Genomic DNA, 66,031 nt, shown 5'->3' with positions numbered 1-66,031 from the left:
CGGCGCTAGTCCTGGGCCTCTCTAAAACATTCATAGAAGAAAACTGTTCGTTTTTTTGTTATTATCCCTGTAATTGTACATTGTGTCTTTGTATGTACCTAGGGATTCACTTTGTTTTAGCATGTAGTCCCCTGCATGCAACATAGATTCGCCCTCAGCGTCCCTCCCAATCGTGCAGAAGTTCATAACTCTTTATCCACTCACCGCCCAGATTTTACAGGCCTAAAGCCAAAGTTTATTGTGTGTCTTCCAGTGGCGGTCTCTTTACATCCTTCCCATAGTATCCCACCTGCATCCCTGGTTTTATATCCTCATGCTGTGGGAAAGAAAACAAAGCCTCAGACATGTTAAATAAACTTATTTAAAGTCACATAAGTGGAGAAGATATAATTTGAAGACAGAATTTGATAGAATTGGAAGATATAAGTACGTCTGTTCTTAAACATTATCAACAATCAATTAGAAAATAATAACGAGAACAAGAACAAAAAGATCCCCGTTCATAATAGCAACAACGTTTCCAAAATTAAGCTTAAAATCTCTATGGGAAAATTAAAATCTGTTAAGCTTTAAGAAACAATTTTAAAAAACAAACAAACATGTTAGGGGATGGGGAGATCCAATATAGTAAAGATGTCAATTCTCTAAATTAAAAGTTCAAAGCAATTCCAAAGTAAATCCTAATAGGTTTTGTTTTGGAACTTGTCAAGTTGATTCACAAATTCATATGGAAAAAGAAAAGCATAAGAAGTGGCATCTGAATTTTGAAAAATAATAAGGTGAATTGCCATACCACATCTCACAAACATTATGAAATTACAACAACTTTGGAAGTATGGTTAATTGACACCCTGGGATGCAATCACCAAAATCCAGAGGGGAAAACTCCAGAACAAAAGATAGTTTCAGGAGCCAGTGTAACTCTGTGGTTTAAGTGCCTGCTTCAAAAACAAAACAAAACAAAACCTGCAAGGATTATTTTTGTAGAGTCCTTAAATTTTAAAGATACATATAAAAATGCTTGGAATTTTGCTTCAAAATAATCAGGATTATGGAGGGGAAGCAGATACATGGGGGTATAGATAAAACAGGTTTAGCCACCAGTTGACAGTTGTTGAACCTGAGTTTCAGCTATAGTCTCACTGGAGCAGGAGGATCCCCACATGGTTGTTGGCAGGAAGCTTCAGTTCCTCACCACATGGGGTCTCTCCATAGGGTTGCAGAGAGCAGTTGGTTTTCCCCAAGTAAGTGATCCTAGAGCTAGGAAAGGGAGTGGGTGCACAAAGAACAAAGGTAGATGTGCAAAGAATGAGCTGCAACCTTTTATAGCCTAGTCTTGGAGGTGACATACCATTGTCTCTCCCAATTGCTATTGGGTCTAAAGAACCATCTGCTACAATATGGGAGAGGACTATCTAAGGGTGTGATTACCAGGAGGCAGGGCTCTTTGCCTGCCATCTTTGGAAGCTAACACAAACCCAAAGCAGGGAAGCGGATTTGGCTCAATGGACAGAGCATCCACCTACCACATGGGAGGTCCAGGGTTCAAACCCAGGGCCTCCTGACCTGTGTGGTAAGCTGGCCCACGTGCAAGGAGAGCCTCCCCACATGAAAAAAAAAGTGCAGCCACACACACAGAGAGCTGATGCAGCAAGAGAATGCAACAAAAAGAGACAAAGATTCCCGGTGCCACTGACAAGAATAAAAGTGGACACAGAGAGCAGACAATGGGCGGGGGGGGGGGGGGGGGGGTAGGTGGAAGGGGAGAGAAATAGAAATAAATAGATAAATAAATAAAAGAACTGGGAGATTAAAAAAACAAAACAAAACCCAAAGCAGCATATTACTTAGCTTTGCCTCCTTTCAAATTGAATGTAAGAAGAATCATACTATATCATTCTTTTGCAAATTTTTTTTACTCAGTATATTTCTCAGATCCTTTCATGTTGTGCTAAATTCATTTATTTTCTCGCTGTGTAGTAGTATTCCAATGTATAAATATACTACTACTTTTTAAGCCATTCTACTATAACAGAGTCAGGTAGTTTCCAAATTTTTGCTGTTACAATTAGTGCTGTTATGAACAATCTTGTATCTGTGTCTTGCACATGTGCAAGAGCTATTTTAGAGTAAATGTGAAAAAATAGAATTGCAGAGTGCAGGCATCTTCAGTTCTATAGGTAACAATTTTTTTTTTCCCCAAAGTTATTCCACATTCTTGAAACATACTTGATTTTTATCAGATTTTCTCATTTTTACCAATCTGGTGAATGTGAAATCGTATCTCATGGAGGTTTTAATTTTCATTTTCTTGATTACTGATGAGGTTGGACATCTTTTCATATTTATTGGCCCCTCCATTTCCATTCCTGTCTAGTGTCTGTTCAAGGGTTTTCCCCATTTTTCTACTTTTTTATCATATTGATTTCCCAATCCCTTTCCTATGCATTGTATTTATTTTTTTAAAGATTTGTTTTTATTTATTCCACCCCCCCCCCCCATTGTCTGCTCTCCTGTCCATTCACTGTGTGTTCTTCTGTGTCCACTTGCATTCTCGCCAGGCAGCCCAGGAATCTGGGTCTCTTTTGTTGCGTCATCTTGCTGTGTCAGCTCTCCATGTTTGCGGCGCCATTCCTAGTCAGGCTGCACTTTTCAAGCAGGGTGGCTCTCCTTGCGGCGTGCACTCCTTGCACGTGGGGTTCCCCTACGCAGGGGACACCCCTGCAGGCATGGCACTCCTTTTGTGAGCGGCAGCACTGCGCATGGGCCAGCTCATCACATGGGCCAGGAGGCTCTGGGTTCGAAACCTAGACCTCCTATATGGTCGGTAGATGGACTCTCTATCAGTTGAGCCACATCTGCTTCCCTGCTTCCCCCTATGCATTGTATTTAGATTTGAGATTATGTCATGCCCCTAATTTTGTACACTTTATTTTCACTTACCATTACACCATAAGGATTTCCCCATCATCTAAAGCTTTGTAAACATGTTTTTTAATAATGTGTTTTCAATTTTAAAATAATACAGTTATGTTTAGATAATACAAAAAGTATAAAAAATAGGGAAGCGGACTTGGCCCAGTGGATAGGGCGTCCGTCTACCACATGGGAGGTCCGCGGTTCAAACCCCGGGCCTCCTTGACCGGTGTGGAGCTGGCCCACACGCAGTGCTGATGCGTGCAAGGAGTGCCCTGCCACGCAGGGGTGTCCCCCGCATAGGGGAGCCCCACACGCAAAGAGTGCGCACCGTAAGGAGAGCCGCCCAGCGCAAAAGAAAGTTCAGCCTGTCCAGGAATGGCACTGCCCACTCTGAGAGTTGACACAAACAGATGACGCAACAAAAAGAAACACAGATTCCTGTGCGGCTGACAACAACAGAAGCAGACAAAGGAGAACACGCAGCAAAATGGACACAGAGAGCAGACAACGGGGGGTTGGGAGGAAGGGGAGAAAAATAAATAAATAAATAGATAGATTTTTTTTTAAAAAGTATAAAAAATAAAATCATCCGTAGTTCCACCCCAGCAATAACCACCTTTTTGCATTCTGGAATAATTCCTTCCACTATATTTGCATGTAATGTCCTTTTCTTCAAGGCTCTTGATAAACACTGCAACGTTCCTTTCCCAAAAGACCCTAACTATCTTTCCAAAACATAAATCTCTTCATATCCTCTCCTGGTTAAAAAAATCTGGCTGGCTCCTACAGTGCCTATTTACTGTACTGCACATGTGGATCTTTACTTACACTCAATTTCCTCTACCTTCCCAATTTATTCCAGGACATACCGCAGGCTCTCATGTCAGCCCACCATGCCTTTCCACAGGCAGCACCATCTGTGTGAAAATGCCCTTACTTCCTTTCTCTCCCAGACAAAGCTTTCTCCTCTCAAGAGCCAGCTCAACAGAGCCCAAGTCTCTGGGCAGAGTTGATCTGCCCTCTTCGGGAATTCCAAAGCACACTCTGACTTCAATTTATGTTTTAAAAACATAAATCAGACCATGTCCTGCCCCAGTTAAAAATCTTCCTATGGAAGAGAATAGGAAGCTCAGAAATTGACCTAAATACACGGGTACATTGTTTATGATAATGAAGGTGTTTCAAATGAGTGGGGAAAAGATGATGGGATTATACCTGTTGGGAAACTAAGGGGGTACCTATTTGGAAATAAAAGTTTGGATCCATACCTCTCACCTTAGGCCAAAGTGAATTTATGATGGAACAAAGATTTCAATGTAAAATATGAAACCATCTAAAAACTAGGAGAAAACATGGAGATTTATTTTTATGCTATTCAACTGGAGAAGGTCTTTTAAAGTATGGTATAGGCTCCTCAAACTACAAAGTAAAAGAATGATAAACTAAAATACATAAAAGGTTTTCCATGGCAATAAGCAATAAAACTGGAAAAATATTTACAATTCAAATGTAGGGGGGGAAAGATAAAAATTTCTAGTCAACGAGAAAAAGTTCAACTGAAAGACCAACTGAAAAAGGAGCAAATGATATGAATAGAGAATTCACCAAAACAAGACACCCTCCCTAACAAAAGACTAAAACGTATGAAAAATTAGTCACGTGCACTCAAAATAAAACAAATGAGAAATAAAGGTGCCTCTCAGTTTTTCACTTATCTGATTGGCAATGATCAAAAAGTTGGTAACATACTGTGTACATCCTCCCTCCTCAGAAGCTTCCAGTCACAATGCTTCTCTTTCAGCTTCTGGAACATGCCAAGATCTTCCTTCCTCAGGACATTTGCACATGTATTCCTTTTGGCTAGGCTGATGTTCTACTGGCTATGAATTGGCACTTTTTTGCCCTTCAAGTCTTGGGTTCAATGTCATACCCCCAAAGAGGTCATCCCTTGCCACCTTCATAAGTAATTGTTGGATAAATGCTTTTCTCTCTCTCTGGACGGGATAGGGCAGGGCTTAAGTCCTTGACACCCAGTCAAAAGGAGCATCTCTTTCTTGGCCTTCTTTATCTCGATACCCTGCTTTATTTTCTTTATAGCACTAGTCACTATTCCAAATTACCTTGTTCATTTTCTTGATTGTGTACTGTCTTTCTACACCTTTAGGATATAAATCTCCCAGGAAACAGGGACCAGTCTGTCTTGTTCCTAACTCTATTTTCAGCAACCACAACAATAAATATTCGTTGAATGAATTTATGCAGCATATACATTGGACCATACACTATTTTACGGACTTTACAAATAATGATTTTAATCCTCACAATAACCCAACCAGGGAGCTTGGTACTATTACTTATTTTACAGTTGAGGAATCTGAGGCACAGAGCAGCTGAGTAACTTGTCTAAGTGGCAGAAATGGAATTCCAGGGACAAGATTCTCAGTCACAATGGAACGCTTTTCGATATATAAATTAACAGATGGATGAAACTGACTGGCTTAATGAATGCCTAGAAAGGTGAGTGAATGAAAAATTTGGTTCTTTGGGTCTCTGGATTCCCCAGCTCTGCCGCAGGGAGGCGCTCTCCCCCAGGTCTTGACGCCAGGCCCTGAAGGCGCGCACTCCCTTTGCGTCTCGGGCTCGCGCGCGCTGCCGCGGCACCGGAAGTGACTGAGGTTGCAAGTTCCCCCGGTCTCTTCAAGGGAAACTGAGGCCGGCTCGTTCGGAAAAGACGGCGCGTGCAGTCAGCCAGGTAGGCCGGCCGGGGTCCGCGGTGCGGAACTCGGCCAAGAAGAGCCCTCGTGTCTGGAAACTACGGGGCTGGCTGAGGTTGATGTGGCCCCCCACGGTTCGCGGGGCTCGCAGGTGAGAGCGCCGCCTCCACTGTGCGTGACAGGCGCTGCGTCCAATGGGAGCTCTCGCCGTCCCGCTTCCGTGCCCATTGGGCTCGCTGATTGGCTATGCCGGGGCGGGCCGCCGGGGGCGAGACCCCTCCTCCCAGAGAGGTCTAGGGGGCGCCTTGAGGGAGGGCGGTTGCCTAGCAACGGGGCGGTGGCCGGGTGGGTACCCGGCCTAGCGCACAAGGCCGCAGCCCACCTACCCTGGGCTTCAGAGAGGTGCAGCCCCCGGTACCCCGAACCCTCCCGGGGGCGCCAGGAAGCCGCCTTGGGCCTGTCCCCAGGAAAACGTATTCTCGGCCTTGGGGGCCCTCGAGCGGGCCGCGACCCCTCTCCTGATCCTAGGAGAGGCCCGGCGCCTCACCCACATCTCGTCTTTGTGCAGGGCGCCGGCGGCCATTGTGTCCGGGCGGGGAATGGAGGACCAGGCAATCCCCCACCAACACGGCCAGGTCAAGGGCCGTTGGGAAATTCAAAGAAAACCAGCGGCATTTGTGGGGGGTCCCCGGCCTGCAGCCTCCGAGAAAGGCCCGGGGATGGCCTTTCCGAAGCCAGATCGCAGATCCGAAACAGTTTCCCCCTCCCTACGTCCCTCAACGAAACCCTGAGCCCCATTGAGAAGTCCCCTCAGGGTTTCGGAAGCCTCACCCTGGGCTGGTCCTTAAAAAAAAAAAAAAAAAAAAAAAAAACCCACACCAGCCACCTCCAGGAGAGTTCTCCTGGCTCCCAGTAGGAGGCGGAGAGCCAAGGGGCGTGCAAGAGCGAGGGGGCTGGGCTCCCGGGTGGCAGGAGGCCGCGGCTGCCGAGCGGCCGCCCTCGATCCGGGCGATGGAGGAGGAAGCAAGCGAGGGGACCGGTTCCTGAGCTTCGCAATTCCGGTGTCGCCTTCAGGGCTCCCAGCCTGCTGGGTCGCATGATCCCTTCGGCCGGAGCTGCTTTTTTTGCCAACCGCCGCGAGGCCGGCTGAGTTACCGGCATCCCGGCTGCCACCTCCTCTCCTGACCTGTGATACAAAGACCTTCTGGGGGCTGCACCTGCCTGCCGCCTGAGACAGACTTGAATGTAGGTGGTGGTGGAGGGCGGGGGCTGCCCACCAGGGTGATTTTCCGAGGAAGGCGTTTCGGAGAAAAGGGGGTGGCTGGGGAAAGAGGCCAGTGTGATGATTCAGAACCCACTGGTGTTTCCAAATTGACTTCATTGAAGTCTCTTGGAAGCTAGACCCAGACCTTCGTAAGAGCCACAAAGAAATCATTCCAATACCTGGTAAGGGGTATGAGATGTTGCAGGTTAGGTGTTATATATATTAATTTTAATTCTGAAGCTCTTTCTCTCCATTCAGAACCTTATCTTGGCTGTGGATCACAGAGGAGAACCACTAAGCAGAGACCAGACTCAGTGAGTGAGCAGGTGTTTTGGACAATGGACTGGTGGAGCCCATCCCTGTTATAAAAATGTCTCAGAGCAACCGGGAGCTGGTGGTTGACTTTCTCTCCTACAAGCTTTCCCAGAAAGGATACAGCTGGAGTCAGTTTAGTGATGATGTGGAGGAGAACAGGACTGAGGCCTCTGAAGGGACTGAATCAGAGATGGAGACTCCCAGTGCCATCAATGGCAACCCATCCTGGCACCTGGCGGATAGCCCTGCAGTGAATGGAGCTACTGGCCACAGCAGCAGCTTGGATGCCCGGGAAGTAATCCCCATGGCAGCAGTGAAGCAAGCACTGAGGGAGGCAGGTGATGAGTTTGAACTGCGGTATCGGCGGGCATTCAGCGACCTGACATCCCAGCTCCACATCACCCCAGAGACAGCATATCAGAGCTTTGAGCAGGTAGTGAACGAACTCTTCCGTGATGGGGTGAACTGGGGTCGCATTGTGGCCTTTTTCTCCTTCGGTGGGGCACTGTGTGTGGAAAGCGTAGACAAGGAGATGCAGGTATTGGTGAGTCGGATCACAAGTTGGATGGCCACTTACCTGAATGACCACCTGGAGCCTTGGATCCAGGAGAACGGCGGCTGGGTAAGGACCACGCCCCTTGTATGTCCCTTTTCCTTCACCTCTGGTCAGAAAGACCCCTATATTTCTCTCTTGTGCTGGGGGATTGTTGGAGACGTTGACTGTAGAGATGTGACAGACCTCATTTCATCTCCAGAGGTTAAGTGTTTGGAAATATAGGTAATTCGATTCTTGAAAGACAAGGCATCCTTCATTCTGGTCATCCTCATGACTCTACTCTTTGCAGTTTCTCAGTGAAGGAAAACAGCCTTTGTGTTCGTTTGACTCAAAACCTGAGAGTGGGAAGTTAGTTTAATATTCCCCTCACCCTGACAGAATGGTTCACTAATGCAAAGGGACAATGTGTATAATGTCTCAAGAAGCATCAGTGACCCACAGTCCCTCCATCCTTTCTCCCCAGGCCAGGCAATCCTATCCCGGGCTCCCTCCCCCAAGTCAAGTTCTCTATATTTTGGAGTTTGCATGCATAGTACTTCCCTCTTAGGACAGAGCATGGCTGGGCAGGAGATCCTCAGTTTGGATGGCTGAAGCGTCTGGTTTTAGGGCAGTGTTGACTGTGCCAGTCTGTTTGCGCTGCACCCTTTGCATTCATTTTCCCTAAAGTGTGTTAACTTTCTGCATGGTTGCCTGTTGCGGAGCTCTTGCTGTGTCACGCATTAGGCCTCCGGACTTTGCACATCACTGCCTGAGGGCGGTTGGGGAGCTCCAGCTGCTCTGCTTGTTGCTTTCCGGCTGGAGCCCTGGGGCCTCTTCACGGAACAGTGTTTGCTGGCAAAGCAGAACCCAGTCTGTGGGGCTCTGGGGCAATGAGATTCTCGGTGACAGGCTTCAGAAACAAACAGGCTTGTGTGAGTCCCAGCCCTGTCACTTAACTAGCTGTATGACCTCGGACAGGTCAATTACTTTCTTGGGCCTTTATTACTCCCACTAAAAATAATTTGGCAAGCCCTCCTTGCCTTCCAGAGTTTGTGAATCTTGGAGATAATGTAAGCACAATACCTAAAACCGGGTACTACCAAGTTTACTGTGGTAGGTATTGCTGGTCCCAGACACATTTTCTGGACTGAGGTATCACACCTTATCCCTTTCCCAGGGAGGGAGAATTCTCTAGCCTGTTACCTAGTCAGGATGAGATTGTGGTGAGAGCTTCTCTACCAGTGGTCACTGTAGGCATTTTTGTCCTTTTACAGAGAACTGAGTCCTGTTTACTTGCTTATCTGCCTGCCTAAGAGAGGTGCAGGTCTCCCATAAGCTCTGCTGCCCCCTCAGAATCCGCAGGAAATTGAGCTGGCTGTGGAAAATAAGTTATCTATTGAAGGAGTTGAGGTGGAAGGGGCGGTGCAACGTGAATTCAGGAATGTCAAGAATGCAATTGTCCATAGGCTGGGCCTAGGGTGTGGCAGGCACTTCTTTCTCCCACTGAGCAAGGGACCTCCAGAGAGTTTGCCCTGGAACTCCACCCCCTCTCTCATTTCCCATTTCTTTGCAACTTCATCAACTCTTCCCCTCCAACAGCTCTTCTAAAAGGCAAAGAGGTCAAGTCAGTAGAGGTCAGATGACTTGGGTGGGTGTAGGGGAATAGAGGTGGAGGGCACTTTTGAGCTGAAGCTGACCAGACTTGAAAGCCATTCAGTAAATGAACTCCCTGGGGGGATAAATGATTAAATAGTTCCTGTTGGTTTGTTGATGACCTCTCCTATTCCTTCCTGCTTTGATTCTCTTTGGGGGCAAATATTTGTTCAGCTGATTACAGGAGGGACCAGATTCCAGTGCTTCAGGCACACCCCCTGAGATATCTCCGAGTAGGGACTATTGCCGTTGGCCAGTGGTCCTAATACCAGATAACGTTGCCAGCTATAAACAACAGGCAGTCTGGGAGAGGTTCCTGGTCTGCCAGCCAGCTCTGCAGGGGGCTACCCTGACCAGAGAATTGCCAGCCTCCCAGCGTTGCGCATTAGAAAGAGGTCTTAAACCCAGCAGCTCTGCAAAAGTTTGTTACATCTCCACCAGGTTGAAATTCTTTTATCCATGTTTTTGTTCAAGAACTTTCAGATCCCGCTAGACAACATACCATGTCATTTCCTCTTGGTGAACAGGGGTAGAGGGTGGGGGTTAAGGGTAAGGGGGCTGGGAAGGTGAGTTGTGTGCAGAAGAGCCAATTATGTCAGAACCATTTCTGGGCACGCATTCTCCCTCTGAGGCCAGCAAGTAAAGAACATTTGACTCAGGATTCTTTGAGCTTGGGTAGAAGGTACCTGTCCACTTCCCTTTCAGGTACCATCCTGTTTTGAGCCAGCACAGACTGGCTTCCACAGGGGCATCCTGTAACCTTCCTGGAGGCTGCAGCTGGGGAGTCCTTGTATGGAGGACTTATGGGCCATTCCTCCCTGGGTTATGCTCTATTTAACATCCCTTCAGGAGAGGGGAAGGAAATTAGCCATTATTGAGTGTCTGTTACGTGTTTGGCAGCAGCTACCATTTAGTAGGCACTGTGCTAGGTGCTGACCATAAACCAGACATGATACCTTCTCTCATGGAGATAATTTGTTCCACATATTCCATACAATAACCTTCCAAGGTAGGTGGTTTTATTCTTGTATTACACATGAAGCTTGTAGTGCCTCAGTGGCTGGCCACAGATATCCTCAAGCAGGTCATTGTGTAATTGCCTGACTCCAAAGCCTAAACTCTTTCCATCCACATCATGTTGCCCAGGAAGTAATAAAGTGGCCCAGAGACACTTGCCCAGAAAGCCAGAGATGCTTGTTGACCAAACAGAACATGGCTGTGAAGGAGCTCACTAGGCTGCATTTTTTAGGTAGCTGCGGGCTGAATGGTGCCTTTCCCTGCGGTAGCAGATTCCCCAAAGCATGCCTGTAGCTTCAGATTCTGGCATTGGTAAAATTCAGACATTGCGAGTGGCAAGTGGGTAACAGAGTTTTGCCCAGTCAGAAGGGGCTTCTTGTTAATTTTTTCATTGTCAAAACCCTCTCAGGCCCTACCAATGGATGACAATGGTATATAAATGGGGAAAAACGTGGCCTGCCCCAGGCATCGCAGCTTAATTGTTGGGTGATGCTCCAAGGTCTGGAATTCCAGACTCACAGCTACACCATCGTCTGCCTGGAGTCACCTGGCCTGATGCTGAACCTGTTTTTCTGTCTCCTACCTGTAAAATGGAATAATAATAGCCAGCTGCCAGAGCAGGACTCTAGTAAAGATCTAGAACAAAAGCCCTTCCCCTTCCTTAATTGTAGGGTGGGAGCACCTCTTTTAATGAAAGGGCTATCTCCCTCTGGGAACTGAACTTTGCCTCCTGACGTTATTCTTGAAGAAACAAAGTCAGCCCCTGAAATGTACACCTAGAGTGGTTTGCAGGGTGATGATGTGAACTTCCCCAAAGGACAGAAGTGTTTCTGGGGCTTTCCAATGGGAATGGGGACAGTTAGGGAGGAAGGACCCAGGTACTCCAGACTCTCTGGGATAGCTGCCCCTAGGGAAACCCCTTACCTGATAGAAACATCCTTGTCGATAGCAGGGAACAGTGTGCATAGGGTAAACCCTAACTCGGCCTTTGACCGGCTACAGGGCTCTGTTTCTGCTCATTTCTCTAGGTTTTTTCTTCATCTTGTGGCTTCTTCAGCATGGATATAAAGCTTACTAAAGCACCTCAGCTCCCCTTGCAGATCTTAGTAGCTGTTGGCATTTTTGTGGTTTTCTCGGGGAAACCCCATTAGAAACCCCAAATATGGAAATTTTTAGTAATCTCATTCAGGTCCCAAAATGAGGTAGAAGTGTCTCAGGGACTCCCCCTCGGAACACCCAGTTCTTCTGGGTATACGTTTTAGGTTGCTCTTAAAACTGTCACCATCACAGGGTTTTCCAGACTTCTTAGGACTATTTCCCCAGTAGCCCCATGTAGCCATTCAGCTCTAGTTGAAAATTACCCAGGTATTTTTTTCAGGGGCCCTCAATGGAACCTGGAGGGTTTTCTTGACTTTGACTTGGGCAATCACCTGATTTGCTTGGGCTGCCTGAAGCAGCAATGATTAGCTGTCCCATCCTTCAGCAAGTATCTGTCCTGAGGCCAGTGGACTTGAATGTCCTACTCTGAACTAGCCTCCCCGGTTTTTCCAGCCCCCTCAGCCTTCTATCATGGGGCTTTCTTTCAGCAACTGTGGTTCTGTCTGGGTTTATCATGGGGAGATTTAGGGGTAATTCCTAGTGAGCTGCTCTTCTACAGAACATAATCTCCCACTACTTTAATTATCAGTGTCCCTGCCCCCACCCCCACCCTCCATACTAATTCCACAGGGCCTTCCCTATGGACTCCCTCTCATTTCTTTGAAGCAGCTGCTGCTCCTAGATCCTCTTCTCTTCCATCCCTCCAACCGATAGTCTGTCTTCCCCATTCCCAGTTGGCAGACCTGAGTCAGACGATCCCACTGGGTCTTTTTATTTAGTCCAGGGAAGAGAAGACCCGGGAGAATATATCACCATCTTCAAATATCTGAAAGAAGACCTTTTTTTTTTTCATTTATCCAACAGAACTTGGATAAATGAGAGGAAATTAAGAGCGGTAGAGTTTAGTGTAAAGAAGACATTTCTACAGAATTTACTATCTACCAAGTTTATGAGATTTCTATGGGTGGAGTCCTCAATATGTCTATACTTGTTTCCTCAGCCCTTGAGTAGAGCTATTGGGCATAGCATACCTAATGATCTTTACTATTAGGTTCTATGTTTCTGAAGAGACAGACACTTATTAAACCAAAATGACATATAGGGGTTGCCCTTTGCCTAATAATTCATTGAGTCATAAAATATTTATTGGGTGCCTACTTTGTGCCAGGCACTGTCCTAGGTACTGGGAATACAGCAGTAAACAAACCAAGTTTTTATCGTGTGGTGCTCACATTCTAGTGGGGAGAGACAGATAAATAAATACATATAATATGTATCAAGTGATGCTAAGTGCTTTGAAGAAAATAAAGCAGGTTGGAGCATAGGGCATGCCTGGTAAGGGAGGTAGGGCTGCAATTTTAAAAGAGTGACCAGAGAATTCATCACCAGAGGTGATATTTGAGCCAAGATATGAAGGAGAATAAAGTGGTGAATCATGTGGGTGCCTGCAGAAAGAGTATTTCAAGCAGGGAGAATGAACTGAGGAGAGAGCGTGCTTCTTGGTATGTTCAAAGAAAGCAAAGGGGTAAGGTTACTGGGTGTCAGATCACACAGGACCCCATAATGAGGCCTTTTTTTTTTTTTTTTAGATTTTATTTATTTCTCCCTACCCCCTCATTGTTTGCACTTGCTGTATCTGTTCATTGACTACTCATCTTCCTTTTAGGAGGCACCGGAAACCAAACTTGGGGCCTCTCATGTGAGAAGGAGGCGCCTAATCGCTTGAGCCACCTCTACTCCCTGCTTTGCTGTGTCTCTCATTATGTTTTCCTCCTTTTGTCTCTTATTGCATCATCTTGTTGCATCAGCTCGCTGCACCAGCCCATTGTTTCCGCTCACTGTCTTGCTCATCTTCTTTAGGAGGCATAGGGAACTGAACCTGGAATCTTCCATGTTTTAGGTGGGGGCTTAATTGCTTGAGCCACTTCTCCTTCCCTCATGATGAGGTCTTGCCTTTGATTGAGTGAGAGGGATGCCAAGAGAAAGTTTTATGCAGGGGTGATGTGGTCTGAATTCTCTAAGGGAGCAGCAGAGAGCCCACTGAGGAGGCTGGTGCATCCACCAGGTGGGAAAGGATAACGACCTGAACCATGAGGCAGAGGTGGAGATGATAGATTGGAGAATAAGGCCCCACTTTGCACATGGATTATTGATGGGTCCAGCCACCTAGAAAGCCACATTTTTAAGACACTTGGAGGTCACAGAATCAAGGCCGAAGAAGCTAGATATTCTTCAGGAATAATTCTCTTCAAATATGGTATTCTGATGAATGTTCCTCCTCCACTCTAGGAATATGTCTGTCTACATAACTGCAACTTGTCTGGGTTCAAGTCCCAGGTCTTCATGTCTGGCTCTGTGACCTTGGGCAAGCTCTTTGACCTCTCTGTGCCTTGGGACAAATATCTTCCTCACAGGGTTGTGGCGAACACCCTATGAAGTATGTCTGAGATGCAGAGAACCTGGCACCTGTTACTATCATAATTCCTATCATCTTTGCCACAGAACTCACATTGGAGACCCAGGTACAGAATCTTTGCATCCATTCTCCTTTTTCTAGATGCCTCGTGGTAGACTCCAGCAGCGTGTCTGTCATAGTCAAAGCACCACAGTGTTTGTGTGCCATAGTGGTATAGCACTGGACTTGGAGTCAAGATCCCAAATCTACTGTTGGTCTGCTCCTGACTTGCTGTCTCCACTTGACCAAGTCACATCATCCCTGGGCCCCCGTTTCCCCATTTGTAAGACAGAGGATTTGGAGTAGACAGTCTAGAATCTTGGTCTTCACTTGACTTTGGCTTCATGGCAGATTCCACCATTATGGCATATTTCACATTAGTTATGGTTTGGATGGCTTTTTCCTGTCGAATGATGTAGTACCTTAATTGCAAAAATTAACTGATTAATTTTTATTAATGTGAGATAGTTTATCACTGACCCCACTGTAATAACACTCCACATTTATGTAGTACTTTACAATTTACAAAGTCCTTTCATATCTACCTAGCCTTTTGATCCTCATAGCAGCCCACAAAGGGGTATCATATTAATTTCACAGAAGGGAAATCATGTGAGAAAGGTGAAGTGACTTGCCCACGGCCGCATCAGGAGGGAGAGGCAAAGGTTGGACTTTTCAAGTCTGGACCTAACCACTTACTTGCATTGAGACCTTGGGCGAGTCTTTTAATTTCTCTGTACCTGAGTTCTCTCATCTGTAACTGGCTATAATGATTGTGTCAGCAGAGTTGTTCCAAAGAATCAGTGTTTTATTCATATTTTAGGGCTCTCAGAATAGTGTCTCTTCCTAACAGTAGAAGCAGGGCTCCTTTAGTCACATCATTTGGCTTCCCATTTATTACATATTGATTATTGCAAGCAGTATTTTTACAGAAAGAACTGCCTTTGGGACCTTCTGCTACATGGTTTCATCTCTGATGAGACTCTTAGGCCAAGTCTGGAGCTTACAGCAAACTCCAAGCTACAGGGCTTTTTGGCAGACTCCAGAGCTCCCCTCGGAACTAGAGGTTTTTCTCTCGCTCTTCAGGAAATGCCATTGCAATGACTTCCATGGGCTGCTTCCTGTCCCAGCCCTGCAGCCGAATTCCTGCCGGCAAAAGTGTGGAAACTGGAAAGTAATGTCCCTAGAGCACCCACCCCCCCCAAAAAAAAAACTTTTTTTGTAACCCCCCCTCCCTTTCCTCTTGTCAGTTACTTTCTTTGCCCCCTCCCCCTTTCCCCTTCTCCCTCCAACTTGTGATCATCTCTTTAAGAGTTAGAAAATGCCTTTCCTCTTAGTTCTGTCAGGACCTTCTGCCCACACCATGCTTGGCTAAGGGGGGGAGGGTCAGTTGGAACTCCTGGGTTTTCTCCTTAATGCTATCGCTCAGCAGCAGTTTCAGTCATGGGCTCCCCCTAGAGGGGTGGTAAACATGTTACGTGCAAAGCCCTGTGTCATCCACTAACCCTGCGTTTCCCCGGGGCTCCCCATGTACCCCCTACACAGGACAGAGACTCCTAAGAGAGATCTTAGAGGTTTGGCACATACAAATCCTGCCTCTTGGAGACTGATGACAAGAGGGCTGAGTGAAGCAGAGGTTGCCACCCCTGCCCCCCAGTCACCTTCCAGGAGGAAGCTGGAAGGTTGAAAACCTTGTTGGACAGTCATCTGAGGAATGGGAGCTGGCCTGGGAGGGGATTGGAACACACTCAACTATGCCTCAGATCCTTTGTTCCGTTCTTGAAAGGGAAACATTCCCCTCCCTCCTCCGTGGCCACACACACGTGCCTTTGTTCCCCTGAGTCAGGCAGGCAGGGAACACAGTGTCCCTTCCAAGGAGCTTGACTTGCCTCCCCAGAGGCTAGCCCCCTGGTCAGCAGCCTGGGATTTTCTCTCATGTGTCCTTGTGTCCTTTTCATAGACTAGTCCTTTCTCTCAGAGGCTGAGAACATGCCTATAAACAGCTACCTGGGGACTTTCCTGAAATAATTCCATGGGATGCCCATGTCCCCAGATTAGGTAGTCCCTCCCTCTTATTCTATTTGGTGATTAATATTATTGTTAGCAAAATTATTAATAGCAGCTAACATTTATTGAGTGCTTACTCTGTGCCAGACATTGTTCAGAGTGCTTTACATGTATTAATTTATTCCATTTCTGTACCAACACTGAAGGTACTGTTACTATCGCCATTGTACAAATGAAGAAACAGATTCAGAGGGGTTAAGCAGCTTACCCAAGGTAGCACAGCAAGTAAGTGGCAGAGTCCAGGTGGGTAGCTTCCAAGCTTCCACTTTTAAACACACCATACCATCCCCCTCCCCACAGTGCACCAGTATCAATGATGTTGATATTTATCCAATGCTTGTTGTGTAACAGCCTTTTATCTATATCATCTATGTGTCACTGTCCCAAGTACCTTCCCCTTTTAGAACACTGAGACTTGGAAAAGTTCATAGTGAGCAGGAGGCAGAGTCAGGATTTGAACCCAGGTCTGTCTTACTCCAAAGCCTGTGCTTTTAACTTCTCTCTCTATTCTTTCTGAAAAATGCTACAAGGTAGGTCTTTTTATATTCATTTTATGATTGAAAAACTGAAGCTCAGAAAAAAGTGAAATGCCTAGGGCCTCTCAGGCTAGTACCAGCAAGAGCTGGGATTCAAACTCAGTCTGTTTGCCTTCAAAACACTATACTTTACCTCATTAGTAGTCTGTAGCTTAACAGTAATTCCTTTTATGTGTATGATGACATTTCTGATTTACCAAACTCCTTTATATCCATCACCTCACAGTGAGGTGTATGAGATGAATATATGTTCAGTCCAATTTCCAGGGAGGAAACTAAGGCATGGTGGCTTGCTCCACACTGAATGGTTTCTGACATAGTGTTATTGGGTACAGCCTGCCTCCCTAAGGCTGGATTCATTGTTGGTAACTATACTCAGAATTTTGTTTCATTTGTTAAATGAGCAAATACAGTATGGATGTATGGTGCTGGGGATACTATGGACACTGTGATGAGTGAGGCAGGGTCCTACCCCTGAAGACTGAAGTCTTGTTTCATGCCCCACACCTTGCGCCTTACTGGTATCAAACCTCTGACATCTGCATCAGGTTGTGTGCATCATCCCTCCATCCCCTTAGCTCCTGGAAACACCAGTAGAGGTTCATTGTAGTTAGTGCATACAGATCACCTTGCAACACTCCTTAACAAAACTCTGGACTCCGATTTGAAACGTAGTTCGACTCTTTGCTGCCTGCATAACACTAGGTAAATCAGCTTCAATTATTCTCATCCATGAACTTTAGAGAATAATAGCAACCTATCTAAGTAAACAAGGTTTAAATGGGAAAACAAAATTCAAAAGTATTTTATTAGTAATAATAACAGATACTATGTGTTGAGTGCTTGCTCTGTGCCAGGCACTGTGTTTAGGCCCTTGACATAATCATCTCACTTGTTCCTCACAACTACTCTACTCTGAAGATGGAGGAGCCAAGGCTCAGAGAGGCTCTGTAATGTATCCACAGAAGCACAACTTGTAAGAGGCAGAGCTGGATCTTGCCCTCAGGTGTGTTTGGCACCAAGACCTACCTTTGAACCACTGTTACATCAATTTTGCAGGCTAGCCTGTTTTTTTTTACCCTAAGTGCCTAGCACAGGGCTCAGGGTTGGATAAGGGCTTAATCAGGGTCTGTTCAATAAACAAAGGGGTTATTATTTTTAGGTGCAGGTCAGGCTACAAAAAACACATCTCTGCTCCTAAGGGGGGGGGGACTTATTTGAAGCAATAGGAATAGACCCAAAACACTTGGTTAATGGCTTGAAGCAAACTCTGCCAAATCTGTGATGTAGACCCCAGAAGTGGAAGAGGTCAGACCATTTAGCTTTATCCCACAGGTGCCTTGGGCCTTTGCCAAACATGCCTACCTCCATCATCAGCTGCCCAATTGATTACTCAGCCCAGAGGCCTCCACCTGATATCAGCCTGCACCTTTTCCTTGGCCATCTTCATTTTCCACCTAGCCCTCTTCTGCACCAACTGCCAAAGGGGTCAGGAAGTGGCGAAGTCACTGGGGGCCAGAATAATCATAGCTTTTTCAGTAGTGTGCCTTTGCACAATTCATCTCATCTATAAAAATATATTAATGGTCTTTCCTCATACACTTGCTGTGTTTCCTTTGTCTGGATCACTTTTCCCCTAGATCTGATCAGGGCTGTCTCCTTATCATTCAAAACTCAATTCACATGTCACCTCCCCAGAGGCCACCTATGTTTACATATTTACTGTCTGTGTCCTCCAATAAAATGTAAGCCCCCAGAGTATAAGGGCTTTCTTCTTTCAAACCAGCCTCTAGCAGAATGCTTGGCACATATAGAGACACTCAGCAGAGATCTGTTCAACGAATGAATGACAGATTGTGAGACCACCCAGCACAGTGCCTGACATACAGTATGCTCAGTCAATGTTAGGCATTATTATTAGCTATAAGGAAGGCGTGGACCATGAAGGTTTTAGATAGGTGAAAAGAATGTGGCAAGAACAGGCTGAGAGTGTGGGAATCACCCAGGCAGATCTGGAAGGTGAAATGTGTATGAAGCATTTGGGAGACTGAGAGAGCAGAGTGGACAGGAGAAGAGGGTCTGGGTTGATGATAAAGCTGGTCAGGGAAAGGGATTGGGTAGCTGATAGTGAACGCTTTGGGGCAGAGGGGTGGGGTGGCTGATGGAGTGGGCCCAATGGGTAGATGCCCAGAGCACCTGTGAGATGTAGCCAGGTCTCCAGTAACCCATGGGAAAGAGAATCTCTTACTGACTGGGGCAGTCAGAGTTGCAAGGTGATAAAAGCACCTATAACCTGTGGATCAGGTCGGCTGTCCTGGCTGTTAGTTCTGAGCTTGGGGCCAGGTGCAGATTCAGTGGCTTGATTGAAGCCCTTTGGAAACTCAGGTCTCACTGGGGTAAATATTACCTCTCTCCTGGCATCTGAGGCCACAATGCCAGGAATGTACCCTGGGCAGGCCCAAAGGGGCCCAGTTTTCTTGCTGCTCTGGTGGAGCAAGAAACACCCCCTCAGGAGAGGCTACTCCTTCCCTATACCACAGCTCCCATTCTGAAGGGCTCAGGTGGCAATAAGGTATCTCCTGCCCAAGAGGCCCCATGGTTCTGGCCCATGGAAGGCAGGGGCAGGGCAGTGGGAGCCGTTGACAGCTGGGCTCCAGCTGGGGGGAGGGGTCAGTCTGGAAGCAGGTGCAGATTTCAGAGAGGGCGGGGCCTGAAGGGAAGTAGGGATCCTGGGAGGCTGTAAAATTTCCCTCCCCACCCCCCATCCCCAGCCACAGCTGGCTTCTTTAGGAACCCGAAGACCTAGTTACAGTGCTTAGAAATTGTTAGCTTAGCTTTGCAGTTCAGAGCTGTGCCAGTCTCTCCTGTGTGAGACTTCTCAGGCCCAGAGTGTACCCTGGCATTCCCCAGAGGGGATTCCATGTGAAGGCTGCGCACCATGTCACATGTACAGGCCTCTTGCCCAAGGGGGGAAAGAACCAGTCAGGCTTCTTCCCTTCCTCTCTTGTGTGTCCCCTCCTGTCCCAGGGAGAAAAGACTCCCCCCACCTCACTCTGCACTTTCTCACTCTCTCTCTAGGGATTGGGGGATGGCAAATGGAGGTCACAAACTTCTCCCCTTGAGGTTCCGATAGAAAGGAGAGACTCCTGTTACTCTGGGGATAACTTGAGCATACCTAACCATTCCCTCCCTACTGCCTCATCTCAATGTGATGTTAAGACCTGACTGAAGGGAGTGTGGGAGGATCTGTTGGGGGTCTCTGGGGGTCCCAGCCCTACCTGGCAGCAGCCACTCCTGAAATTCCTGGTGTCTGCTTACCTGCCTCTCCATTGCCTCCCTGGGAGAAATTCCATCACTTTGTTAAAAGTCAGGTACAAAATTTGACAAACCAATGCCGAATCCCACTTGCTAAATAGTTATCCCCAGTTTCCTCATCTATGAAAAGGGGATAATAATATATAGTGCCTTTTTTGAAGGTTCTCGTGAGCATGAAAATAACTGATAAGATACATGGAGCACTTAGCATGGAGCCTGGCATATAGTAATTACTCAGTATGATAGCTACTTTTATTACTACTGTTATCAGATTGCATTCACATGAGATCAAGTTGCTGTGATCTCCAGTGAAACTGCTCTCCAAGAGTAGATGTTGGGCTTACAGAATATGTAGATGTCCTTTGGACCAAGGGCTTAGAGATTTTAACGTTTGAAGCTGGAGACCTTGACTCAAAATCTTGTCCCCCACTTCCCCCCATAAAGCCCCAAGTCATGCCTTGCACACAGTAGGGTTTGTCCAGCGTTGCCAACTTAGGCATTTTCTTCAGTCTTTGCCAAGTGCCTCCAAGAAGACAGAAACCTCCTTGTCAGTCTTATTCACTGCTGTATCCTTAGATCCTGCTAGAACCTGGCACATAGAATGTGCTTAGTAATTATTTGTTGATTGAATCGAGTATGTAAGGTGCTCAGGAGTGTGCCTAGACCACTGCAGGTACTTGATATATGTTTGAAGGATCAACCAAGGCTTCATGGGGGCTCTGGGGTTTCTCTAAGATAGCCCCACTCCTTGTTTGCTTGCATGGACATAAGGCTCTTGCCCAAGCACTGCCTGTTGCCTCATCTGTTGGGTAGAGATAACACCCCCCTTGTCTCTCTCATGGGCTAATAGGGAGGCCCAAGGAGATGATAGATGAAAAAGCACTTTGAGAGCTATAAATGTGTGGTCTTGTTGCTGCTTCTTGACTGAGGTCACAGCCACAGCTATGTCATTCATTCATTCGTTTATTCACCGACTAACATTTTTTGTGGAACTGAGATCCTAGCTCTATTACTTCTGGCTTCATGAACTTTGACAAGTTTCTTTATGTCTGTAAAATGGAAATGTACTCATATCACAGGTTTGTTGGGAGAAAGACTAATAAGTGAGGGGCTCTGAGCTTACAAGGGTGGAAACAATGTCTGATTTATTATTATCACTGACTACTGACCCTAGCACCTGGTGACTGAGTTGTAGTGACTGAGTTAGTAAATGGATAAATGGCTTATGTAAAGTGCCCCTGCATAGTACCTGGTACAATAGTAAAAGCTCACCAAATGGTGGACCTTTCCCTTTCCTCTCACTGTGAGGTTTGGTCATTCATTGCTTCACTCATTGGATACCTCTGCAGTCAAATTACAGGCAATGCCAGTCCTCTGAGTGTGACTCAGATGGGAAATAGAAATGAGTATTAACCTCTAATCTCAGGATGACCTTACCTGCCTGGGCTGGACTGCTAAGTGGGAGCTCTGACCCAGCCAGGATCAGTGCACAAGGGGCCTCACCCCATGCTCACCTTGATTCAGAAAAAGAGCAACTGCCCTTTGTTCTATCCACTCCCTCTCTACTACCCAGCAAGAAGAATTTCCCTTTGCTCACAACACCCACATTCAAAAGGAACCTTAAGGCCTACCAAAAGCAGAGACATTTCCAAGGAGTCATTCAGAAATGGCTCTTTGGAGCAGGTCCAGGGAGGGAGCCCAAATCTAAGGCTTAGGGTCTCCTGGGACCCAGGCAAGCAACAGGTGCAGGCATGAGACCCTGGGCTGGCAGCTAAATGATGAAACTGAGAGATGTAGGGCCAGACAAGAAGTCAAACCAGAGGAAACTGCCTGCCTATTTATGCAGGTGTCTGGGCACCTGGGGGGAGTTTCTGGGTCTCATATAGTGGTGGGAGTTGGGGTTCCAAATTAGTACCCCCAAAGTCACAGTAAGGGAAACCTATAGAACTCTAGAATAAAGCCTGCAATTGGTACCTAGGCTCCAAACCCAGGCCAGCACTTACTGCTAGAAGAGCTCCAAGGACACTGGAATAATGACCTGTGTGGGGAAGCACTATGTTGGGGGATTTTTACCAGAATGAATGGGATCGTTTTTTAACTTTTATTTTTTTATTTTTATTTTAAGAAGGTACTGGGGATGGAACCTGGGACCTTGTACATGAGAAGTAGGCACTCAACCACTGAGCTATGCCTGCTCCCCCATAATGGGATCATTTTGATGTTTGAAGTGTGGATCTGGAGTGGGACAGATCCATGACATATCTGCTTTTTGTTTGATATTGGTCACATTCCTTCCCCTTTCTGAGCCCCAGTTCCTCTATTTGAAAAAAATGGGGATGATAATAAAATCCCTGCCTCATAGGGTTTCTGTAAAGATGAAATGAGGTCATATATGTCAAGCTTAGCACAAAGGTCATAGTAATTTTAATAATAGTTAAAACATATTGGACACTTATACTAAAGTATTTCATATATGTTAATCTAGTGAATTCTCAAAACACTACCATTGTGGTACATACTCTTATTATCCCTATTTGACAAAGGAGAAAAGTGAGGCATAGAGAAATTAAAGAATTTGTCCCAAGGTACCCTGGCAGTCTGGCTCCAAAGCCCACATATCCTACTTCTGGCTAAAAAGGGGCCCACTGATGTTGCTGCTGCTTTTGTATCAAGCATTGTAACTGTGTGTGGGTTTTGGTCTATCTGCTGAATTCTGAATTCAGTGAAGGCCAGAAACCCATCATAATCACCTTGCATCCCCAGAGACCAACATAGTACTTATAGTACTCATTAATATTTGCTTAATGGCTGAGAATATTCCCTCCCTTCATTAATCAATCAGTAGCTCTTTATCGACCATTTCCTGTAGGCTAGGCTTGATCCAAATCCTGGGAGGGATGCGAAGTATAGCCAAGCCTCTAAATTGGGCGTGGGGGTAGCGGGAGAGGAAAGGGTGCATTCCAGAGCATTGTGTCATTGGCAGAAACTTTTACACAGGAGGCAGAAACAGTGGCTTAAAAATGCTTTCCAAGCTGGGTTTCCCACCCGTTCCTGAGTGGGCCACTCCTTCCAGCACCTACAAAACAAGGTGACACAGATCCCTATTCCTGCCAAGGGCAAGAACCACGCCTGTCTCTTCATTTGTTCTCTGGTGAGGAGGATACATCTTTCTTATTCAGGCAGCCAGTTAATGGGAGCCTAGAATTACAGAAAAAAGTCAGAAGTTTCAACCTGGAAAGGGACATTAGAAAATCACCCCTCTCTCAGTACTACAGCCAAAGTGGTCCATTAAAAAAATAAATTCATATCTTAATCATATTCTTGTATACAACCCTCTAGTAACTTCCCACTATACTTGGAATAAAGCTCAGAGTCCTTACCAAGGCTTCTAAGCCCTGTGTGATATGGTCACTGGCCACCTCTCCACCCTCTGTCACTCATCCTCTCCCTTACTCCATCCATTGCTCCTTGAAAACTTAATTTGGCCATGTACATTTCCTAAGAACAAGGACAGTCACTTATGTAACCTGTTATTAAGTTTAAGAAATCTAATATTGATATAAAGCTTATAGTCTATATTCTGATTTTTTTCATATGTCCCAGTAATGTCCTTTTGAGCTATTGTTCCTCCCTTAATAGATTCCTGTTAGAATTATATGTTGTGTTTAATTATCATTGTCTCTTTTGTTGCTCATTCTTTTTTTTTTTCTCTTTTTAATTTTGGGAACATATATATAATGTGAACTTAACTGTCTCAACCACTCCCAAGCATTCCATTTACTGGAATTACTCATACTTACAATATTGTGGTATGCTCACCGCCTTCCATTACTGAAACTTTCCCATCTCCCCAAACAAATTCTACAAGCATTATACATTAATTCTCCATTCCCCTATTCCTCACCCCGGCATCCTTCTATAAAGTTGCATATTATTTGATATTTTCTTTAACCATGGGGCTTAAATTTAACATCCTAAATTTAAGCCCCATGGTAAATATTTTTAAAAATTGATACCAACTTGACTTCAATGGTATATACAAACTATGTTCCCATACCCTTCCATTCTCCCCACCTTTATGTGGCTCTTGTGATAAATTGCATGTGTAAACATTATGAGCCCCAAACCACTGATTTATCATTTCATTTTATGCATTTGCCTTTTAGATCCTGTAGGAAGTAAAAGTGGAATTACATACCAAAAGTATAATAGTATTGGCATTTATGTTTACCCATGTCATTACCTTTACCATAGGTCCTTATTTCTTCATGTGGCTTCAATCTATTGTCTGGTGTCCTTTCCTTTCAACCTGCAGAACTCTCTTTAGCAGATCTCTTGTAGGGCCTGTCTAGTGTGACAAACCCCCTCATCTTTTGTTTATCTGGGATGTCTTAATCTTTTCCTCATTTTTTTTTTAAAGATTTCATTTTATTTATCCCCCTGCCCCACCAATATTAGTGGTCGCTGTGTGCTCTCTGTCTGCTCATCTTCCCTTTAGGAGATACCGGGAACCAAATTCAGGACTTCCTATGTGGGAGAGAGACGCTCAGTCACCTGAGCCACCTCAGCTCCCTGATTTGTTGTGTTTCTCATTGTCTTTCCTCTTTGTGTCTCCTTTGTTGTGTCATCTTATTGCATCAGCTCACAGCGCCTGCCCAGTGCACCAGCTCGCCTTCTCCAAGAGGCACTGGGAACCAAACCCAGGGCCTCCCATGTTGTAGGCAGAAGCCCAATTGTTAGAACCACATCCACTTCTCCCTCATTTTTTTAAAAAGATTTATTTATTTATTTATTTCTCTCCCCTCCCCCTCCCCACCCCAGTTGTCTGTTCTCTGTGTCTATTTGCTGCTCTTCTTTGTCCGCTTCTGTTGTTGTCAGCAGCACGGGAATCTGTGTTTCTTTTTGTTACGTCATCTTGTTGTGTCAGCTCTCCGTGTGTGCGGCGCCATTCCTGGGCAGGCTGCACTTTCTTTCGCGCTGGACGGCTCTCCCTACGGGGCGCACTCCTTGCGCGTGGGGCTCCCCTACGCAGGGACACCCCTGCGTAGTAGGGCATTCCTTGCGCGCATCAGCACTGTGCATGGGCCAGCTCCACATGGTCAAGTAGGTCCGGGGTTTGAACCGCGGACCTCCCATGTGGTAGACAGATGCCCTAACCACTGGGCCAAGTCCACCGCCTCCCCCTCATTTTTGAAACAGTTTTGCCAAATTTAGAAAACTTGGTTGGTACTTTTTGCTTTCAGCACTTTAAATATGTCATCCCACTGTCATCTTACCTCCATGGTTTCTGGTGAAAAATTGGTCCTTAAATCTTATTGAGGCTCCCTTGTATGTGACATGTTGCTTCTCTCTTGGAACTTTCAGAATTCTTTTTATCATTGGCATTTGACAGTTTGATTAGAATATGGCACAGTGTGAGTGTACTTGGGTTTGTCCTATTTGGAGTTTATTGAATGTCTTAGATGTGTTTATTTGTGTCTTTCCTTAAATATGAGATGTTTTCAGTAATTTCTTGAATATTCTCTCATCCTGTCTCTCTTTTCCCTCTGGGGTTCCCACAGTGCATATATTGGCATATTTGTTGGTATGCTTGATGGTATCCTATAGGTCCCTCTGACTCCATTTACTTTTCTTCATTTTTTTCTTCTTTCTGCTCCTCAGACTTGGGAGTTCAGTGGTCTTATCTTCAAGTTCACTGATTCTTTCTCCTGTCAGTTCCAATCTGCTGTTGAATCCTACTAGGGATTTAGTCTTTTTTTTTTTTTTTAAGATTTATTTATTTTCCCCCACCTCCATTATCTGTTCTTTGTGTCGATTCACTATGCATTCTTCTGTGTCTGCTTGTCTTCTCTTTAAGCAGCATAAGGAACCAATCCTGGGACCTTCTAGAATGGGAGAGAGGTACTCAGTCTTGCACCACCTCAGCTCCTTTGTCTGCTGATTCTCTTATTGTCTCTCCTTTGTGTCTCTTTTTGTTGTGTCATCTTGCTGCGTCTGCTCTCCACTCAGGCCAGCTTGCCGCATGGGCCAGCACCTTTGCACGGGCCAGCACTCTGCTCGGAACAGCTCACTGCACAGGCCAGCTTTCCTTCACCAGGAGGCCCTGGGATTCAAACTCTGGACCTCCCATATAGTAGATGGGGGCCCAATTGCTTGAGCCACATCCATATCCCTGAGGATTCAGTTTTAAGCATTTTTTCGTTCCTTTTCCTAATTTCCACCTCTCTATGGATATTCTCTTTGTGTTCATCTACTGTTTTCTTGATTTCCTTTACTTTCTTGCCCATGTTTTCCTTTAACTCTTTGAGCATAGTCAGGACCATTTTTTAAGCTCTTTTTTCTGGTATGTTCCAGGTTCAGTGCTCCTCATTGATGGTTTCTAATGCTTTCTCTTCTTTGCCTAGGCTATCATTTCCTATTTCTTTCTTTGTTTTGTAATCTTTTATAGAAACCTAGACATTTTGATATTTTAATGTAACTTCACTGGAATTTTGACTCTGAGGTGTCTGTTCCTTAAGCTTATATCCAGCTAGTGTTATGACAGAGCTTTCCTTGACTGCTAGGAGCTGGGGGGTGGGGGGTGGGGGGTGGGGGAGAAAAAGGAATAAAAGAAATCACCTTTCCCAGTCTTTGTAGATTGACTGTGAGAGTGCTTAACCTTCAAAACTTATCCATATAATGAGTTTTAGAAATAGTTCATGACCAAAATGTAGGGGCCACCCCCATCCTTTCTGCCCAGAAGACCTGTCTTGGACATGTGCATGTAGCCTAGGATATGAATGTCCCCTCTTCCCTAGGAAACAGTTTCTTCACTGTCACATCCCAGGCATTGCACAGCAGTCCCTTGTCCCAGGCTGCCACTTAACTGTTTTCCATAGCATTCTGTAGGAAAGCCCTGTGAACTGCCATCTACATGCAGGGCAAGTTCTGGGACAGTGAGTATGTGGCCAGTGTCCTAATTCAGCCCCTCAGGTCACCATCAGAGAGATTGAGCCAGATATGCACGCTCCCTGTTTGCTCCTACAAGGGTTACTCTTACCCTTCTGGTACTTTTATCAGGGATCCATACTTGGACCATGGGCCAGTCCACACTGAGATGGTAATGAGTTGGGGAGGGTCCAGCCAGGGCACCACAAGATTCTACTGCTTTTAAGTGACTCCGAAGCTCACCCTTTTACTGCAGTCCTTTATTTTCTGTAGCTTTGAAAAAGATGTTTCTGCCGGTTCTTGCTAGTTTTTCAGTGCTTCTATGGGGGAACAGAACCCTGAAGCATCTCATTCCACCCTATGTGTATTATTTTGACAATTATCCTTAATTGTTATGATGAGTTATTTGGAACATCATTTTTTTCATACATCATTGTAGTATGTAAAAGAAAACTGAGGGAAGCGGACTTGGCCCAGTGGTTAGGGTGTCCGTCTACCACATGGGAGGTCAGCAGTTCAAACCCCAGGCCTCCTTGACCCGTGTGGAGCTGACCCAAGCACAGTGCTGATGTGCGCAAGGAGTGCCATGCCACGCAAGGGTATCCCCCGTGTAGGGGAGCCTCACGCACAAGGAGTGCACCCCATAAGGAGAGCCGCCCAGTGCAAAAGAAAGTTCAGCCTGCCCAAGAATGGCGCGCACACACAGAGAGCAGACAAGTCGGGGTGGGGGTGGGGGGCGGAGAGGGAAGGGGAGAGAAATAAATAAAAAATCTTAAAAAAAAAAAAAAAAAAGAAAAGAAAACTGAGGCAATTCTTATTTTTATTTGAAACCTCACTCTGTTTTACAAGGTTGGAGGCAACTCGGAAAAATCAAAGGTAAAGTAGCTGAGGGAGTCAGGTGAAAAGAAAATATGGATAAGAAAAGAAGAGCCAAGACCAATAATAGTTCCCACAAACGTATACTTCAAAAGTCCCCATGAACTGAGCAAAGTTTTCTTACCGTTCTTTATGGTTAATAACTAAATTATGCCCAGAATCTTGAAAATATGATTCTTTAAAAAAAAAATCAAATTACACACACATATACATGACCTTGGGATTGTCCTAGACTGAATATACTAGTCCAGGATTTGCTAGCTCCCTCCCTGCCTGGGCAGCTGGGCTCTTCACCTGAGGCAGCTTGATCTCCTCTTCCTCCTTATCAAAACGGCTAGTCCAGCCCTCTCCAGACCCAGCCAAATTTTATTTCAAGGAACATTTTTTCCCAGAAGGTAAGACATACTGTATGTGTAAAGAGATCTTGTGAATGCCCAGTAGTAAATGCTAAATGCTAAATAAGGGTAAAGAAGAAGCAAGGTTTGAACTGGGTCTTAGCACCCAGAGGCAGAGAAAAGATGGGCTGGTAAGCCCAGTGGGGGTGTCAGGGATGTCCATGTGAGCTAAGATGTGCAGGCTGGGACAGACTCTCCAGAAGAGACCCATGAGCAGTGGCATTTCACTTTGGAGTGTGTGTAGGGGTTCTCTATTACTAGGTGATGAAACCAGAAAGGTCAGCTAGAGCCAGAAGTAGCCTTGAATGCCAGAGAATGATTCTGAAACACTACTTGGCAGCCTTGATATCCCAATAGATTAGTTGTTGCCAGGCAGGGATGCCCATCCTAGCCACCCACCAGACCACTGATTCCCAGGTAGAAGTAGCAGTGTCTGAATTGGGAGCCAGAGCCTTGAACTGACAGTGAGCACGGAAGTGTGGAATCATTGCCACTTTAGCCTTTGACCCTCTCAGGTGCATTCATTCATTTGGTGATTCATCAGATGTTTATTGAGCACCAACTCCAGGCCAGACCCTGTGCAATAGGCCAGGGATGCTGTGGTGAACAAAATAGTCAAGGACACTGTTCTCATTGTGCTCTTTTTAAGTAGGGAGATAGCCAGCCCATGAAACAAGATGATTTTACTTAGTGGGCTAAGTACTGTAAAGAAAATGAAACTGAATAATGGAGTACCTAAGGTAGTAGCTCAAAGAGATTGGTCAGAGAAGGCATTTCTGAGGTAACATTTGAGCTGAAAGTAGGTTAAGGAGAAAAAGCCAGCCTGGGCAAATGTGAAGCAAGGGTTTTGCAGACATAAAACAGCGAAGCAAGATTGAATTCATTCAGGAGCTCAGCTCTGACACTGATGGGCCTGGTCTGTGTCTGTTTCCTTTGTATTGTAGATGAAGATGATCTTCCCTGTCTTCCTCACAGAAATCTGAGAGCAATGATGGTGCCTACTATGTATTGAGCACCTATTCCGTGCTGGTACTTTACCTGCATTTTCTTTCTTTTTTTAAAGATTTATTTATTTATTTAATCCACAACCCCCCCCCCCCCCCCCGTTGTCTGTTCTCTGTGTCTATTTGCTGCATCTTATTTCTTTGTCCGCTTCTGTTGTCGTTCAGCGGCACGGGAAGTGTGGGCAGCACCATTCCTGGGCAGGCGGCACTTTCTTTCGCGCTGGGCAGCTCTCCTTACGGGGTGCACTCCTTGCGCATGGGGCTCCTCTGCGGGGGACACCCCAGCATGGCACAGCACTCCTTGCGCGCATCAGCACTGCGCATGGGCCAGCTCCACACAGGTCAAGGAGGCCCGGGGTTTGAACCGCGGACCTCCCATGTGGTAGACGGACGCCCTAACCACTGGGCCAAGTCCGTTTCCCTGCATTTTCTTATTTAATTCCCCTAACCACCCTGTGTGGCAAGTGGTCTATGGGCTCAACTTCTTTTCCAATAAGGAAACAGGTTTAGAGAGATGAAGTCATATGCCCAGGGTCCTGCAGCTTGTCCATAGTGGAACCTGGATTCGGACCCAGATTGGTCTGGCTCCAATGTCAGGCTTCTTTCCAGTGCCCTACTCTTGGAATAAATGAAGCATTGTTGGTTCAGGACATGCAGAAGCTGTTTAGCAAAAGGAAAGTGAGAGGAAGCATCTTGGAATGAGGCTCTTAAAGAATCCCAACTGTCCTCCCAACTGCAAAGCCTTTCTTCTCATCTGCAGGAGGATGTCCCCAGAGCCCCTGGGGTTATTGTGGGCCTTTGCCAGAGGCTTGTGCAGACTTAGCCAGCTGAGTATCCCCCAGTTTCCTGCTTTTACCATCTCAGCTGCTGGTCAGGAGGTTTGGGAAGGTGACATCATCTAGCTGAATCAGCTGCTGCTTCTAGACATATTAACGGGAACTGAAAGTCATCACCCTTCCTTCCCACTCTGCAGATCTCTTCACACTCAGGCTGGGGTATGGTGTTACACCTGTCCACAGGCGTCATACCTGGAACAGAACCCCTTGCTTTCAAAGAGCTAGAAAGTATATTTTCTTAGGAAAGTTGTCCTCAAACCTTACTCACTGGAGGGAACAGAATGCCCTTTGGGGACAGGAGGATTCACAGGAAGGTCTCTGTCCCTCTCCTCTACCTTCATTTAGTCATATGACTGTGGCAGGAATTCCTGACCCTTTTCCCTTTGCCTTCGTCTGTCTCAGGCCCAGCACTGTAGAATGGGGACAGACAAATGTTATTTGTGGACTTTGACCTTAAGGCATTTAGAGTCTGATCAAATGGACAGAAAGACAGCTAACACTTCAGAGGAGAGCACTCACCTTATTGTGATCTATTGGAGGTTCCCTCCTTTGACCCAATGACCAAAAAAAGTGAAATATATAAGAAAGAAAATCAAGAGAGTAATGAAAAGATGGCCCAGTGCCAAGCTAGTAGGACACAGGCAATTTACTTGTTCTGTCACTTTGCCCCTCTCAGCTTCACTGTTTTCCTGTGTAAAATTATGTCATGAGGACTTGTAGATCCCTAGGTCATTACGTATTACATGAGATGACACATGTAAAGCATTCAGAAATGCACCCAGCACCCAGTATGTGCTCAGTGTTTGGTAGTCATGTAGACAGGTTCTCAAAGATGGATAGTCAATGGGTAAGGGTGGCTGGGGTAGGCTTCCTGGAAAAAGAAGGCTTAGAACTGGACCTTGGAGCCTGGCTAGGCCGTGAATGAATGCTGACTGGAAACAGCCTGATCCAGTGGGAAGAAGACAGGCTTTGGATGCCAACAATTTGCTGTGTAATCTTTTTTTTTTTTAAAGATTTATTTATTTATTTAATTTCCCCCCCTCCCCTGGTTGTCTGTTCTTGGTGTCTATTTGCTGCGTCTTGTTTCTTTGTCCGCTTCTGTTGTCGTCCGCGGCACGGGAAGTGTGGACGGCGCCATTCCTGGGCAGGCTGCTCTTTCTTTTCACGCTGGGCGGCTTTCCTCACGGGCGCACTCCTTGCGCGTGGGGCTCCCCCACGCAGGGGACACCCTTGCGTGGCACAGCACTCCTTGCGCGCATCAGCACTGCGCATGGCCAGCTCCACACGGGTCAAGGAGGCCCGGGGTTTGAACCGCGGACCTCCCATATGGTAGACGGACGCCCTAACCACTGGGCCAAAGTCCGTTTCCCTGCTGTGTAATCTTTTACAGGTGACTTTACCTCTCAGATCACAGCTTTCTTCTATGTAAAATAAAGATACTGCTAGAACCCACCTCACAGGACTGCTGGGTGCTATATTCAAAAATGGTAACCACTGAGTGGAGTGCCTAGCAAGTGCTATTACTTTTTTTATTTAGGCCAGGGAAATAGACTCAGCAAAGACTGGGAAGTAGTATATGGGAGGGCACAGCTATTGCTCTCTCCCTCTCACATCTGCTCTCATCTCTCATTTGGACTATTAATACCAGCTTCCCCCTGGTCTCCTAGCTTCTGCTCTTACCCCCTCTATTCTGTTATCCACATAGCAACCTGTGATCCTTCTAAAATGTTGGTCAGATCCTGTCATTCCTCTTTTCAGAACCCTCCAGTGACTCTTCATTCATGAGATAAAAACCAAATTGTGTATATAGTTTGGAGACAGATGATGGGGAGAGTGGTAAGGACTGTCACCTAGAAGTAGGTTTGCTAGAGCCCATTAAACTTGGGCTCCAACTGCCCAGAACCAGGTCTGCCCCAGCTCCCGTGTCCCTGAGTGTGTACATGTATTCACATACAAGTGATGACCCAGTGGTGATGCTGTTCACCCAACACATTGCATAATAGGAAAGGACATTGACCCAGCCTCAGGGCTACTGAATGTCATCAGGACTAAGAAAGCCAAGGACACTTGGGCCTTCCTCCCTTCTGAATGTGAGTCATTTCCTGAGGAATGTTGTTCATTCATTCATTAACAAATATTTATTGAGTGCCTGCCATATGCCAGGCACTGAGCTAGAGGTTGGGTGTACAGAGTGAGCAAACCAAAGGCCCTTTTCTCAGTAAATAAATACTCCAGTGGGGGAGACAGATCCAAATTAAATTAATATGGCAGGTGGTCTATTAGTGCTATAGGAAAAAATTAAGCAGGGTGAGGGGATAGGGATGGGAAAAGTTTGCTATTTTAGGTAAGGTAGTCAGGAAGGCCTCTTTGATAAGGTGACATTGGATCTGATTGGAGTGAGGACATGATCCATGCAGATATTTGGGGGAAGAATGTTATAGCAGAGGGTCAACAAATAAAAAAAGAATCCCCAACACGTTTAAGTACAGCAAGGAGGCTGACATAGAGTAAATAGGAGGAAAGTCATGGGACATTAGATCAGAGAGGTAGCCAGGGCCAGTTCATGTAGGGCTTCATAGGCTGCTGAAAGGAGCTTGCTTTTATTCTGATTACTGTGGGGAGAACAAACTATAGAGGGAAGGGTGGGAACAAGGGACCAGCTTGCAGGCAAAGCAAGCAAAGATGGTGGTTTATACGAGGGTGGAGGTGTAGTGGAAGTGATGAGCAGTGGTCAGAACGTTGGTATAATTTGAAGGTTGGACCAACTGAACTTGCTGATGACTGGATATAGGGTGTGTAAGAGTATCGGCCAGGTTTTTGACCTGAACAACTGGAAGGAGCTTGCTGCCATTTGACGGGGAAGACTGCCATGGCCAGTAGTGGTTTTCTTTGCGGGCCATTGAGTCAGACTGCTGGCATTCAAGTCCTAGTTCACTTGCTGCTTGACTTGGGGCAAGTGTTTAACTTTACCAAGCTCAGTCTCCTTAAATATAAACCTACCTGCCTAGGTGTTAGGCGGTGGGTGTTGTGAAAACTAAATGGGGGTAATTTGCGTGAAGACTTTAAGACTGTGCCTGGCACATAGTAAGCCTTCAGAATGTGTAACCTCTGATCATTTTTACTGTTGTTGCAAGGCAGGGAATCCTATAGCCAAACAGGCCTCCCCAAAGCAGGCAGCAGGTCACACCCCATCTCCATCATCCTATCAAAGGAGTCTGCACTGGGAAAGGCAGCTCAGACACCATCTGTCCTGCAGAGAAAAGCCACTAGGAGACAGCTTTTGGGGGTCATTAGATAGATGAGTCTTTCTCAAGAAACCTAATCTCATTCTCAGCAGGTGTTAATCCCACCAGCCTCCCTTGGTATCTGAGCCCAGCCCACCCACTGCCTTCCCCACCCCCGCCCTGAGTCCCAGATCCTCTTTCCCTACTCACCAACTCCAAGCTGCCACCCTCAACTTCCTTACCAGATGGAGGGTCTCAGATGAAGGAGACCCACCATCTGACTGGGCCCAGACCCTCACATGTATCAGGTCACCAAGGGCTGCAGGTGCCACCTGTCCAGAGCAATCCCCCCACCCCCGCCAGGTGCCAGTTCCTGGGCCTGTGCTTGATCCAGGCCGATCCAGGCTGGAGCCAGCTGGAGCCAGGGACTCCCACTGCGCCCAGCTGCCACCTGCCCTCCCACCCACAGGCAGAGAAATAGGCTTAACCCTTTGGGCCCTGCACATGTAGCCAGAGTCAGTGATTGCAGTTCTGGCTTGGAATATCATACTGTTCTGGTACATCCCTTTTTTAAAATTTTATTTTAATTTATCATAAATATGCATACAGTTTCAAGAATAGGAAAATGATCACTTGTGAACTTAATACCCAGTTTAAAAATGAAACATTTATGTGTACCTTAGAAGTCTGCTGTGTGTCCCTCCCAATCACAGCCACTCCTACCCATTCTCCTGAGTTTTGTGTCTTATCATTCCCTTGCTGTTTTTTTTAAAAATATTTCTTTATTTCTTATTTATTTCTCTTCCCTTCCTGCCCCCCCCCATTGTCTGCTCTCTTTGTCCATTCGCTGTGTGTTCTTCTGTGTCCACTTGTATTCTTGTCAGTGGGCACTCTTTTGTTGCGTTGTCATGCTGTATCAGCTTCCCATGTGTGCGGCCCCATTCCTGGGCAGGCTGCACTTTTTTCACACGGGGCAGCTTTCCTTACAGGGTGTACTCCTTGCACGTGGGGCTCCCCTACGTGGGGGACACCCTGTATGGCACAGCACTCCTTGTGCACATCAGCACTGCGCATGGGCCAGCTTCACCACACAGGTCAGGAGGCCCTGGGTTGCTCTATTGAGCCAAATCTGCTTCCATTCCCTTGCTTTTTAAAAAAATAGTTCCTGCATTTGTATGTCTCCCTAAGCAATATAGAATATTCTTACGCGTGCTATTAAACTTCTTTTAAATATCATGCCATGTGTATTCATATGCAGCTTGCTTTTTTCATTTAACATTGTGAGATCTGTTCACATTATGTATACCTGTAGTTCATTCATTTTCACATCTCTTTGTATGATTGTCTCGAGTTATGTATCCATTCTTCTGGTCAGTGGTTATTTGAGTTATTCCCTCATTTTTGCTGTTTCAAACAATGCTGTTATGAACATTCTGTGTGTTTCCCCTGCACATGTTCAAGGGTTTCTCAGGGTCAGTGGTTCCCAAATTAGCGACCCATCAGAATCACCTGGTGGGCTTGATAAAACTCAGATTGCACTACGCCATCTGAAAGTGTCTGATTCAGTAGGTCTGGTGTGGGACCTTGAGAATTTGCATTTCTAAAAAGTATTCAGGTGATGCTACTGCTACTGGTCCTAGGACCACATTTTGAGAATCATTTTTGTAGGGTATATCCAGGAGTGGAATTGCTTGATATTAATTAAGGTAATACCAGATTGTTTTTCTATGAGTTTACACTGCCACTAGCATTATATGAGTCTCCATTGCTATACATCTTTGCTAAAACATGAGATGGTCAGGCTTTTAAATTTTTATGGTGCTGGCAGGTATGAGATGGTATCTTGTGGTTTTAATTTGCATTTCTCAGATTACAAATGGAGTTGAGAAGCTTTTCTTACATCTATTGGCCATTCATGTTTCCTCTTTTGTGACATACTTGAAGTCTTTTTCTCCTTTTACTTTTGATTGGATTTTTCTTATGAATTTGTAGACATTCTTTATACATTCTGAGTGCTAATATTTTGTCCACACATGTTGCAAACATAGTTTCTCAGTTTGTATTTTGTCTTTTTGCTTTCTTTATGTGATGTCTTTTGATGACTAGAATTTCTTTTAAGATTTGTATCTTTATATCTTGTTGAAGAACTCCTTCCTTATCCTATGGTCCTAAAGACATTTTCTTCTAAAAGTTTTAAGTTTTGCCTTTCACATTTAAGTCTTTAGTAAGCCTAGAATTGACTCTCATATCATTTTAGTATTTTTGTTGGTTAAACACCTTTATTTCAGTAGGTTTTAAAAATCTACAAATCTGAATTATTTATTATTTGAGTTGTACCTAGAGCTTATTATGTCTGCTGCATTAATATTTCATATTTACAAAGGTGCCCTCTTTAGGAAAGAGTCTTGATCACATCTTTCTGCATTTAAAACCCTTCTACGATTTTTGTTGGATTTTTTTTGGGGGGGGCATGATAATGATATTATGGTTATGTTTGTTTTCCCCTTTAAGATTCTTTTTTTTTTTTTTTTTTAGGAATATATTCTTAGCTGTATCTGCAGTATGCTTCAGCATAATACAGGAGTGAGGGAAAGTGGTTGGAGAGCATACAAAATAAGATTGGTACCTAGCTGTTGAAACTGGGTGCTTCATTTTACATTTCTGTCCACTTTTGTATATGCTTAAACATTCTCATAATAGGGAAGTGGAGGTAGGTCAGTTGTTGAGTGCCTGCTTTCCATGGATGAGGTCCCTGGTTCAATACCTGATGCCTCCTTTAAAAAAAAAACTCATTAAAAAAAGTTTAAAATATTCAAGGAGTCTTTCCAAGGTTACTTGTAAGGTAGAACATCTTATGTTTTGTTAGCCATTTGTACAACTTCCAGAGCTAGTTTTGTCTCCATCTACTTCTAGAAGTTTCTTATAGAGTGGTCTTAGTTTGCCAAGAGGAGATAAATCAGACTAATTGTTAAGGAAAAGAGGATGAGAAGGAGTGGTAGGGGGTTTAGGAGAAGAAAGGGAGGGAAGGAGCTTTTCAGGCCTAGTTGTCTGTCCTTCCTCTGGAGTCCACTGCCCTATTCTCTCTAGGTTTCCTCCCCTCCCCCTTTTCTTCCAGGGTCATTATAGAATAACTTTTATTTTGACTAGAATCTTCTTGCCCTATTATTCTACCTGAACAGACTTAACACAGAGGATAGAGGAACCTCATTGTAGATCCTGGCCCTTTCCCAACCTAACAGCATCTAAGAACAAAGGGTCAGAGGTGGCAACCATAATGCTATTGGTCACACAGAAGTGACGTTATTTTGATATCAAAGGATGCAAATACTTAGATCCGGTGGCTGACTTGGCCCAGTGGTTAGGGCATCCGTCTACCACATGGCAGGTCCACGGTTCAAACCCCAGGCCTCCTTGACGCGTGTGGAGGTGGCCCATGCACAGTGCTGATGCACACAAGGAGTGCCCTGCCATGCCCCACGCGCAAGGAGTGTACCCTGTAAGGAGAGCCGCTCAGCGCGAAAGTGCAGCCTGCCCAGGAATGGTGCCGCATACACAGAGAGCTGACACAACAAGATGACGCAACAAAAGGAAACACAGATTCCCGTGCCGCTGACAACAGAAGCGGACAAAGATGGAGATGCAGCAAATAGACACAGAGAACAGACAGCCAGGATGGGGGGGTGGAATAAATAAATAAATCTTTTTTAAAAAATGCTTAGATCCCAGAGTTATCACTTTTCTCTAATATTGTAATCACTGGCCAAAGAGTCCATCTCAGAAGAATTCCAACTGCTCTCTTATGGGAGTATCTCTTTCCCTCCCTTTCTCACTCTTTCCCTTTAAATTTTTTTTAAAATTTATTTTCTGAAATATGTAATATACTCTGTGGTTCAAAATTCAGAAATAACAAGTATCTCTCTACCACTCATGCCTCCCAGCCACTCAGTTCCCTTCCTGGGAAAATAGATTTTATAGATGCAAGCAAATATATGTTTCTCCGTAATTTTACACAAATGATTGTGTGTTCTACACACTGTTTAGTACCTTGTTTTTTTTTTCATTTATCAGTATCTCTTGGTGATCATTCCATATCACCCATAAAGAGGTTTCTTATTTTTTTTTAGTGACTGTTGGTATTCCATACAGTGGACTGTCCTGTACTGCGTTTAACCAGTTCCCACTGGTAGACACTTGTTTTTTTCCTACTCTTTTGCAATTATAAGAGTGGTACTCAATGAATGACCTTGTATATTTGTAACTTGGCACATGTGTGATTACAGTGTATCTATGGGGAATAAATCCCTGGAAGTGAAATTGCTGGGTCAAAGGGTATGTACATTTGTGATTCTGATAAGTATTGCCAGCTGGGCCACAGCAGTGGCACCAGTTTACAAGAGCATCTTTTTCTTTGCATGCCCCTTCTGTTGGGGTTGGGGTTGGAGTGGGGTTTGGTTCAGGACATGTATTGAGTGCCTTCCAGTGCCAGGCCTTGGATACAAAGATAATGCTTTCATGTATCAAGTGACTTTATAACTGTGCCAAGCACAAGCAGATTATCTCATCTTCATCCTCAAACAACCACCCAACAAGGAAGGTTTGTTTTTTTGCTTTTTGTTTTCTGTTTTTTGAGGTACCAAGGGCTGGGGATTGAACCTGGGACCTCATATGTGGGAAGCTGGCACTCAGCCACTGAGCCACATCAGCTTCCCTGAGCTGGTTTTTTGTTTTTTTTTTTCATTTGTTTTGCTTGTTTGTTTATCTTTTTTTTTCAGGAGGCACCAGGATCCCAACCCGCACCTCCCATGTGGGAGGCAGGTACTCAACTGTTTGAGCCACATCCGCTCCCAAGGAAGGTTTTTAAAAGCTCAGAAAGGCTAAATAGTGTGCCATGATCACTGACCCAACTAGTAAGTGGCAGAGCTGGGATTTCAACCCAAGTTCAAATCCTCCAATACCTGTGCTCTTAAAGAACACCCTTGACTGCCTCTCAGAAGGAATAACAAATGTTCTTTAGTCTAATATCAACAAATAATCAACCTTGGGGAGGATTACTGGCCATATGAGCAGAGCCAAGAGCAAGAACCTATATATGTCTGATCTGAGGCCTGCAGTCTGTACTGAGGTGTTTTCTGTCCTCCCATGGAGTTTCCAAATCTAAGTAGGGTTCCATCAGAGAACTTTCTCCATTCGGAGCACCACTTACTATCAAGAGCCTTAAATTGCTGGTTCTTGATTTATATCTGTTGTTGGCCATCAGAGCTCTTTGGTTTGACCCATCTAGATTAGTATACTAATGACAGCTTAGTTGCTGCCATTTATTGGGTACCTACCACATGCAAGATGCTGCAAGGTACTCTGTTGTATTTTTAATCCTCATAAATAATCCTGTTTGGCAAACATATTATTGTTCCCATTGTCCAGATTAGAAAATTGAGGGTAGAATAAGTTAAGAAATATTCCCAAGGTCAGATGCTAATAAGGACAGAATCCAAATCCAATCTGTTGAACTCAAAAGCCCTCACTCTCCTTGGTGTCCAGTTTCTTCATGGATTTCCCTTGACTCCTCTGCCTCTTGCATTTTCTCATATTTGTTGGTGCCCCCTCTGGAAGGTGACTGTTTTAGAGAAGAGTGCCTGTACCTTCCATTTACCCCTTACCCTCACCCCTACCCTCAATGCTTAGCACAGTGTAGCCTGAAGAGTGGGCTGCCATATGATACATGAAAATTGATGGGTGATCATTGGTGATGCCCCCACTGTTACTACCTTAGAAAGTACCCAACTCTCAATTGTGTAACAGGTGCTTTTGGAACACCTGTCATGTAGTTACCACTCCAGTGGGGACAGAAGAGAAGCACAAAGTACAGACCTAGGTCCTGTCAATTTAGATCATGAGGCTGAAAGTGCCACAGTGCTTAATTGACATGTCTATAGGCAGATAGAGCTACCACAGAGCAGGATTAAACTCGCATGTCCTGCGCTAAGGTCCCATGTCCTTTTCTCAGTATCATGTAAAACTTTCAAATTGCCTTTTTTCTATTGGGGGGGGGAGGAATGACAAAAACAAACAAATGCCAGCTGATTTACAGTCAGAACAACTGTTTAAGAAGTTTTTTTCTCCAAATAGAACCTTCCTCCTTCCCTCCCTCCCACCCTTCCTTTCTCTTCTTTCTTTCCTTCTCTTTCTCTCTCTCTATCTCTCTCTCTGTCTCTCTCTCTGTTTCTCTCTCTCTCTCTTTGGGTTAATATTAGAGGAAGGAAAAGAAAAACCTTCAGAGGAAGACTGTGGTAGGAAAAGATAAATTTGATAGAATCTCTGAAATGTAGAGAGGTCCCCAAAGCCGGGAAATCATTTAGAGGTCAGCCCCCTTGCCTCTCCCTGCCAGTTCTCTACCCACCCTGCCCTGCTCACAAGACCCAACCTTCCCATGACTGCTGCATCTGGTGAACACCAACGGAAATCCCTGGTATTTTTCTTTGCATGCAACCAACCATGAAGATATAGGTCAGGCATTGCTGGCCTGGCAGTTATAACAGCTCTAGCTTCACCCCCTGCACCTGCAGCCACACTTGCTAAGCCTCATGGGGATGGGAAAAGGATTGTCCCTTCCAAATAGGGATTGAATCCCTGAGGGCCCATGTGGGTGGAGCTGGCTGAGACTGGGGAGGGTGCTGGAAGAGACCATCCGGAGCGTGTGGACTGGGAGGGTGGCTCTTTCTCTCCACTAATGCCTGGTACCTGGCGTGAGCAGTAGCAGGGTTGGCGTTGCCTCCACTCAGCTTAGTTTAGAGTCACCGTCATTGACAGGGCAGACTGGGAAGGTCCCATCTTCCACTGAGGCTCAATTCGGGCCCCAGCCAGCACCTGAACCCCCACGCCTGTCTGGTGTTTACGGGATTGAAGCTGCCACCCTTTGGGACCTAGCCTTGTTTTCATTTCTGCTCTCAGCTGTCTGGCCTCCACGGACCTCACCTACAGGTTTGTACATGCCCGTCCCCCATGATGCAGCCGCAAAAGTCTCCTCCAGCTTGGCACATTCCTCCCTTGGTCTTTGTTGTCTCAGCTGAACTGCCAGCTCTGGGCCTGGCCCCTCAGGCAGGCTCTGTTAGTCCAACCCAGCTGCACCTTTCCCAAGATTCAGAATCTTTGTCCGCACTCTGGGAGGTAGGGAGGCAGGCTATCGGCCCAAAGCACAACCTAGGGCACTGGGGCACTCTAGCTGGCGGGCTGCCCGCAGGCTGAGCGTTCTTCCACCCTGGGCCTCAGGTATCTCCTCTGTAAAGGTTAGTGATTGTTACCTGTACTGTTGATCTTCAAGATAACTTTTAGGTGATGTGCAAATGAACATTTTTTTACTTTTAATCAGTGTATTTATTTTTGAGTTCTATCTAAAGCAAGTAATATTGGTTTTCTGTTTATAGGAGTAAAATTAAATTGCCTTTTCATTTCATTTATTCATTTAGCAAGTACTTACCAAGTGTCTACTATGTGCCAAGCACCATTCTTGCTACTGGGGAAACCTACCTTTGTGGAGTTTACATTCTAAGAGATCAGAGAGTGATTGGGCTAGGGGTGTTTCTGTGGTGGTTTTGTTTTGTTAATAAAGGCTGAGGCATGTGAATACAGTCCTGCACGACCTGCATCAACCATGCAACAGTCTGTGGTAAGAACATCCAGGCTGTGGGAACAAGCGCAGAGGCTCCAAGATAAGGTAATTGTGCTTGGCATATTTGACGAAGAGCAGAGGAGATGAGCATGGCTGAAACAGAATGAGCAGGGGAGACAGCGGTAGAAGATGAAGGTGTGTGTGAGCCAGGTGAAATCTGGCTCTTCTTCTGAGGGAGACAGTAACACAGAGGATGGACAGGATCCTACTTGGCTTTTGGAAGGATATAGAGGGGTAGGGTAAGAAGTTGGGAGACCAGGGTTACATAATCCAGGCAAGAAATGATGTGGCTTGGACCAAGTGATAGTAGTGGAAGAGGCAGAATTATGGATATATTTTGAATATAGAGCCAATGGAATTTGCTAAACAAAGTATTTTTTAATACATTTATTTAAATTTTAAAAAAGTGAGTCAGTCAATATTAAGATATTAAGTAAATAAGAAGATTGTATGTAGATAAGGCCAAAACAGTATTGACTGAAAAAAGCTTTGTCTGTGCTTTTTTTCAGCTCTAAAATTCTGCTTTGGTGATTTCAGACCTCATAATCCTCCATTCACAAAGAATGGGAACTTGACACTCAGCCTAGAATATAATGGATGAAGAAGGAATGACAGGAGAGGAGCCCCTTGAACCAATTTTGCCTCTTGTTAATTTGGAAGGATTTGGGAAGTTCTTGCACACATCAGGGCCTCCAGGCATCACCTCATTTATTCACTCACTCATTCACTCCCTTGAACATTTTCTGCCTGCTAGGCCCTGGACACACAGCTCTGCTGTCCCTTCCCTCCTAATATAAAGTAATTCTCCTTTACACCCCCACACCCCTGACTCAGGTCTGTCTACTCTATGGCCCTGCAGGTGCCTGATTGTTGGTTGACATATCTGCTGTGAGTGGGGTGGCTGCAGCCTAGGCAGCAACCCTCCCATTGCCTCCTTCCCATTGCCTCTCCTCACATTGCCTCACAGTCTCTGTCCAGCCCCTCCCTTCCTCCTCTTATTGCTACCCACTCTTTGGGACCTGGTAAGCAATAGAGAGCAACAGGAGTGGTCTTGTCGCTTCTCATCTGGGGCTCTGTAGTTAACAAGTTTGAAAAAAATCCTCAAGGGTCTCTTGCCCTGCCTTTTGTAGATGTGAGAGGGCCAGAGAGTCAAGTACCTCCCACACTCCACATTCAATCCATCAGCACATCCTTTCAGCACTGCTTAAACAGTAAATCCTGAAATCTGACTGCTTCTCACCACCTTCCCTGCCACCATCCTAAGCCATCATTGTACTGGCTGACTGCATCAGTTCCTCACCAGACCTGCTTCAACCCTTGTCCCCTGGAGGTCTCCACCAAGCAGCCAGAGGGACCCTGTTAAAACAGTCAGTTTGTGCCCTTCCCCTGCTCAGAACCCTGCAATGCTCCCATGGCAGTCACAGGAAAAGCCCAAGTCCTTAATGGCTGGCCTGCAAGGCCCTGTATTGTCTGGCTCTTGGCCACCTCCACCTCTCATCATTTACCATCACTCAGTTTTAGGCACACTGGTGTCATTCCTTTTCCTGAAGCACTCCAAACTTGTTCCTGCTTCAGGGCCTTTGAACTTGATGTTCCCTCTTTCTTCAGATCATTTCAATGTATTGAAGAGGTCTCAATCAAATGTGACCTCCTCAAGAAACTTGCCCTGACCACAGATTCTAATCCTACCCTCTTCCATGTTTCTCTCTATCCCATTTCTCACATTTTTCTTTTTAGCACTTACCACCATCTGACATATTTGTTTATTGCCTGTCTCTTCCCATTTGATTATAAACTCATGTAGGCAAGAATTTTCATCTGATTTATTTACTGCTTTTTTTTAAAATATTTATTTATTATTATTATTTTTAATTACATTAAAAAAAATATATGAGGTCCCATTCAACCCCACCGCCCCCACCCCCCACTCCCCCCACAGCAACACTCTCTCCCATCATCATGATACATCCATTGCACCTGGTAAGTTCATCTCTGAGCATCACTGCACCCCATAGTCAATTGTCCACATCATAGCCCAGACTCTCTCACGTTCCATCCAGTGGGCCCTGGGGGGATCTACAGTGTCCCGTAATTGTCCGTGAAGCACTATCCAGGACAACTCCACGTCCCGAAAACGCCTCCACATCTCATCTCTTCCTCCCGTTCCCCACACCCAGCAGCCCCCATGGCTACCGTTCCCACACCCATTCCACATTTTCTCTGTGGACATTGGATTGGTTGTGTCCATTGCACACCTATGTCAAGTGAGGGCTTAGATTGCACATGGGTACTGGATGCACTCTTCCCGCTTCTAGTTGTAGACACTCTAGGCTCCATGTTGTGGTGGTTGACCTTCTTCAACTCCATGTTAGCTGAGTGGAGTAAGTCCAATAAGTCAAAGTGTAGGAGCTGAAGTCTGTTGAGGCTCTGGGCCTGGGTGTCATATTATCAGTCCAGAGATTCATATCCCCTACATATATCTTAAACCCAGCACCAACTACAATTCCAATAAAGTAGCATGCAAGTCTTGTGAAAAGAGATCCCCTCTGAGTCCATTTCCATCACGCAGAAACACCAGCTCCAAAGAAGGGCCATCTGTCATGGCAGTGAACCCCTTCTGCCATGACCATAGAACCCGTGGGTCTCTTTATCCCTCAAAAGAACCAATACCTGGGGTTGTATCTACCTTATCTGTCTTTTAGACTCTGTTCAGTTGTACATAGGGGTATTCCTTCTGACAACCTCCAGACTCTTTTTTAGAGACTCACAGCCTTATAATCTCATTTCTCCTTTCCATTTCCCCCTTACATTAGGTCAAACCGCTTCCCGAAGTCATGTTATTATATGTAGACAGGTATATTCTGCTGTTATTTACTGCTTTTATCCCCAGAACTTAGCACAGTGCCTGTCACTTAGTGGACACTTAATAAAGAGTTGTTGAATGAGTGATTGTCCATGGCTAAGCAGGGCAACTTGTCTCGCTCTTCCTACAACCTCACAGAACAGCCTGGCTCACACAGGGGTCATCTTCTATCTTAGAGAACTCAACTAGCAGCTCCACCAAAGCTAGTTGGCATGGCTTTTGGTTCTAAGGTAAATGACCAGATAGAGAAGGAAGGACTCATCTTCACAGACCAGCCTTGCAAGGGCCAACTGGGGGTTGAGGGTGAGACAGAGCAGCCATCAGCTTCCCTTTCCTTTCCTATGCATTGATGCACTCAGGGAACCAGAGTCCCTGCCCTCAGAATCCTTTCTTACTTCCTTGAGAACCTTGGGACTCCAGGGTCCAGACTGAGGTGTCCAGAAATGTGCAAAGGTTTGTCCACTGCCCTTTGCAAGCAGTTGTTTTTTGTTTTGTTTTTTTTAAGATTTATTTTTTTATTTATTTCTCTCCCCTCCCCCCCCCAGTTGTCTGCTCTTTGTGTCCATTCGCTGTGTGTTCCCCTGTGACTGCTTTTATCCTTATCAGTGGCACTGAGAATCTGTGTTTCTTTTTGTTGCATCATCTTGCTGTGTCAGCTCTCCGTGTGTGCGGCGCCATTCTCAGGCAGGCGCATGTTCTTTCATCCTGGGCAGCTTTCCTTACGGGGCGCACTCCTTGCATGTGGGGCTCCCCTACGTTGGGGGCACCCCTACGTGGCAGGGCACTCCTTGCGCGCATCAGCACTGCACATGGGCCAGCTCTACACGGGTCAAGGAGGCCTGGGGTTTGAACTACGGACCTCCCATGTGGTAGACGGATGCCCTATCCACTGGGCCAGGTCCACTTCCCTGCAAGCAGTTTTTACACTCCAAGTTGGCGCTCTGTGAAGTCTGTATATTCCCAGTTAGGCAGAGAAAGCAGGTGAAGCCAACCACATTCCAGGGATCCTTCCAGTCTCACTTCAAATTCACCTTCACCCCAACTAGACTCCCTCCTGTCCTACCTGGCCATAGCTCTCTGTTCTCTTACAGCACTTCTGGTGTTCATGTGTTATCAGTTAAACAATGTCTGTCTTTCCTGCTAGTTTGCAGGCTCTATGCAGACAGGAATCCCTGCCTAGCTTTAGCAGTAGCAGATTCTCAGAAAATATTAGACGGGAGAGCGCAGGACGTCCGTCTTTGGAGTAGACTCTAGAGTAGTGCGCAATGAGAGAGCAAATTCAAAATGGGTGATGTTGAGAAGGGCAAGAAGATTTTTGTTCAGAAATGTGCCCAGTGCCACGCCGTGGAAAAGGGAGGCAAGCACAAGACTGGGCCAAATCTGCATGGTCTCTTTGGGTGGAAGACAAGTCAGGCCCCTGGATTCTCTTACACAGATGCCAACAAGAACAAAGGCATCACCTGGGGAGAGGAGACACTGATGGAGTATTTAGAAAATCCCAAGAAGTATATCCCTGGAACAAAAATGATCTTTGCTGGCATTAAGAAGAAGGCAGAAAGGGCAGACTTGATAGCTTATCTCAAAAAAGCTACTAATGAGTAATAGTTGGGCACTGCGTTATTTATTACAAAACAAAAATGTCTTATGACTTTTGTACATGTAACATAGTTAAATTGATCTCATACACCAGAATTCAGATCATGAATGGCCGATAGGATATTTTTGTTGGACAGTCTGAGTTAAATAATATTGGCTTATAGTTAAATGTGTATGATCAAGCTTTTTGAATTTTGATAGTAATTCTGGTCCAGCAAGTGTTATCACTGTTTCCCCCTTCTAAAGATATAATTGGACTCAAAGCTAGGTTGCATTTGTAGTGTTCAACTTTTCACAAAGATAAGTGAATGCCAACTCACAACTTAAAATAGAAGATTGGTTTTATATTTAGATTTATATAATGGTTTTATGAATATATTTAAATACTAAGGGAAATCCCTTCACTGTCTCATATAGCAAGACTCACCTGTGTTTCACTTGGTGTTCATCAGCCTGTTTAAAGGCAGGTGCTGAAAATAAGGTAGCTATGTCCACTTTATCTTTTTGGTCTTTACTGTGTCAATCTAATTAAAATTCCCTGTATCTGAAAAAAAAAAAAAGAAAAGAAAATATTAGACGGATGGGTGGGTAAAGAGGTAGAGAGTGGGGAAGGAAGGTAAGAAAAATGGAAGGAAGAGAAGGAGGGAAGAAGGAAAGTCCCTCTTCATCCAATTTCACTGGGAAATTCAAAGTGCAATGGAGTCAGACACCTTCACTCCCCTCATTGGTGACCTCAGGCAAAGTCACATCAATTTCCTGAGTCTTAATTTCCTCATTGGTAAATGGGGATGACACCTAATTGCAAGATTTTGTGAGAATTCAAGAAGAGGCCCCATATATATTTGCTGTTATCTTAAAAAAAAAAAAATTAGCTTGCTGTCTGCTTTCTATGTCCATTTGCTGTGTGTTCTTCTGTGTCTGCTGGTCTTTTCTTTACATGGCACTAGGAATCGATCCTGGGACCTTCTGGAGTGGGAGAGAGGCACTCAGTCTCTTGCGCCACTTCAGCTCCCTGATATGCTGCATCTCTTATTATCTCTTCTATGTGTCTCTTTTTGTTGCGTCATCTTGCTGCACCAGCATCCCACACAGATCAGCACTCTTGCGTGGCACTCCGTGTTGGCTAGCACTCCACACGGGCCAGTTTGCCTTCACTAGGAGGCCCTGGGAATTGAACCCTAGATGTCCTATATGGTAGATGGGAGCCCAGTCACTTAAGCCACTAATGTTTCCCTGTTATCTTTTGTTTATAGCTGCAGATAGAGACACATGAGAAGCACAAATGGGGTTACTCGTTTTTAGTCATTAAAAAACTAACAGCTAACATTTATTGAACCCTTATCACGGGCCATTTAATTCTTGCTGCAAGCCTGTGAGATGTAGGTACATCCATTCTAATTTTACAAGCAAAAACTGGGGCTCTAGGAGTTGTGAGAGGTCTTGTCCCAGCTCCCACAGCCAGGCAGCTGCAGAGCTGGGATTGGAACCCACATTGTTTGACTCCAGGGGTTCAGAGGCCTGCCACCAGTCCCTGTGTGTGGCCTTGGGGGAGTCCCTTCACCTCCTGGATCTCAGTTTCCCCATTTGTTCAGGGAGGGAGTTGGATTGGAGAGCTCTGTAACCTGCAAGCTGTGACACTAAGATTTCTGTACGCCCCATATGCTGCATCAGGTTGGACAATGAGTTTCTCGGTCTCCTGGTGGGATGAGTTGTCTTCTGTAGTTTGTTGGTGTTCTGGGTATGGACTACAAACAGCCATCCTCTGGGCAGCTCCTCCCTGGGCCTCAGCTGCACACTCTCCAGCTCTCCTGGCACCATTTCAGGTGTCTTGCTAGTCTGCACCTTGATAGGGGTAAGGGTTAGTCGGGGGGAGATGAAAAGAGAAGATGAGAAGCATCTGGAATGTAGGAAATGTAACCCCACAGGAGCCTTCAGCTCTGAATTTTTGCTTATATGTGGCCTGTATGTGAGCATTCATATGGAGGGGGGATGGGGAGGAGGGTGTTGCAGGGATTTGCTCCCATCCCCAAATCCTTCAGAGCTCTTGCCTTTGCTGTGGAATTCCAAACATTTCCGATCAGATAAAGGTGGCTGAAAATACCCGGGACTTGTCTGGACTAGTCAGTCAGAGGCAGTGCTGGGGTGAAGAGGTTGAGGCCACAGGGGCAGAGCCTGGCAAGGTCTGGCCGCTCTGAAGAGCTTGCCCTGGGTCATAGATGTGCCCATTGCCCTCTTCCCCTAGAGTCCTTCAGACTTAAGGGCAAGTCTTAGCAGACTTCAAGGTGGGAGAGGATCAGACTCCAGAATGTCACCTCTCACCTTACATACTAATGACTGGATTCTTTGGACCCCCGGAGAGAGTGAACCCAGGTAGTCACTGCTTTGTACTTTCATCCTTTTCACACTGCAGTGCTAGTGAGAGCCCTTTGAGATGGACCCTCTTTTTTAAAAACAGTTTTTAAAAGATTTATTTTATTATTTCTACCCATCCCAGGTTGTTTGTGCTCGCTGTTTGTTCTCAGTGTCTGTTCATTATGTGCTCTCTGTGTCTGTTCATCTTCTTTTTAGGAGGCACTGAGAACCAAACCCAGGACCTTCCATGTGGAAGGGAGGTGCTCAGTCGCTTCAACCATATCCACTCCCTGCTTGTTGTGTCTCTCATTGTGTTTCCTTGACATTGTGTCAGCTCACTGTCTTGCTTGTCTTCTTTAGGAGGCACTGGAAACTGAACCCAGGGTCTCCCATATGGTAGGCGAGTGCCCAACTGCTTGAGCCACATTCACTCCTCCCCCTTCATTTTATGATGGAGAATCTGAGTCCCAGATAGAAGAATGGACTCACCTCAAGCAAGCCAGTGATAAGTCTTGGGAACCAAACCCATATTTGCTGACTCTCAGCCAGTGCTCTTTTCCCCACAGCATTCAGCATGCATGGATCAGCACCAGATGAGGGAATAGAGAAAGCCTTGGGTGAAAAGGAGAAGGAAAGTCTGCTTTGGACCAGGAGCACTTGGGGACAAAGACTCCAGAAGGAAGCAGTTAGCACCAGAGACTAAGTCCCTGTTCCTTGTAGGTTGCCAACACAGTCCCTACTGCCTACTGCCTCAGCACAATGCAGAAAGTGCCATTTCCAGAACACTCCTACAAACTTCCTGTGCCCCTTCCAGAGACTGGGAGAACCTGGTGTCTAGCGAGTGCCAGGCACCCTGCCAAATCCCTAGTGTTTTGGGAACTCCTCCTAAGTTTGCCAGGCAGTGAGGATAGGGATGAAGAGAGGGGAAACTGGCCTTTCTTCTCTAGCACCTTCTCTGGACCCAGCACTGGACTAGGTCAAGAAGATAACCCACCGTCAAAAAAGGGAGGAAGTGAGCAGCTCAACAAACTGTGGCCAGAAAGCTGAAGGCGATTTGGGGGAGATGGGAGGCCTCCTTGAAGGAATGGCCTGCAGGTTAACACCTAAGAGGTAAGGAGGAGAGAGCTCAGCAGAGGGAGTCAAAGGGAGAGACTTCAGTTCCCCAACAGGGAAAGTTTTCCAGTGGCGGCTTCCCAAAGATAGAACGCTCTGCCCCAGAGAAGAGTGACACCTCCCCTCGCCCCCCCTCCCGCCCTAATCACAAGTATGTGAGCAGAGAACCTTAGATGGTTGGAGATGCCCTAGAGATGGCAATGAACTTCTATGGGGCTGAACCATCTAGAGAGAAATAGATCCTTTCTGTGATCTTGGCACTCCACCTTTCTGAACCCCATCTGTGATGTGATGTTAAGGGTGAGCTTGAGTACCACACACATGGTTGGATGGCTATGTCATTAGGTCACTTTTGAGTCCCTGACTGTTCCAGGGTGAGCCTTGGTCCTTCTCATCCTGGACACTGGAAGAAGAATGGAGGACTGTACCTGTCTTCTTGTGAAAGAATAGGGAAGTAACAGGGATGGGATGAGAAAGAGTTGAGATGATGGAAGGCCTCGGAATCCCAGGGAATTCACATGATGTGAACATGTAGCAGCTGCCCAGGAGTGGTTGAGAGCTTGGGCTGTGGAGTGAAACTGCCTCAATTCAAACCCCAGTTCTATCACTTATGAACTCCATGACTGTGGGAGAGTGACTTGAACTCTGTGCCATTTTCCTCAACTGTAAAGTAACAGCACTTACTTCGTGGGTTGTTGTGAGGATTAAATGAGTTAATAGACACAAAGCACTTAGCACCATTACTGGTACATGGCAACTGCTCGGTAAATATCAGCTGTTTCATCACTGTCATTCTGAGGGAAGGAGGTTGTTAGTCCCCAAATGAGCATCTGTGCCCCCAGCAAATGCTCTTCTGAATTATCTCCCTCTGCCCCCAAGCCCAGCATCTTGGCCCTGAGCTGGGGAGGTAGAAAGCTCACGCTCACATTGCTGGGCTCACATTGCTGGGCCCGATAGCTTTCTTGATTCCTCAGGGGAGGCGTTATCTCCTCCCGACACAACCACTTCCTTTTCTGAGAAATGAACACATCTGTCAGGCTCAGCTTCTTAGAACTAATGGTGGGGAGGGGTGGGGGAGGAGAGGCTGGCAGCTGCCAGGGGCAGGGTTGGAGGAAGATTACCACGAAGTTTGCTGTGAGGTGCCTCCAAATATTCCCTAAAGCCCAGATGGCTTGGGCCCCACATGTTACCCTCTTCAGCAAAAGCAAGGTTACCTTGCTTCACCAAATGTGTTCACTCCCTGATCTTACGACCACTGCCTTGTGAGGTCAAAACAGGAGAAACTGAGTCTCAGAAATGGAGAGGTTTACTATGGCTCCTACAGCTGGCTGGCTGAACTGAGGTGTTGACCCCAGCACAGTCTGCCCTCCTATTCCTTTGTTCCTCCTACCCAGCTAAGCTGCTTCTCCAAGTTGTCCACTTCCAGGCCAACAGCTCCGCCAGGAAAGACAAGGGAAGTGGATTTCAACCACAAACCTCACTTCTTCCGAGTTGCTGCCTGCAGCTCCCTGCCAGGAGAGTGATAAAGCCTCTCCATTTTCCCCATCCCCCTTCTTGCCATCTCCCAGGAATCTACTAACAAAGCCTTGTTTGTCTACTCGGTAGGCATTTATCAGCCCCTCTGTCAGGGAAACTGAGGCCAAGAGCAGAAAGTGACTCTGCAAGTGACTCATGGCCTGCCCATGCAGGGCCATGATGAGGCCAGGGCAAGGTACAGTCCTGATGTCCCTGGCACTTTCTCTGGGCTGTTAGGAGCCCTTCCTCTTCCCTACCTACCTCTTTCCAGAAATAACCCAGCAGGAAGGAAGCAGTGGGCCTGGCCCCTCCACAATCACCCAAGAGGAAGGAAAGGCCCGTCTGGCACTGGTGCTTGTTCCCCACTGAAGACAGGACGGAAGGGTTTCACTTTCCCTCCTGGTCTTCGTCACATCCTTTTCCTGTGACATCTAGTTCCCCTCAGCTGGCTGGGGGCCAGAGCTCCTTCATTCAGCTGGTGACCTCAGGCCATCTTCCCCCTCCTAGAGGAACAGAGGGATATAGCTCTGGCCCAGAATGTCGGATTTGCTGTCCATATTGCTGGGGCTTGAAACTCGCATCCCCACCTACCCATTTTGGGTATGTCTGTCATGTATCTCTTGGGCCTTAGTTTACCTGAGGTTAGTGTGAGGCCTTCAGGCACAGAAGTGCATGCACCTGACCTGTGCTGGGACTCAAGAAGTGTCCCTTTGAAACCGAGCAGAGTGTTGCATCAGGGTTAGGAGTGAGGGAACAGGAGCCACACTGGTCATCTTGGCATCCCTGCCGGGCAGGATGCCAGTTCACTCTGTAACCTTGGGCAAGCCACGTATCCTGTGTTGGACTGACAAAAGTACCCACCCCACAGAGCATGGGAACTAATCCACAAAAAGGGCCAAAAGCAGTTGCCTTGCAGATAAGGGCTCAATAAATGGCAACTGCTGCAGCTACTGCTGCCACTGAAGAGATCAAGCTTTCTATGAGGAGAGATGGCAGGAGTGACATCAGAGTGGGTAAGAAGCCAGTACCCAGCCCAATCCCAGTCCTGCCACTTCCTCAATGGAGATTCCAAGTTCATTCTGAAGCCTCCATTTTCACATCTGTAAAATGGCACAGTGTTCCAGGTACAGCACCAGATCCTGGAGATACAGAGTGACAAATTGCATACAACCTAGTTAGGGAGATAGGACAAAAAATAATCACTCCAATGAGAATGATTGTGCATGTTGTAGGGGAGTATGACCTGATCAGGGTAAAGTGCTTTAGCTCAGTGCCTGGCACAGGTAAAATACTTAAATGTTCAAGAAAGGACACCTGGGAGGTAGATGTGGCTCAAGTGATTGTGCTCCCATCTACTGTGTGGAGGGTCCTGGGTTCAATTCTCGGCCTCCTGTGAAAAAGCAGGCTGGCCCGCAGGGCACAGAGAGCTGGCTGGCCCATGTGGCACGGAGAACTGGCACAACAAGATGATGCAACAAAAAGAGACACAGGGAAGAGACAGTGAGAGACACAACAAACCAGGGAGCTGAGGTGACTTGGGCAATTGAGTGCCTCTCTCCCACATTGGAAGGTCCTGGGATCGGTTTCTGGGGCCTCCTAAAGAGAAGACGAGAAGAGAAGACAAGCAGACACAGAAGAACGCACAGTGGATGGACACAGAGCAGACAGCGAGCTGGGGAGGGGGCATAAAAAAAGAAAGAAAGGACACCTGCCATAATAACAATATTAATCTTTGCTATTGTTTAACAAAGACGGGCACTATGGGCTAGAGAGGTGATATAACCTGCTCAAAGTCACACTGCTAGGAAGAGGTGAGGAAGTAGGGGACATGAGGGAGGAGTGGGATGAAAATTGGAAGACCAATCAGATTCAAGCAGGGACTTCAGCTCCTGAAGTGTGGGTGGTCAGCAGGCCCTTCTCCAGAACATTGTTGTGCCACCTTTCCCCTGACTTTTCCAAGATCACAGGCTGCTGCAGGGCAACTTATATATGTTTGGGTCCCCCTCTGGGCAGAGATGGAGCTGAACTCAGTCTCAACATGTCTGGGTGAGCCCTGGCCTTCAGGCTTGTTCAGCCCAGAACTCAGACCGAGGATGTCAACGTAGGGATGCCCTGCCCCTCCTTCCTGACTCTGGGCCTTTCTTTGCACTTGTTCCCTATGCTGGGTCATGTTCTCACCTAACATCTTTGATCATCTCATGGCCACTGCTTTCTTGTCATGGAGCTCTCAGGTCAAATCTCACTTCCTCTGAGAGGCCTTCCCTGACTACTCCACCTACACCCATCACCCAGTATTCTCTATTATCTCCCCATGTCTTACTTTCTTAAAAAAAAAAACCCATCACAAAACAAAACAAAACAAAAACCATCACCTGTGGAATTGCCTTGTTTTTTTGTTTTCCTGTCTCTGCTTACAACTAGAACAGTGTTTCTCAAACCTTTCTTTTTTCTTATCACCCTTCCTAAGGCACCTTTTTAGATATTTTGGTCCTAATCGTTGTCCCCCTCTCTTTGCCCCCATGAACTTGACTACCATAGCTATCCTGTGTGTCTGTCTATGTACTGTGGCCCTGGGGAGAGCCACAAACCACTGCAATATCCATAAACATTTTGCTTCCCCCAAAAAAGCAGTTCTTGCTCCTTTGGAAAATGCATGGACTAGAACATAAGTTCCATGAAAGCAAGGACCTTGTTGTCTTGTTCACCAATGTATCTCTAGTGCCCAGGCTTGGATCATAGGAGAAACTCAGTAAATAATCATGGTATAAATGAAAGTCCTGGGAGCCCAAAGCATTCATCCCAGAGTTGGAAGAGGGGTGAGCAGGGAATGCATCTTAAAAGATGAGACTCCATGAAGAACTCTGGCGTAAGGAGGGTAGGGCCATTCCACCTCTGAACTGTTGGAGGCTCTGAAGCATTGAAGGAAGGACTTAAATGTGTCCCCATGCCAAGTGAGGAGACCTAAGTTTCTAGTCCAAGCTCTACCACAAACCATTGTGTGAGTAGAATGGGCAGGGAGTTGGCCTTGCTGATTTGGGGTCTTTGCCTGCCTAGGAGTCCATGACTCTCCCTTGGTGGTCATTAGCCATTGTCTGCCCCCAACGGCCCTGGTCACAGCTACAAAGAGAAACTTCCTCCACTTTGTTCTAACCTAAGCTGAGGATGCAGACAGGATCTTATGCCTGTGTCTCCTGGGAACCTCTGTGGCATCAGAGACCTCCCTGAAACCCACCCTTATACTCAACCTCCTGCCCACCATGCCAGACCTGGCTAAAACTAGCAGGAGCCACCCGAGGAGCAGAGGAGGCTTATCTCTGCTTTTCCAGACCAGGGCTGCTCTGCAATCCTGTTTATTTATCCAGAGCAGCTGCCCACTGAGAAAATGGCTGTTTGTTTCCAAGTGTGTCGTGTGAACCATGGGCTAAATATACCCACACCACCGCCTCTCAGGCACCCGCCCTGGAACAGCACGCCCCATTTTGCTCATGCTCTCTCTGTAAAAGCAATCCCCAGAATCCATGTTCCTTGGAAATCCTACTCCTCCCTCTTCTCCCCACCCCTCAAAAGAAGGAGCTCCTGGGGATGGAGGTTGTCCTGGCCAGGAATGCAGGAGTGGGGGCTGGGGGTGAGGTAGAGTTGCGTTCTCTGTAGCAAGGAAGTGAGAATGTTCCCTCCACCCTGGAATGACTGCTCCTGGACAGTGAGTGCTTTGTGCCTTTGCAGGGACAGGGCCTGTTTACTCCAGCCCAGCCCCAGAGCCGAAAATTCCCTGTGGCTGCTGGACGTCTCCTTCAGGAACGTTCCCATCGAAGGAGCCAGGCCTCTCCCACGGAGCCAGGCCTCTCCCACTTTGGCTGCAACCCCAATGTCCCTAGTTTGTTGTGGGACATTTGGCCCCTTGCAGTAATTAAACAGGATCTTCTGGATGTGGCCTTACTTCTCCCATGTTCCTCCAGCCAGGAATCCTCCCTATCACAGATAAGTCTTTTTTGTGTGTGACTCTACTTTACTCGGTATCAGAAAAATTAACCTCCCCAAAGAATTTTCTTGTCTGGCAAGACCCCTTCTGGCTGACCAGGATGGAGGGGGAGAGTCAAGAAGACATATCCACTCCAGCCGAAGCCTAGTACCTAGTAGATATTCAATACATTCGTTCTACTTGTGTGTTTATTGAGTACCAGTTATGTACCAGACACTGTTCTGGGCCCTAGATATAAAAGAACAAGACAAGACAAGAGTCACTGTCCTCATTGAGACACATCTAGTGCCAGTGAGAAATTAAAAAACAAACACAAAGCATAGACTCTAGTTATGAAAACGTGGTAAGAAGAAAAGTAAAGCTAAGTAAGAGGATAGGAAGAGAGAAATGGAGAGTGGATACTGTTTTAGATAAGATGATCAAGGAAGGCCTCTCCAGGGAAAGTCACAAATGAAGTGAGGGAGTGAGGTAAGGTGCTTCAGGCAGTACGAACAGCAAGTTCCTGAAGATGTTTGAGGAACAGCAGGGATGCCAGTGAGACTGAAGTGTGTGGATGTGGGAGGTGGGGACCAAGTCACACCAGACCTCGCTACCTGGGCATGCTAAAGAGTGGGATTTTATTCCAAGTGTGACAGGAAGCCTTAGGAAGGTTGAGAGCAGGGAGCAACGTGCTCTGAATGGACAGGCTTTCCCCATCTGCCTGTTTTCCCTAGCATCCTTTCCCCCAACTAGATTGTAAGCTTTGTGGTAAGGGCCCTGGCTTATGTATCACTGCTACCTCCTTAATGGCTTAATAAGTGTTGAGGATTCTTTCAGTCAAGTCAGCTCAGTGCATATGGCACTCTGCTAGGTATTAGGGATACAAAAATCCTTGCAAGTGCAGAGGAAAGCTGTTGGAGGACCTTAAGCACAGGAGTGCCATGATCTGACCTATATTTTTAAAAATCTTTGAATGGAGTATGGACTAGGATGGGGAGGGGCGGGCAAGACTAGAAGTGGGGCCAAGAGAAAACTGGCCGGTTGGGGACAGGTAGTAGTGCAAGCCCAGCATGTGGGAACTCTTGGGTAGAGGCAGGCTTGTGGGCTCTGGAACCAGCTAGTGATCCCTTCTCTCCACAGACACACATTGAGCCCGTATGCTAGGTGCCTGACACCAAGTTTGGTCTTGTGTCCCACCACTGACAAAGCTGGGTGACCTTAATCAAGTCCCTCAGCCTTCAGATGCCCAGCTTCCTGGTCTCTAAATGGGGAGAAATGGGCCTGCCTTGCTGGGAGGATTAAAGGACAAAATGGGTCTGAAGTTCATACATTAAAGGGCCTCCTAGCTCCCTTCTCTCTGCCCCATGGGCTGGCTACCTTGGGCTAGGTCATTTAGCCCACACCCCTCCTTCCCCAATCACATGCCTCCCTCAGGATAGAGGGCTGGTGCTCACCTCCTCCTGGACCCAAAGTCAGGGCCCCTGGGGTGGGGGCAGGGACAGGGCCTCCTCCTAGACCCATGGGGAGGCCTCCCAGTCCTGCATGCATTGTTGTGACCCTTTGTGTTCTGCCCTGCGCTTTCCACCCATCCACCTACCTTGGCCATAGATTTCTTCCAGAGACTTGCTCTGCCCCTGGGAATTTAGCCCTGTCCCTTCCCCCTCCCTCTTGTATAGCAAGGGCAAGACTGAGGCCCGGTGGCTCCCCATGGCCCTCAGCCTCAACTCAAAGCTCCTCATGTGGCTGTGGCTTCTAGGCCTAATCTTCCACCCACCCACCCACTCCCATCTGACTCTGCTTCAGGCACCTGGCCTTCTGTCAGTTCCCTGATCCTGCTACACTCTTTCCCACCTCAGCTTTCTGTAGTGAGGAGGCCACTTCCTAGCTCTCTGACCTTGGACAAGACTGTCTCCCTCTCTACACCTGTTTCTCAGCAATAAAATGGGTGGTTATCCCCAACTAGGGGTCAAGAAAGAGGGCAGCCCTTAACCCTTTATCTGACCCAGAGTGGACACTGATGGGACAGTTTTTCCAGTTGCCAAGGCCATTGCATACAGATGAACCCCTTTCTCCTACCCACGCACGTTCCTGTCTGAGAACTCAAACAGCGCCTCCCTTTTTTCTCCCTGCAGGACACGTTCGTGGAACTCTACGGGAATAATGCAGCAGCTGAGAGCCGGAAGGGCCAGGAACGCTTCAACCGCTGGTTCCTGACGGGCATGACTGTGGCTGGTGTGGTTCTGCTGGGCTCACTCTTTAGTCGGAAATGACCAGACACTGACCACCCACTCACCCTCCCACCCCCGACCCCGCACCTAACGTACAGCCACCATTGCCACCAGGAGAACCACTACATGCAGCCCACTCCCAACCACCCTCCACAGGGTTGGGCTATACCTGGTCCCCTGCAACTAGTTTTCTAGAACTTACCACGCTTCAGTGAGAGCCACCTATCCCTACATCTCTGTTCTCCTGGCCTCGAAACCCACAAAGTTTTTCTAACATCTGCCCCCTGGAAGCTGGCAGGTGTGGGGAGTTTGTGTCTGAGGGTAGGAGGGCCCTGCCCTTAGCCTCCCTGAAAGTACTTTCCTGCCTGGGAGCTAGAAATTTTTTGTACCTCTTCCCCAGAAAGAGACTAGATTGCCTTTGTTTTGATGTTTGTGGCCTCAGAATTGATCATTTCCCATCCCCTTCTGGACCTGGGTTCTCCTTCCTCCCATCCCCCTCCCCAAGAGCCACTTAGGGGCCACTTTTGACTAATGAGGGATCCAGGCAGCTTGGAATAAAGAGGCAAGGACCCGGGTCCCTCCCCACTTCTGGCCTGGTCAAAGCTTCCATCCATCCCAAGGGCCTCCAGAGTCCTCTGGCTGGATTCCAGCCCCACCTGGTAGCAGGAGGCCCTGGAGTTACAAGAGCAGACCTGGCAGTTTAGTCCCACCCCCAGTCCCTTCCCGGGTCTTGCCTCCCATGACCATGACTGAGGGACCAACCAGGCCCAGGACAGGTGCCCTAGAGCTCTTTATGGCTTCAGGTGCCTCACTTCCTGCAAGGAGATCAGCCCTATGGCATCTTTCCCTTGGACCAGTGCCCACGGGGCCCAGGGGTTCAGGGGCCTTGGCCCATAGGAGCTGCTGTGGGAGCCCCAGGGTCTTCCCTACCTCAGGCAGGAAGGGCAAGAAGGGGTGTAAGGGGTGAGGGTGGGGCTAGCTGGAGCTGGCCAGGCCTGCCCGGCTGGCCGGATTTGCACTTCCACCTGCATTCAGCCTCTGCCACGCTGCCCTGGGCAGCAGAGGGCCCCAGCCCAGCACCTTCAGGCCTTCCTTTCTCCTCAGCTCCACCTATGGCCTGTCTCATCCCTGGGGGTCCTGGCCCAGCTCTGGCCTCCCCCAGCTCTCTGCTGTACATATTTGAGACTAGTTTTTATTCCTTGTGAAGATGATATACTATTTTTGTTAAGCGTGTCTGTATTTATGTGTGCGGAGCTGCTGGCTTGCTGTGCGCGTGCACGTGGAGAGCTGGTGCCCAGAGATCAGACGGCCTGATGCTCCCTCCCCTGCCCTGGCCCGGGAAGCTGGCCAGGGGTCCTGGCTCCTGAGGGCCACCTGTCCCTCCCCCCAACCCATGCCCTATACTTGTTCCAGCTCTTTGAAATAGTCTGTGTGAAGGTGAAAGTGCAGTTCAGTAATAAACGGTGTTGACTCGGTGAACAAAGAGCGTGCCTCTCACATGCTCTGGGATGGGGAAAGGAGGGGCGGCTTGGCTGGCAGAGGCTGCGGGGAGCTGGATACTGGTGTTGGCTCTGCTGCCTCAGGTCCCTTTCCCCTTCTGGGCCTGGACATTGGGGCTGTACATTGGAATTTCTCCACCTGTCCAATGGGATTTTATTGAGCAACTGCAGTGTGAACAGGACAAACAGTTCCTGCCCTCCAGAGCTGACTTTCCGGTGAGAAACACTATTCAAAAAGCCACTCGCCAGTGTTTACTGAGCCTGCTCTGCACTGAAATAGCCCTGGGCACTGGGAAGTCCACAGCAAACCATGGCCTTGCCTTCATGTAGCATCCATTCTAGTGTGGGGAGACAAACCCCCAAACATAAGGGCAATTCTGGCTGTTGGGGGCAAAGGTGGAAACAGGAGGACCTTGAAGCAGCCTTCAGGCAAGGCATGAAGCACTGAGTGGGGAAGGAGGTAAGATGGGGAGGGGTCAGGTTTGAGTTAACATTTTAAGGCAGATGCAGCAGGATTTGCTAACGGATTAGAGATAGCTCTAAAGAAAAAGAGGAATCAAGACTGATTCAGGGTTTTGGAATAATGATGCCAGTATAATTACAAAAATGAAGCACATGTCTGAGGCCAGTGCAACCCCAAGAGGCTCGTGGTGCTCCAAAGCATTTAATATGGGACCTGAGCTTGTCTGGGAGTTGGGAGTCCAAGAGGGCTTACTGGAGGAAGTGGCGCGAGAGCCAGGATCTCAAGAGTGTGTGTGTTATCTAAAAGAAGGGAGACAGTGGTCCTGGCAAAAAAGCAGTGAATGCAGTCTCTTGAGCCAGGAGTAAATGAGTTTTCTTCAGACTGAAGGAAAGTTGGTGCCTGGAGCTGAGGGCTTCTGGGTCAAGATGCTGCCAGAGAGGTGGGTGGGGATAGGGGGGCTCATCTTGGTCCTGAGGACAATAGATAGCCAGAAAAAAGATTTTAAGTCCCAGAGTGTTATGACCCTTTAAAGCCCCCAGAGCTCCCTCTGGCTGCTGTGTGGGAAAAGACCCTGGAGGGGGAGCAGTGGAAACAGGAAGACCAGAAGACCAAAAAGACGCCATGACTTGGTAAGCAGGCTAGTAGAACAGTCGAAGTGTATATCCTGGGTCACATTTCAGATTTCTGGTCTTGACACTTGAGGCAAATTACCTAACCTCTCTATGCCCCCACCCCTCCACCCCTGTTTTCCCCTCTATAAAATGGGTATGCTAATAGTACCCATTTCACACGACTGCTCAATATTGAATAATAGAACCTAACGGGCTTAGGGGGGACTAGACGCTGAAGGGCGCAGGGCAGGGATGACACCCCCCTCCCCGCCCCCACGTCGGGCGGTCTCCCCAGAAGGAGGGAGAAGATGCCGCTCGTAGAGTTCCACGTAGCCACGGCCGCAGGTCCGCGAGGGGTCGGGAAAAGCGGTCAAGGACCCCAGGGGCGGACACGCTCGGTGGGAGAGGGGCCTGGAGGCGGGGCCTGCCTCGGGCGCTCCGCCTCGTCCGCTTTCAGGAGCGGGCTTGACTGCCTCCTGGTGGCCATGCCGGGGATGCAACCTGGAAGCCACCCTTCCACCAAGCGCCCAGGACCTCTGCTTTCTCAGGTGTGTTCAGCCCTCCGCCCTGCTCCCCAGAAGGACCTCTACACTTCCAGCTGGACTCAGCGCTTAACCACACGGCTCTCCCAAGGCTCAGGGTGACCATTCTCTCTTGTTCAAAACTGAAGTCTCCAGCCTCCTATCTACCCCTCCCAGACATGCACTCCTGGCTCCTACCCCACTGTAGCTACTCAGCTCCCCTCTCCAGCTTCTCAATATCCTTCTGGAAACGTCTTTTCACATGCAGGCAAATACACAGATTTAAATATCTTTCTTTAAAGAACCTCCCTTTCTTTACACAAGTGCTGGCATATTAGACATTGTACCTGGCATACCTTAAAAATGTATCTGAGAGAAGTTTTCATATCCACACATAAATAGCTTCCTCACTTTTCAAAAACATTAATTATGGGAAATTTCAAACATAAAAAAAATAAAGAGGTAAGCAGATGTGGCTCAAGCAATTAGGCTCCCTCCTACCACATGAGAGGTCCGTGGTTCGTTTCTTGGTGCCTACCAAAGAAGACAGCAAGCTGGAGCAATGGGCAGGCATGCAAGGTGGTGCAACAAGAGACACAAGAAGAAAAACATAATGAGAGATACAACAAAGCAGGGAGCGGAGGCAGCTCAGGCAATTAGGTTCTTCCCTCCCATATCTGAAGTCCTGGGTTCAGTTTCTGGTGCCTGCTGAAAAAAAAGACCAGGAAACAGCAAATGCAAACAATGAGGGAGTGGGGAGTGCCTTCTAGAAATCAGCAACTTGTCCATTCGCCGTGTGTTCTGTGACCGCTTCTATCCTTATCAGCGGCACCAGGAATCTGTGGTTTTTTTTTGTTGTATCATCTTGTTATGTCAGCTCTCTGCGTGTGCGGCTCCATTCTTAGGCAGGCTGCACTTTCTTTCGCGCTGGACAGCTCTCCTTATGGGGCGACTTCTTGCGCATAGGGCTCCCCTACACGGGGGACACCCCTGCATGGCACGGCCCTCCTTGCGTGCATCAGCACTGTGCGTGGGCCAGCTCCACATGGGTCAAGGAGGCCCGGGATTTCAACCACGGACCTCCCATGTGGTAGGCGGACCTATCCATTGGGCCAAGTCTGCTTCCCTAGAGTGTGATCTTAACATGCTTTGATGTAGCACACTTGTTCTCGATAGTCACATGCTTCATAAGCCCATGATACACCATGACTATATTCTTAGCCAGGTCCTGCATAACAGGAAGAAGGGATTCTTCCATCTATGACAGTTGGTGTCCATTCGCCATTAACAAGAATTTTCAGTGCTAGGCAAAAAGCTTCTGCTGCAATCTGAGGAGGAGGAAAGTGCCTGCTATCATAGTCCAGCATAGTCAGTTCCCTCTGGTGAGTGTGTTACCATCAACCTCTCCAATCTCAGATGCTCTCTGAAGAAAGTGCAGGTGCAGGGGTCGACCCAGACCAAGGTTTAAAGCTCTTGGCTGATCTGGTGCTGAGTGTAAGTGTGGTCAGTCACAAAGGCAAAGTTGCTGATTTCTAGAAGGTACATTTTTTTTTTCATATTTGCTTGCAATAAACATGACAGTGACATCAACCAGTCGCAACATCTTCTTGGGCACACAATAATTCTGCATTAACCGATCAATGGAAACAGTCATGTGCATGGTCGCCTGCAGCAACCTAAATTTCATTTGAACCTACACTAGCCTATTAGGATGGCTCACATATTTCCAATGACTTCCCAACCCACTAGATATTTGGGTCTGACAGCTTACTCTTCCTCAAGAAGTTCTCAGATGAGCATAGGTATATTTCATTAAAAAGGTTTCAACCAGCCCCATCCTCTGCATCGTCTACATCATTTACTGACAGATTACATCAGAGGAAGCCTGACACAGATTTGTCTGAAGGGCACATCCAGATGCTTCCATGGGCCTGGAGGGAATTATCTGCCAAATAGGCTCAGGCCAAAGTTCGTCTTCTTTAACAGGCTCCTGTTCTGGTACCGGCTCCAGCACAAATACAGGCAGAAACAAAGGGGCTTTTCCCCCAAGGGTTTTGGTAGTTTTTTAGCAATAACTTCCAACAGCTGAAGTTTCTGCTTCCTTTTTTAGAGGCATCTTGGCTTATGGCTGTTCACTTTGTTAGGAAGGTCTCCAAGTAAATGTTCTTGGCCTCAGCCCCTGCGTGAAGGTTGCAGCAGTGGCCATAGGCACATGCTCTCTGCCTGCCAGACTAGTCTTGGTATAATTTCCAGCACTGATTTTCATGTTCCTGGTGACTAGAGTGCCATGGCTTCCTGTTCAGAGGGGAGAAACAGAACTTGGGAGTCCCCAACCAGCTGGGACCAGAAGCTGCCACAGAGCAACAGCTGTTCCACCGCAGCACGCCTGAGCACAGCTTTTTAATCACAGTAGAGATTTTATGATTGAAATGGTTCACATAATATCTGATCACAGCTTAGTAATGATGATCTCTCCAAATTCTTGGTAGTCAGCATTGACAAGAGACTTTATAACCTTAAGGAGGTGATAAAAGAAAATTTTAAGCCATTTCAAGTCTTAAAACTGAAATTCTATTTCAAAGTTCTAATCACTCCTCTGTTTCCTTAATTAGCAAATACAAGTTGACATTTCTTGTCATCAGGTGGATTTTAAATCCAAAGGAACTTTCATTTTAGGTACTTAAAAATAATGATAGGGGAAGCAGATGTGGCTCAAGCAACTGGGCTCCCATCTACCATATAGAAGGTCCAGGGTTTGATGCCCAGGGCCTCCTGGTGAAGGCAAGCTGGCCTGTGTGGCGAGTTGGCCCACGCAGAGTGCTGACCTGCATAGAGTATGTGCAGGAGTGCCGCCCCGCACAGGAGAGCTGCCCCACGCAGGATTGCCACCCTATGCAGAAGTGTTACCCTGCGCAGAGAGCTAATGCAGCAAGATGATGCAACAAAAAGAGACACAGAGGAGAGATAGTAAGAGACACGCAGATCAGGGAGCGAGGTGTCACAAGAGAATGATCGCCTCTCTCTCACTCCAGAGAGTCCCAGGATCAGTTCCTGGAGTTGCCTCATGAGAATACAAGCAGACACAGAAGAACACACACAGCAAATAGACAGCAAGAGAGCAGACAGCTGGGGGGGAGGGGAGGAGAAATAAATATCTAAAAATAATGGGGAAGCAGATCTGGCTCAACTGATAGAGCATGTGCCTATCATATAGGGGATCCACGGTTCAAACCCAGGGCCTCCTGATCTGTGTGGTGAGCTGGCCCACACTCAGTGCTGATGTGCACAAGGAGTGCTGTGCTACACAGGGGTATTCCCCACGTAGGGAAGCCCCCACATACAAGGAGTGCACCCTGCAAGGAGAGCTGCCCTGGGTGAAAAAAATCGCAGCCTGCCCAGGAATGGCACCATACACATGAAGAGTTGACACAGCAAGATGACACAACAAAAAGACACAGATTCCCAGTGCCACTGACAAGAATACAAGTGGACACAGAAGAAAACACAGCGAATGGACATAGCACACAATTGGGGGAGGGGGCGGGGAAGGTAGAGAAATAAATTTTAAAAATCTTTCAAAAATATAAAAATGATAGAGGCAGGTGTAGCTCAAGCAATTTGGTGCCTCCCTCCCACATGAGAAGTCCCAGGTTCAATCCCCAGCCCTGGTACCTTAAAAGAAAAAATCTTAAAAATAATGAAGAGCAAAGGAAGGAAGAGAAAAGAAGAAAGAAAGGAAAGGGAATTCTAAGCCAATATTATTTATGAACATGCATGCCAACTTCTGAATATAGTATTAACAAATTAAATCTAGCAACATATTAAAAGAATAATGTACCATAATAAAGTAGGATTTATTTCAGGTAAATGAGGTTGTCTCAATATTAGGAAATCTTTTGAAGCAATTCATTGTTTTGAAAGATAAATTTTAAAAATCATACAGGAAAGTGGACTTGGCCCAATGAATAGGGCGTCCGCCCACCACACAGGAGGTCCGCGGTTCAAGCCCCGGACCTCCTTGACCCGTGTGGAGCTGGCCCATGTGCAGTGCTGATGCGTGCAAGGAGTGCTGTACCACACGGGTGTCCCCCGCATAGGGGAGCCCCATGCACAAGGAGTGTGCCCCTAAGGAGAACCGCCCAGCGCGAAAGAAAGTGCAACCTGCCCAAGAATGGCGCCGCACACTCGGAGAGCTGACACAACAAGATGACGTAACAAAAAGAAACACAGATTCCTGGTGCTGCTGCTAAGGATAGAGACAGTCACAGAAGAACACACAGCGAATGGACACAGAGAGCAGACAACTGGGGGGGAGGGGAGAGAAATAAATAAAAAATTTTTAAAAATAGCACAAAAAATAAAACTTTTTTTTTAATCATACAATTGTTTCACTAGATATCAAAATAGTATTTTGTAAAATTCAACATCTATTAATGATTTAAAAAAAATAAACGAGCTAAGGGTTGAAATTTAATTTTTACTTTCTTTTTTTTAAAGATTTGTTTATTTATTTATTTATCTCCCCTTCCCCCCCCACCCCTGTTGTCTGTTCTCTGTGTCCATTTGCTGCATCTTCTTTGTCCGCTTCTGTTGTTGTCAGCAGCAGCGGGAATCTGTGTTTCTTTTTGTTGCGTCATCTTGTGTCATTCCGTGTGCGCAGTTCCATTCCTGGGCAGGCTGCACTTTCTTTCGTGCTGGGTGGCTCTCCTTATGGGGCGCACTCCTTGCACATGGGGCTCCCCTACGCGGGGTACACCCCTGCGTGGCAGGGCACTCCTTGCACGCACGAGCACTGCACATGGGCCAGCTCCACACAGGTCAAGGAGGCCCAGGGTTTGAACCGCAGACCTCCCATGTGGCAGACGGATGCCCTAACCACTGGGCCAAGTCCACTGCCAATTTTTACTTTTTTATGCTCTTCTGAATTGTATGAAAGTTTAGCATAATTATTGTTTATATTGCTCATGTAATTTTTAAAAATTAACAAGTCATCCAGAAAAATTACTGCCTTATATCATGATAAAATCCAATCCATGATGTCCAGCTCTCCATTTTTCTAACTCTTTATCACACCCTTTGGCAAAAATAGCAAGAAATTTTTTGTGCTATGTAAAAAATAATAGAATGAACATATATGATCTATATAAGTAAATACCTTTCATTTTTAATAAATATCCATGCACTAACATTAGAATTATGGGCATATGGAATATTTATTCTCTCCTAAAAGATTTAAACCATCCCATTTCAGTAGGTTCACACTTGAATAATTAGTTTGAATAATTTCATTATAAAGAGCCTTGTGAAGTCTTACCAAGTATAAATAGCTCTACTACAAAGTTTTTAACAAATCAATCTTAAAATTCAAGCAAGTCATTCTTCAAACACTAAGGTATCAAGAGTATTGACACAGAGTAACAAAAATGTCTTCTGAAAAGAAAAAGAAAAGGAATGTAATTGAAAGCAGGGACTCAGATATTTGCACATCGATGTCCCTAGCAGCATTTTTCACAATTGCCAAAAGATGGAAGCAAACCCAAGTGCCCATCAACCAATGAATGGATAAACAAAATGTTATATATACACACAATGGAATATTATTCATTCTTGAAAAGGAATGAAGTTCTGATACATACAACAATATGGATGAGCCTTGACGATATCATGTTGAGTGAAATAAGCCCTACACAAAAGGACAAATATTGTATGATCTCACTTATGAGATATAACCAGAATATGAAAATTTATCAAGTCAGAATCAAGAACATAGGTTATGGGAAGCAGATGTGGCTCAAGCGATTGGGCTCCCGTCTACCATATGTGCAGTCCAGGGTTTGATTCCCAGGGCCCCCTGCTAAAGGCAAGCTGGCCCATGGGGCAAGCTAGCCCACATGGCAAGCTGGCCAGAGTGGAGAACTGGCACAGCAAGATGATACACCAAGAAGACACAGAGGAGAGACAATAAGAGATGCAGCAGACTAGGAAGCTGAGGTGGCACAAGAGATTGAGCATCTTTCTCCCACTTCAGAAGGTCCCAGGATTGGTTCCCATTGCCACCTAAAGAGAAGACAAGCAGATACAGAAGAACGCACAGTGAATGGATACAGAGAACAGACGATAAAGGGGGGAGGGGGCAAATAAATAAATAAATCTTTTTTAAAAAATAAAAGAATATAGGTTACTAGGAGGCAGAGTGGGAGAGGGAATAGGGAGTTAAGGCTTTAAATGTACAGTTTCTTTTTGAAACAATGGAGAAGTTTTGGTAATGGATGGTGGTGAGGGTAGCAGAAAACTGTGAACACAATTAACATTGCTGACTTATATACTTGAATGTCGTTAAAAGGGGAATTGTTAGATTGGATATATGTTCCTAGAATTTAAGAAAAAAAAATTTAAGCCATGAAACTACACAATACATTGAACCCAATGTTAAACCATGGACTATAATTAATAGTACAATTGCAACAAATGTACCACACCAATGCAGGGTGTTAAT

At 46.5% G+C, this 66,031-nt stretch overlaps 1 protein-coding gene and 1 pseudogene across 7 annotated transcripts; one reads left to right on the top strand and one right to left on the bottom strand.

The window, feature by feature from the left end:
* Positions 1-5,555: 5,555 nt before the first annotated feature.
* Positions 5,556-57,924, top strand: BCL2L1 (BCL2 like 1). 7 transcript variants are annotated; one of them, XR_011647308.1, is made up of 4 exons: positions 5,562-5,784; positions 7,156-7,834; positions 13,805-14,037; positions 56,346-56,445. XR_011647308.1 is itself a non-coding variant. In XM_058286854.2 (4 exons), exons 3-4 carry the CDS (start codon positions 7,268-7,270, stop codon positions 56,481-56,483), a joined length of 705 nt encoding a protein of 234 aa, XP_058142837.1. In that variant the 5' UTR covers positions 5,571-5,671; positions 6,202-6,878; positions 7,156-7,267; the 3' UTR covers positions 56,484-57,924. The 7 variants fall into 7 exon arrangements, 3 of the variants coding, with proteins under 3 accessions (XP_058142838.1, XP_058142839.1, XP_058142837.1); XM_058286854.2 differs by lacking the exon at positions 13,805-14,037 and adding an exon at positions 6,202-6,878 and having other exon boundaries at positions 5,571-5,671; positions 56,346-57,924; XR_011647307.1 differs by having other exon boundaries at positions 5,574-5,671.
* A 2,737-nt stretch (positions 57,925-60,661) lies between these two features.
* On the bottom strand, positions 60,662-61,215 carry LOC101424055 (G2/mitotic-specific cyclin-B1 pseudogene; annotated as a pseudogene).
* Positions 61,216-66,031: the final 4,816 nt, after the last annotated feature.

This window comes from Dasypus novemcinctus, chromosome 24, assembly GCF_030445035.2.
Source record: "Dasypus novemcinctus isolate mDasNov1 chromosome 24, mDasNov1.1.hap2, whole genome shotgun sequence".
NCBI lineage: Eukaryota > Metazoa > Chordata > Mammalia > Cingulata > Dasypodidae > Dasypus > Dasypus novemcinctus.
The sequence above is the reverse complement of the archived record's forward strand: the minus strand, read 5'-3'. Positions and strand labels throughout refer to the sequence as shown.

Excerpts from the sequence above, each read along its gene's own strand:
- BCL2L1 (XM_058286855.2), top strand. The coding sequence starts at position 7,268 with ATGTCTCAGAGCAACCGGGAGCTGGTGGTTGACTTTCTCTCCTACAAG. Across the intron at positions 7,835-56,345 it reads TCCAGGAGAACGGCGGCTGG|GACACGTTCGTGGAACTCTA; the intron begins GTAAGGACCACG and ends TTCTCCCTGCAG.